General features: G+C 55.1%; 1 protein-coding gene across 2 annotated transcripts; it reads left to right on the forward strand.

The window, feature by feature from the left end:
- The first annotated feature begins 34,784 nt into the window (after positions 1-34,784).
- Positions 34,785-52,805, forward strand: MUC1 (mucin 1, cell surface associated). Of its 2 annotated transcripts, XM_073637306.1 has the most exons (8): positions 34,785-34,938; positions 43,116-43,565; positions 43,635-44,929; positions 45,027-45,100; positions 45,235-45,371; positions 45,485-45,603; positions 45,787-45,918; positions 50,511-52,805. In XM_073637306.1, the coding sequence occupies exons 1-8, from the start codon at positions 34,878-34,880 to the stop codon at positions 50,577-50,579; spliced, it is 2,337 nt and encodes a 778-aa protein (XP_073493407.1). In that variant the 5' UTR covers positions 34,785-34,877; the 3' UTR covers positions 50,580-52,805. The 2 variants fall into 2 exon arrangements, with proteins under 2 accessions (XP_073493407.1, XP_073493405.1); XM_073637304.1 differs by having other exon boundaries at positions 43,116-44,929.
- The last annotated feature ends 17,918 nt before the right edge of the window (positions 52,806-70,723 follow it).

The raw sequence follows: 70,723 nt of genomic DNA on the forward strand, positions 1-70,723 counted from the left end.
ACCCCCTCAGCAAAAACAAAGAACAAATGGCTGCTGCACAGGCGCAACTGGAGATCGAGCAAGCCCTTCTCCAGACCTCAGCAGGGCCAGGGGTCAGCCGAGATATGGACAGTACTACTGCAGGGGTCCCACCTGTAGACGCACGCCGCGTCAGCGACCAGGGCAGCGTGGATCCCTATCTGCAGATGGCTCTACAACAACTTCCTGCAGAGGATCATGAAGGACGGCTGAAAGTAATTCAGCAGCACCAGGAGGCTGCCGAGCGGAGGCCGAGAGAGCCGAGCGAGAGGCCCAAGCCCAGAGGGCCCATGAACTGCAGATGGCCCAACTCGGGATCCCAGCATCCACCTCACGGAACGGTGAGACCAACAATGCGACCCTGTTTAAGCCCCATCCAGAGCATTTTCCTGTGATGGAAAAGGACGGCGACCTCGACACCTTTCTGAGGGGTTTTGAAAAGACTTGCAGACAGTACCAGCTGCCTAAGGGCCAGTGGGCCCGATACTTAACTGCAGGGCTGCGAGGCAAAGCTCTGGATGTGTTTGTGGCTCTTCCTCCGAGCCTCGATGGGAACTATGACGCCATTAAGCAGGCCCTAATCCAGAGGTTCCAACTGACTCCTGAGGTGTACCGTAAAAAGTTCCGGAACCTCCAACGTGGACCGCACGACAGTTACAGCGATGTGGTGCATTGGCTCCGAACCAACTTTGAGCAGTGGATCCAAGGACTGTCAGCGACCACCTTTGAGCAGCTAAAGGATCTGATGGTGAAAGACCAGTTCCTGCATCTGTGTCCGACCGAGGTACGGCAGTTCGTGATGGATCGGGACCAACCAGATGCCAATAAAGCAGCGCAGATCGCAGACACCTACGAGGCCAACCGGAGGTGCAGAAGCAGGTCGTCGCCAGCTGGAAAGGGGGTAAGCCATCAACCACCATTCTTGCCCCTGCCAGCCGACCTTCCGGAGGCCTTTTCCCCATTACCAATGCCCGGCCTGCATCTGATGCCCGCAGGTGTTATTCCTGCAACCAGACTGGTCATCTCAGCGCCACTTGCCCAGAGAAGCAGAGGAAGAACCCCCCATCCAAGGCCCCAGGGCCTAATGCCTCAGTTCTTTTGGTGGGTGGGCCGGTTGGGAGGGCCTGTGAAAACTTGCAGTCTGTCAGGGTGGGGAACACTCTCACTATAGGCCTCAAGGACACTGGGGCCGAACGAACCCTCATCCGACCCGAACTGGTGTCCGCTGAAGAGCTTATTCCGGGAAAGACCCTGACTGTCACCGGGATTGGGGGCGTCCGATGCCCCTTCACCATGGCTCGGGTTTTTATTGATTGGGGTGCGGGGAGTGGGGTGACGGAAGTGGGAGTATCCAAAAACCTACCTGCAAATGTTTTGTTGGGAACTGATTTGGGGAGGATGTTTGCTTATTATGTCCCTGACATCCCTCCCCGATCTGATACGGTTGGTAAGGTTAATGCTGATACTGTGAATGTCAATCATCATCATCATCATCATCATCATCATCATCATCATCATCATCATCATCATCATCATCATCATCATCATCATCATCATCATCATCATCATCATCATCATCATCATCATCGAACTCAGCCATGTCACGCTGCGGGGTGATATTGCTGAGGATCCCCTAGCAGGAGCAAAGGTCAGTGCTAAGGGTATTGGGGAGAGGCACGGGGACCATGAAGCAGGTGGTTCTGTGCCAGCGACCAGTGTCACAACAGAAGGTGACCTGGCTGATAGTTGCTGCCCCATACGTAGCACTGTGCCTGAGGTAATGGAGGATGATGGGGAAGTAGTACTCCTAGCCGCACAGGCTGATGGGACGGTGTTATTCCCCGGGGAGACGGCCTATATAGCCGCTGTTACCCGCAGTCAGAGTGCCCGGAACGCAAGTAACGCCCTGCCTTCTGGACCCTCCTCGGACAGAGGAATAGCTGAATCAGGTATGGACCCAGAGCCGGTCCCAGAGGGTCCCAGTGCGGCCGTGGCCTTAACCTCACTTCTGGCTTCCTCCAGCCAGGAGTTTCAGGCAGCTCTGCACTCAGATGCTAGCCTGGAGACGTTAAGGAGCCTCGCTGAGAAACCCACCTCCGAGTCGGATAAGAAGAGGGTATTCTGGGACCAAGGGAGGTTGTACCGGGAGACAGTTCCCTGTACACCCCAACAGGAGTGGCTGAGGGAAAGACAGCTGGTCGTCCCCTACCAATTCAGGGATGAGTTGTTGCGGATCGCCCATGAAATTCCACTCGCTGGACACTTGGGGGTCAGCAAAACCAAGACCCGGCTGTCTCACCACTTTTATTGGCCCAAAATGAGGACGGATGTGGTGAACTACTGTCACTCCTGTACCACGTGTCAAAGAGTGGGAAAGTCAGGGCCGGCTTCCAAAGCCCCCCTGATCTCTTTGCCAGTGATAGAGGAGCCTTTCCAGAGGATTGCTGTGGACATTGTGGGACCACTGGCCATACCCAGCAGCTCTGGAAAACGTTTCAACCTTACCGTGGTAGACTATGCTACCCGGTATCCTGAGGCAGTAGCCCTGTCCTAAATGAGGGCGGATAAGGTGGCGGACGCCCTCTTGGCCATCTTTTCGCGAGTAGGCTTCCCCAGGGAGATGCTTACCAACCAGGGGACCCAGTTCATGTCACACTTAATGGAGGCCCTATGTAAGAAAATGCAGGTGCAGAATCTGGTATCGAGCGCGTATCATCCCCAAACCAATGGTTTGTGTGAGCGATTCAACGGTACCCTCAAACAGATGTTAAAAATGCTGGTTTAGACCCAGGGACACGACTGGGAGCGTTACCTCCCACACCTGCTATTTGCTTACAGAGAGGTTCCACAGGCCTCGACGGGGTTCTCCCCCTTTGAGCTCCTGTATGGCAGGCGTGTCCGAGGACCCCTTGGGTTGATGAGGGAATTCTGGGAAGAAGAGCCGAGCTCCCCAGGAGGGTCCATCGTGGAGTATGTCATGCGCTTCCGTGACAAGATGCAGACCTTGACACAGTTGGTGCATGACAACATGGCGCAAGCCCAGGCTGATCAGAAGCATTGGTACGACCAGAACGCCCGAGAGCGGACCTACCAGGTGGGTCAGAAGGTGTGTGTGCTGGTCCCCGTACCAAAGGACAAGCTTCAGGCGGCCTGGGAAGGCCCGTACGTCATTCACCAACAGCTCAACCCGGTCACCTACGTGATCACTCTTGACCACGCACGGGGTAGGCGGAAGGCTTTTCACATTAATATGATGAAGGCTCATCAAGAACGTGGAGCCTGTGTCCTACCGGTCTGCAGACTGCCCGAGGATGGGGAGGACGACCCCCTCTTGGACATGCTGGCCCAAGCGAAGGCCAGCGGGTCCCTAGAGGATGTAGAGATAAGCGCCTTGCTATCCGCAGACCAGAGGTGTCGGATGCGAGCAGTGCTGAAACCCTTCCAAGCATCGTTCACCAACCTGCCTGGCAGGACTGAAGTGGCGGTCCATGAAGTGGACACCGGGAATCATGCCCCACTCCGGCGGACAGCCTATCGAATCTCCGACGAGGTGCAGCATGTCATGCGCCAGGAGGTCGAGGAGATGCTGAAGTTGGGGGTGATTAAGCGGTCCAAGAGCGCGTGGGCCTCACCTGTGGTCCTGGTGCCTAAGAAGGACCGGACCACCCGGTTCTGTGTGGACTACAGGGGGCTCAACGTTATCACCGCCTCTGACGCACAACCAATGCCACGCATTGAGGAGCAGCTGGAGCGGTTAGCCAGCGTGAGCTATCTCTCCATTATGGATCTGAGTCGGGGATATTGGCAGATTCCCTTGAGCCCCGGGGCCCAGGAGAAGTCCGCCTTTATCACCCCCTTCGGATTGTATGAATCCACGGTCATGCCTTTTGGCATGAAAAATGCCCCTGCCACTTTCCAGCGAATGGTCAACCACCTGCTCCAGGGACTGGAGAGGTACGCAGTGGCGTACCTGGATGACATTGCCATCTTCAGTCCCACCTGGGAGGATCACCTCGAGCATCTGCAGCAGGTGCTCGAGCGCATTCACCAGGCGTGCTTGACCATCAAGCCAGGAAAGTGCCAGATGGGCATGAACGAGGTCCACTACCCGGGGCACCGGGTAGGTGGGGGTACTCTGAAGCCAGAGCCTGGAAAGGTGGACGCTATTGTGTCCTGACCCACCCCCAGGACCAAGAAGGAGTTGCAGTCCTTCTTGGGCACTGCAGGGTACTATAGACGCTTTGTACAAAACTATAGCAGCCTTGCAAAGCCCTTGACAGACCTCACCAGGAGGAGCCTACCCCATTCAGTCAAATGGACAGAGGAATGCGAGGTGGCCTTTCGGGCTTTGAAGACTGCCCTGAGCAGCTCTCCTGTGCTAAAGGCGGTCGACGGCACACGGCCACTCTTTGTACAGACCGACGCCAGTGAGTTTGGCCTCTGTGCTGTACTCAGCCAGGTCGACTCGGGGAACCAAGAACACCCCGTGTTGTACCTAAGCCGGAAACTGCTGCCGAGGGAAGTGGCCTATTCCACCATAGAGAAGGAGTGCCTGGCCATTGTATGGGCCCTGCACCGCTTACAGCCTTACTTGTACGGGCGCCCCTTCACTGTCGTGACTGACCACAACCCCCTGAGTTGGCTGCACACCATGTCCGGTGCCAACGGAAGGTTGTTGCGCTGGATCCTCACCCTCCATTAGTACGACTTTACCGTTCAACACCGCAAAGGCAGCGAGCATGGCAATGCCGATGGGTTGTCCCGGCGAGGGGAGCCTCCAGAGATACGCCTGAAGGAGTACCAGAAGGTCCTACCTCCATAGCGCAGGAGGAGGGGGAGGTGTCAGGCAAAATATATTTTTGTCCTAGTTAGAAATGAGAGATGTCTTAAATCTCCACCCCCTGCTCATTTGGAAGAGGCTACATAGAACTACTCTTGCTCCCCCTCAACCAAGGAATTTTCATTACCGCCATAAAACGTCAGCAAGCATACTGGTATACCCTGGATTTTCCCTCCAAAATCCTATTGTCTAACTGTACTAATGCCCATTACTGTCACAAACACAGGGACCACATTTTTGAGATGTTCACCTTTTTCCAATTGTGGTTTTCGTGGCTGGGAGACCACCAGGAACCTGGGAAATGGGTTCTGAGCTTCTGAGCATCATAGAGATATCATATTTGATATCCATCTTCATGAATATTGGTGACGGCAAACATGATGTCTCCATCTTGGATGTGCGACCCCCCATACCAAGATATGAAATCTGAAGGATTTTTATGTCTTATGCAGCTGGGTGGGTTCACCAAACCGAGCCCCCGTGTGAGGTAAACAACATGGGTGTCTCCTTATGTTTTGGCCCCTTACTGAAAACCAGAACGGCCATTTTACTTCATTCTTACCCGGGACGTCAGACGCATGCCCTCCTCGCTGCGTGGAAGAATCACATCAAATTTCCGTGGAGCCGTCCCCCCCCACAGAATCTGAGACCATCACCTCGTGGCGCAGGTTTTGCTATCATTAATCCCTTTTATTTTAATAACTGTTTATGCATATATGTAAATTGTCTCTTTTATAATATCTTGTATATCTTTTGTAAACACTGCCCACTTTCGGGAGTAAATCATTATTATTTACAAGTTTCGTTCTTCTTGTCCTATGTCGAGCAAACACGTTCCTCACCCGCTAATTCATGTTACCTACCAGGTACCCGATCCACCTGTTAAGCGATCGGTGGTGGCAGTATACCAGTATTTATGTGATATCTCCTACAAATGAATGGAGTATAAATCCCACAAGACAAAAGAGTTACTAAAATATAAATTTTATTAAATTACAATATAAAAAGAAAAACACACACAATTTGCTTAAAACAGTAAATAGATCCCTTGGGGTAAGAATCACACGAAATCAGTTTGGCAAATAGATCTGGGTTCAGATGGTGTCATTCAAGAAATGTAAAAAATATATATAGAGACAGGCACTAAAGAAATATATATCGCGAGTCCTCAATCCACAGCAACAAAAATCTATATGTGTAGGATATCAAGGTCCAAACATATGAGAGAGGTAAGCCACAATATGCAAATTCTGTAATCAAAAAAGTACAATATAATTATATGTGGCTAAGAACATCATCCTCCTTCAAATGGAATGAAGGATAGTGTGAGCTGTACATAATAGACTACCCCATAAGGTTATGTGCCATAGAGTTAATACAGGTTATATGATGCAAACTCCTAAATGACTCACCCATCTGTGTAGTAGCCCCTATGCCGCACTGAAGCCCCGACGCGCGTTTCGCGTGTTGCTTCTTCTGGAGGCTGTGATAGAGCGTGTGGATCGCCATTTTTAAAGTTTAAAAGACTCTTTGGTAAGAAGCCACTATGTCGCCCCTTCAACTACTCTGTTTGGAGTTGGAAAACCAAAGTGGGGTTGCTATCCGTGTGGTTCCTGCTTGGCCTGCAGGAATATAGAGAGGGCCATGACATTTTCATCCACGGATGGCGTACGGAACTTTAAGATTACCCGTCATATTTCCTGTAGCTCCACGCATATTATTTATATGGCCCGATGTCCTTGCAATTTGAGTTATGTGGGGCTCACATCTAGGGAATTTCGGGTTCGAGTGAGAGAACACGTGCGAGCTATATTGGCGGCACGTGAGGTCTCTGATTTAGCGCTACTGAAGACTATCCCGCGGGACTTCAAGCTGCGCCACAACTGTGACCCCTCTTGCCTCAAATTCAGAGGCATCGATCAGATACACCTCGGTAGTCGGGGTGGGGACCACAAGCGTATTTTGGCGCAGCTGGAGTGCCGCTGGATAGCTGTCTTGGACACTGTGACCCCTAGGGGTCTCAATGAGCTCAATAGTTTTGCTCCTTATTTGTAGATTGATCTTTTTTCTCTCTCCCCTTTTTTTATGTGTGGATTTTAAATTATTATTTGTTTCATTGTTTTTTTCAGTATATTTGCTTTTTGGGTACATACTTGGACCATAATTGGACTGATCTCAACTTTATCTGGACATACCCTTCTTAGTATGGATGAAATGAATCCCCTACATGTTGAATCTTGGATACCATCAACATAATATGATCTACACTAAAAAGCCCCATTGAAGATATATATTTTTATTTAAATTCTTCTGATTACGAGATGTGGGTATTAGAATATTTTGGACGGATAACTTATGATGGCTATTTTCATTTTGGTATGTCTTGATGGCACATACAATGGGTGTCCACGCTGTGCTTATATATATTGTTATCGGGTGTATGGCCTGTATGTATCATTATACTTGCCCAGTTGTTATTCCCTTCTTACGTTGTCTACTGCTGAGCTGCGCGTGCGCAGGCCCGCCCCGCCCCGGCCCGTCGCGTCATCAAGGCTTCCGTATGATGGGGAGGTGGGCCTTTGACGTCACTGGAACGCATTGTTCCGGCCCACGGCCCCGACAGGAAATGGCCGGATATGACGCGTCTCGGGGGGGCGGTAACTCTCGCACGCGCTGCATACACCGGCATTGACACCGGCATCCTAATTATTCTGGGCATTTAAAAATGGCGATCCACACGCTCTATCACAGCCTCCAGAAGAAGCAACACGCGAAACGCGCGTCGGGGCTTCAGTGCGGCATAGGGGCTACTACACAGATGGGTGAGTCATTTAGGAGTTTGCATCATATAACCTGTATTAACTCTATGGCACATAACCTTATGGGGTAGTCTATTATGTACAGCTCACACTATCCTTCATTCCATTTGAAGGAGGATGATGTTCTTAGCCACATATAATTATATTGTACTTTTTTGATTACAGAATTTGCATATTGTGGCTTACCTCTCTCATATGTTTGGACCTTGATATCCTACACATATAGATTTTTGTTGCTGTGGATTGAGGACTCGCGATATATATTTCTTTAGTGCCTGTCTCTATATATATTTTTTACATTTCTTGAATGACACCATCTGAACCCAGATCTATTTGCCAAACTGATTTCGTGTGATTCTTACCCCAAGGGATCTATTTACTGTTTTAAGCAAATTGTGTGTGTTTTTCTTTTTATATTGTAATTTAATAAAATTTATATTTTAGTAACTCTTTTGTCTTGTGGGATTTATACTCCATTCATTTGTAGGAGATGTGTCTAGTTGGGAGTATCCCTAGCATTTAATATGCTATTAATGTTATACCATTCTGTTCGGTTCACTGTTCAAGTCCAGTATTGATGTGATATTGTGGTTTGAGGGTGGCTGGTCGGAGGTATATATACGTTCCTGGAAGGAACTGGTGGTATATATACGTCCTGTCACATCACGTGCCGCAATAGTCGACATAAATTAGAGCAGCTGCACCCGTGCTTATCCTTGGTCAATACCGTGTTTGACCAGCAGGATAAGGGGGCGCCAGAGAGCTGCAAGGTCTGACCAAGTGTGTTTTCCTGACACTGGGTACTGCCTGTCCATGCTGCATATGGTTCTTTTTACTGTACTGGGTACTGCCTGTCCATGCTGCCCAGGCCTCAGATCACAATTGTTTTTTAGATTGAAATGTTTCTAGCGCTAGTTACATTGTGTCTGAGAAATGCAGCTCTGGACTCCGCAGACTGCAGTGACCTCACCGATCCACTAGAGAGAAGCAGAGAGCAACACAGCATGAGCCCAAGGAGCTGGGGAGAGCAAACTGTAGGACAGGAGACTACAATCTATTACTCCCTGTTATCAGCCATTACTGGGGGAGGTGACTGTAGGACAGGAGACTACAATCTATTACTCCCTGTTATCAGCCATTACTGGGGGAGGTGACTGTAGGACAGGAGACTACAATCTATTACTCCCTGTTATCAGCCATTACTGGGGGGGAGGTGACTGTAGGACAGGTGCCCACAATCAGTTTCTCCCTGCTGAGAGTAGCAGCTGTCTGTGGAGCTCCAGGACTTCCAGGAGGAGGGTCGTCGTCTGCCTCTCTTCTCCCCAGGGAGAGGCAGGCTTACTGGGAGGCCAGCATGGCTTCCCAGCCTCCTATCCCCCGGTCTATGCCGGCGGGGGACAAGGAGCTACAACAACCGGCCCAGGAGGGAGTGAGGAGATCCGGTAGTGTGAAGAAAAACATACCCACCTACTCCAACCCCGAGACGATTCATCGCCCGCCCAGAGAGGGAGACCGGGGCACCCCAGGCCCCAGGAACAAGAGCCCAGCAAGATCCTGGGGGGAGATGAGCTCCAGCGAGTCCACAAGTTCCTTCTCCTCCCGAGTGGTCGCCATGCTACGAGAATACGAGGACGCCGGCAAAGCACTAACCCAGCTGAAAGAGGAGCTGAGGGAGACCCGGGTCCTGAACACCCGGGCGTCCAACAAGGAAAGACCCGCGACCTCCCAGAGGTTTAAAGCCCTCAGAGACGAGGTGGTCAGGTTAGTGCTCCTCCGGGAGGGGATTGAGAAAAGCGCAGGTCCCTTCCAGGAGAGATTTAAGAACCAGCGGCGGTTCTCAGAAATGAAGGGGTTAAACACCTCAGGAGAACCGCCAGCCGGCGTCCTTAGTGAAGAGGAGGAGGAGGATGAAGAGGTGACTGGAGTTCCAGGTGCTGGAGCCAGTGAGGGGCAGAGCCGGAGCTCAAGTGGTCTCCCTGCAGGGCAGAGGACTCCCAGAGCAGAGGCTGGAGTGTCGGGGGAGGAGGAGGAAGGAGGACTGCTGAGAGAGATCCGACTGCTGGAGTCTCCAGTGGACCTGACACGGTTTTCCTTCGGGGAGGACGATCCAGTGGAGGAGAAAAAAAAGAGGAGGAAGAGGAAGACCGGAGGAGCCGCACAGGAGGTGGTGAGTTACAAGTATGTACCAATGTCTGATGTTGCGCCTGCCACCTCCTGTGTAAACCCCACCAAACCTAAAGGCACGGGCTCTGCAGTGGGCTCGAGCCAGAGGCAAGGTGAGGAGAGGAGAAGGACGTCCGGCGATGCTGCCATCTGTGCGGGGAACAGTGCAGGGGGCGAGGCTGTGGAGGTACTCACAGTGCCGGACATAGGGAGTTCTGTGGAGTTTCCCTCCCTGCCCTCTGCGGCTAAGCCGGTTATCACCGGGGCCGGGGAGGCCGGGAGGGATGTGAAAAAAACATCTGCCAAGAATACTGGGCGCACTGCTGCGACAGGGGGGCAGTGTGCCCCAGCGCCCAAAAAGGACAGTAAGGCCCCAAAATCTGTGGGTGCAGGGCGGGCAGCGGTGCCCAACAAACAGTCTGCCCAGCACAAGGAACAAAATGCTGAAGTAGGGGGGCGGGGCGCTCCAGCAGACGACCTGCAGAAAGCCAGCAGCAACCAAAAGAAAACGGGTGTGGTGCTGCAGGGAAAGGAGTCTCTGGGAGTGCTCCCCTCCCCCGGCCCAGCAGGTGTGAGTGCAGAGACACCAGACACAAGGGAGGAAGGAATGGAGGTGACTGTGGAAGGTGCAGAGAACAGCCGAGGTAATGGGGTGACAAGTAAAGGGAATGGAAGTAGTGGTGCAGTGAATGATGGGAGTAATGGTGGAGCAGGGGGTGGGAGTAATGGTGGAGCAGATGGTGAGAGTAGTAGGAATGGTGGAAGTAGTGGTGCAGTGAATGATGATGCAGCAAATGGTGGGGGTAGTGGTGCAGTGAATGATGATGCAGCAAATGGTGGGGGTAGTGGTGGTATGAATGGTGGGAGTAGTGGTGTAGCAAATGGTGGGGGTAGTGGTGGAATGAATGGTGGGTGTAATGGTGTAGCAAATGGTGGGAGAAGTAGTGGAGTGAATGATGGGAGTGGTGGTCCTGCGAATGGTGGCAGTAGTAGTGGAGTGAATGGTGGGAGCAGCATTGGTGTCGGTGGGGGGGAAGTAGGCGCTGGTCCCGCTGCCCCCCCAGCATTGGCTGGGGCTTCAGCCCAAAGCTATTCAGGAGCTGTCAGTGCTGGGGGTAGTAGTGCGCCCTCTTCTGGTGGCCCTGGGGATGGTGACTTGAAACAGCAGCTCCTGGACGCCCTGAGGAGAGGGGAGAGCTCCATCACTGTAGAGGGGAGGGAGGTTGATCTGTCTTTCTGGATAGAGAGACATGGTCTTTCAGCCTTCCGAGATAGAGGGGCAGAGACTGTCTGGTCTCTGCCGACAACGGGGCAGAGGAGTAACCGTAGGAACGTGGTCCGTCTCCAGTGGGTAAGCAAGGATGCCTGTCCTGATAGGTCGAAGGTGGTTGAGCTCCTGCTGGGGATGGGCTTTGCGGCATATGACATCTTTGCCTTGATCCATCCCTATGGGACCTCCTACTTCGATGTCAGCTTCGTGAGACCGGAGGGCCTTGAGCTTTTCTGGTCTCGCCATGAGCTGGCTCGGAGTCGCCCCGAATGGCATGGTCTCTTTCCCCTGGCAATAACCCGCCAAGATTCAGTCAGGAAAGTGACCGTTTTGACTAGTAACGAGTCACTTTCCTGTATGGACATTACCACCTGGGTGAGTCGATACGGAGAGGTCACCAATATTCCCGAAAAGAATCTGGATGACCATGGTATCTGGTCAGGGGCCTGGACCTTCATGGTGAGATTGAAAGTTTCGGGAAACACTGTTACCCATATCCCCTCCTCAACCTTTTTGGGGAGGGATAGGATCTTGATTTTCTACCGGGGGCAGCCTAAGGTCTGTCACAGGTGCGGTAGCCCCACACACTTCAGTGCGCAGTGTACCACCCAGAAATGCGCACTGTGTGGGGACCTCGGTCATCTTGCTGCTGCCTGTCGCAGGATTAGGTGTAACTTGTGTGGTGACCTCGGTCACCCGTTCAGTCGCTGTCCGCGTTCCTTCGCCAATGCGGTCCTGAAAGCGGCGAGTGCGGGACAGGCGAAAGCCGGGACTAATCTTGCCGGTGAAGGGACCAGCAGAGGCGGGGGAGGCAGGGATCCGGTGAGGAGCAAGCTGCCGCCATCCACCATCAGGCGGCAGGAGCAGCGCCGTGGGGACAGGGTGCAGGGAGTAATGTCCCTAAACTCTGACCCAGGTACTTCACTTGCAGCTGAGGATCCTAAAGACAGCGAATTGAGTGAGGAGGTCAAGAGACTTGAAAGGGAAGAGCAAGAGGACGCCACGTCTTCCCAGGAACCCTCTTCTGGTGACAGTCTAGATGAGGGAGAGGGGGAGTGGTCACAGAAAAAGAAAAAGGGTAACAGGAAAACGGCCAGAGGTAGGAGGGGGACCAGGTCTCGAGCTGCCTCTTTGGAGTGCGACCCCTCTGACTCTCTGGCCGTGATCCAGGCGCCATTGGAGGGTTCAGCCGCCCCCCCTCTGGTGGATCTCTCCAACCGGTTCGGGGCTCTCCAGGACCTCCCTCTGGAGGGGGGAAGTGGGGACCCGGGGCCGGAGGTTGCGGACAAGGTGTTTGGGGCTCAGGAGATGGCTGGGTCTTCCTCTCGGGGGGCAAATACAAATACAAAGCCCTCTGGGGGGACGACTAACCCAGGACCACCAGACAAGGGCAAGAATGTATGTAAGGAGAGAATGGACGAGTCTGTTTGTCTTAAGCGCACTAAAAACCCGTCGTTATCGGAGGAAGAGGTTGGGACTGTCAGTGGTGGGAAGAAAAAGGCTATCTAATTCAATCAATCATGATGGCGGCACCCACCCCGTGGACGCTGGCAACTATTAATGTTTGCAGCATAAAGTCAGATGCGGCAAGGTACACGGCCTTTCATTTTCTCGGCCAACTTGACGCCGACATTTTGTTTTTGCAGGAGACCAGGTTGACCGATATATCAACCTTGCATAAAGCAAGGCGGGAGTGGAGGCATGGACCCTCCTACTGGTCTCTTGCGGCCGAGCCGTATAGCGGGGTGGCGGTCCTTTTTAAGACGGCAGCGGTTGAATGCAGACGAGTGATCGAATTAGAAATGGGGAGATGCTTGATCCTAGATGTCTCCATGGGGGGACAAGAGCTTCGGCTCATTAACATCTATGGTTCCCAGTCCAATTGGGACCGCAAATGTCTCTTCCTGAAGATCAAACCTTTTTTATTTTCGAGTCGGCAGGTGGTCTTCGGAGGGGATTTCAACAATGTCACGAGATCCTGTGATAGAGGAGGTTCTGGAGACCGGCTGGCTTATGACTGCGTCGCGTTAAACAGGATAGTGAGTGAGGCTCGCCTGGTGGATGTCCACATCCGGCACAACCCGGGCGACACGGGATTCACCTTTTTTAGAGGTAGTCAGTGCAGGTCTAGGCTAGATAGGTTTTATTTGTAGGAGGAGGCCGTCTCTTCACCGTTGTCGGTTGTGGAGGTGGAGTTCTCCGATCACTGTTTGATTATGTTTTCTCTGAACGTTACAGAGACTCCTCGGATGGGAAGAGGTTATTGGAAGCTGAATTCGTCACTCCTTGAGGAAGAAGCTGTAAGACGGTCTTTTGAGGAATTCCTTCAGAGCCAGGTACCATTGCTGGGCCTAAGTAACACTAAGTCGGAGTGGTGGGAGATGTTCAAACATCGGGTGGCGAGATTCTTCCGGCAGCTCTCGAACCTCAGAAGCCTGAACAGGGATCGCCTGTATCAGAGCCTGAGGAGGAAACTCGAGCATCTTGTCTCGACTGGAGGTAGCCGCGAGGAGATCTCCAGAGTGAAGTTCTTGCTGAAGAGGTGTCAGTACGATAGGCACGCATCTTTGGTTTTCGAGAGGGACTACGGGAAGTACTGCTCGCCCGACCCTTACAGAAACTGTAAGATGTCAGTGAATAGTAAGATAGTGACGGGGCTGGTGGACAGTACGGGGTCCCTGAGAAGGTCCAGATCAGGGATCTTGGAGGTCGTCAGTTCCTACTACTCGCACCTCTTGGGAAGGAGGGAGCTGGATCGTGACGGGATGTCGGTTTTCCTGGCTGAATCTGTTCCTGAGCCAGGGGCTGACCTCTCGCTGGGCGGTTTGGCAGAAGCGATCAAAGAAGAGGAAGTGAGACTGGCGATCGATGGGCTTAGGCCCAAAAAGTCGCCAGGTCCGGATGGCTTAACATCCGAGTTCTTTAGGACCTTTAGGGACTCTTTGGTCCCCCTCTTGACTCAGGTGTTTAACGAGTGTCTCTCCTCGGGCACTCTGCCGAGATCATTAAGGAGGTCGGCTTTGATCATTTTGTCAAAGGGTAAGGATCCGTCACGCATTGAGAACTGGCGTCCCATAGCACTTCTCAATGTGGACAGGAAGATTTTGGCTAAGATACTTTTCAACAGGCTGGTGAAGTTTGCACCCCAGCTCCTTTCGGAGGTTCAGCACTGTTGCGTTCCTGGCCGTAGCACCTTTAGTGCTGTTCTAGGTGTTCGAGAGGCCGTGGAGCAAGGCAGGGCGGGCCTTTGGAAGGGGTTCTTGCTGACCCTGGATCAGGCAAAAGCCTTTGATCGGGTTAACCACGAGTACCTCTGGTCCACTCTTTTGAGGTATGGTCTGCCTGGAGGGTTTGTGGACTGGCTTAAGACCTTGTATGCAGGGGCTGAGACTTTCCCTCTGGTGAATGGGTGGATTGGACGATCTTTCGGGGTAGGATCCGGTGTCCGTCAGGGCTGTCCTCTTAGCCCTTTGCTTTACGCGTTTGCGATCGATCCCTTCCTCAGAAGGATCGATTGTGGACCGTTGGCGGGGGTGCGGATGGGCGGGGCGGCGCGGGAGGCTATCCTGAGGGTGGTGGCCTACGCGGACGATGTCACCGTCTTTGTTTCTTCGCAAGAGGAGGCAGCGGCGGTGATGTCAGAAGTGGAGCGCTACTCGGAGGCATCCGGGTCCAAGGTCAACCAGGATAAGTGTGAGAGTCTCTGGCTGGGAGGCGGAGATCCCGGTTTTGATCTTCCGGACACCCTCCCCGAACCCCAAGAACATGCCAAAGTCCTGGGCATCGAATTCGGCCAGGGTGATTACCCCACGAAAAACTGGGAAGGCAGAATCAAAGGTGTCGCCCAAAGAGTGGACCAATGGAGGGGTTGGTCTTTGACCCTGAGGGAAAGGGTTGGCCTGTGCAAAGCTTTCCTGCTCCCCTTGCTAATCTACCTGGGCAGCGTCTGTGTCTTGCCAGAGCCTCTCTGGACACGGGTCTACAGTCTGTTCTTCCAGATGTTATGGGGGAACAGACTGAACCTAGTCAAGCGGGAGGTCACTTACCGCATGAGGAGACTAGGGGGTTTGAATATGGTGAACCCCGTGGTGTTCCTAGTGAACACCTTCTTGAAAGTGAACGTGGCAAACCTCTGGAAAGAGAGGGCTCCTCCGTGGGTATTCTCCTGCAAGGGATGGTTTCAGCCTTTCTTCCAGGAATGGGAGACAGGGGGAAGAGTGAAGGATCTTCGCACACCACACGGGCATCTCCCGGCTTACGTTACCCCGGTTCTGAAAATGATCCGCCGGTGGGGTCTGGGAATGTGGGAGGTGAGGTCCCTCCCGAGGAAACTCCTTGATATGAGGGTCTTGCTTTCTCATTTTCAGAGTCCATTGGCCCTCAAAGACTGCCCAAGTCGGGATCTGGAGGTTGGGTTGAGTTTGTTAAATTCTAGCAGGATCCCCGAGAAGTACTGGGACTTGACTTGGCGCTGCTTCCATGGTAAGCTGTATGTGAGGGACAATTTGAAGTTCAGGAGCTCCGAGGACAGGAATTGCCCCCGTGAGGCTTGTGCTAACGTGCTGGAAAGCATGGAGCACTTCCTGCTTCATTGTCCCTTTAATACAGAGGTGTACAACAGGGTGGGGGCTTCCATTGGTTGGCCGCGGCTGGCTACTCTGTCCTACGCCGGGTGGGCCTATGGAGCGTTCGGAGACCTTGGGAGAAGGGACCGAGACACTTTATTCATAGTCAGCGCAGTGGTGAGGTATTTCACGTGGAACGCACGAGTTTTAGTCTCGACGCAGAGTAAAATCCTCCATGTAGATGAAGTCTGTAGGAACATCCTAGGTGACCTGGTGAAGGTACGTTCTCTGGAGTATGAAGGACTGGGTGCCCGGAGGGCGGCCCGTCTCTGGAGGGGCTTTTCCTTCAGGGTGCCTTAGTCCGGTAGTACTCCTATATCCTGGTGGTGGGCTGATGTCTTTTCACCCTAGATTTTTGTTTTGTATTTCTGTCTCCTGGATAGAAGGTTTGCCGGCATCGAACTTGAGCCTTGGATGGTGAGTGTGTAGGTTGTGTTCTGTATATATTGTATATAATGTATAATAGGGGGTTTTAGTTAGGTTGGGTGGGGGATTTGGGGGGGTTCTTCATCGGCGGTGATAAGAGGACTGATCTGGCCTGGTCCAGGCCCCGCCTGGGGAAAAACTTTGGGGCCTGATCCTAGCTCGGAGTAATCCTGAACTTTGTGGCCAGAGCTGGATCAGGGGTGGCGGGATAGTTAGTGTAGGGCTGTGTTTTATGTATATATATTAAAAATTACAAAAAAAAAATATATATATAAAATATAAAAAAAAAAAAAAAATTTGTCCATGTCACTATTGTATATATTGATATTTTGGTTTTCTGTGGTGTGAATGAGGTGCGGTAAGGGGGTGACTAAGGTCAGGCAGTGGGACCAGTAGGTTAGTGTTAGTGTCCGGTTGTATATACGGTATATTAGGTTTAGTGTTTTATTGTATATAATCTTGTATATAGGACGGTGTTTTATGTGTATATAGGACGGTGTGAGCGTTGTGTGGGATTGTATATAGTAGTATGAATGAAGCTGGGCCGGGGGTTTTATAGGTTGTATAATAGTTATTTCTTCTCTATGTATATATTCCTGGGGGGATTTTGTTCTTTCTCTGTAGGTCGGATCTTCTATTTCTGTGATTTGTGTCGGGTTTTTGTTGTCTTGTTCTTATGTTTTGTGTCCTGTAATGTTCTTCTTCTATAAATAAAAAAGACCTACAATCTATTACTCCCTGTTATCAGCCATTACTGGAGGAGGTGACTGTATGACAGGAGACTGCAATCTATTACTCCCTGTTATCAGCCATTACTGGGGGAGGTGACTGTAGGACAGGAGACTACAATCTATTACTCCCTGTTATCAGCCATTACTGGAGGAGGTGACTGTATGACAGGAGACTGCAATCTATTACTCCCTGTTATCAGCCATTACTGGGGGAGGAGACTTTAGGACAGGAGACTACAATCTATTACTCCCTGTTATCAGCCATTACTGGGGGAGGTGACTGTAGGACAGGAGACTACAATCTATTGCTCCCTGTTATCAGCCATTACTGGGGGAGGTGACTGTAGGACAGGAGACTACAATCTATTGCTCCCTGTTATCAGCCATTACTGGGGACTAGTGCAGGTATATCCGGGCTGATTGCTTTCAGTGGTCTGGGATTCTCTATATGGCTTGGTGTCCGTGTACACAGGTAGAATTACGAGGGTCCACGCTGGCCTCTGCTCCCCCCAGCAGAACATTAGGTTTATGGTGACACCTCAGATCTGAAACAGGCAGGTAGGAGCGATGATGTCACCTCACAGCGATGATGTCACCTCACAGCGATGATGTCACCAGACCCGGCTCACAGAGGGAAGTTCTGTGTCCTCTCATGTCCCTGAGTCATCACTGAGATAACACGGTCTTATCAGGAGTTTGTGTGAGTCATCAGAAGGCGAGCAGCTGAGGGCACAACCAACACCTGCCCCCCAGAAAACACCTGCCCCCCAGAAAACACCTGCCCCCCAGAAAACACCTGCCCCCCAGAAAACACCTGCCCCCCAGAAAACACCTGCCCCTGACCCAGCTGCTCCTAGCAAACACCTGCCCCCCAGATATCGATGACCCCAAAACAACTATCCTCCCAAATTTGCTGCTGTTAGAAAAAAAAGTGCCTTCTAAATTCAGATGTTCCCAACAGTAACTGCTCTGCCCCCCCAAAACAATCACAGTGCCCCCCAGGGTTAGAAGCCCCTAGAAAACACCTGCCTCAGATCCATTCACCCCCACAGGTATATTGGGGGCTATTCAGAAGGATGTTGCGCCCCCCACTGCTGCGGACGCTTTATTCCGGTGATTATATAGGTATGGTTGGGGTGTGGACAGTTTACAGGACGCGGGGGTGACACGGCGGGCACCGGTACCCTCCGGAGCTGGTCACAGCTGGCGCTGGCTGCATTGTGCGGCCTGTGGTATTTATTGGAGAGATTGATCAGCTGTTAATCATTAATCATCATACAATACCTGACATTTTACCTAATGCCACTCCACCTGCGTCATCTCCAGCATCATCTCTACAGTACCCAAACTGGGCCGTACATCGAATAATATCACACAGGAGCACCAGGAGTCTCCCCTGTCCTCCTCCTCCTCCTCCAGACTCCCCTGTCCTCCTCCTCCTCCTCCAGACTCCCCTGTCCTCCTCCTCCTCCTCCAGACTCCCCTGTCCTCCTCCTCCTCCAGACTCCCCTGTGCCCCCCTCCCTATTTCCTCCAGACTCCCCTGTCCTCCTCCCCCTCCAGACTCCCCTGTCCTCCTCCTCCTCCAGGCTCCCCTGCGCCCCCCCTTTTTCCTCCAGGCTCCCCTGCGCCCCCCCTTTTTCCTCCAGGCTCCCCTGCGCCCCCCCTTTTTCCTCCAGGCTCCCCTGCGCACCCCCTTTTTCCTCCAGGCTCCCCTGCGCACCCCCTTTTTCCTCCAGGCTCCCCTGCGCACCCCCTTTTTCCTCCAGGCTCCCCTGCGCACCCCCTTTTTCCTCCAGGCTCCCCTGCGCCCCCCTCCCTATTTCCTCCAGGCTCCCCTGCGCCCCCCCTTTTTCCTCCAGGCTCCCCTGCGCACCCCCTTTTTCCTCCAGGCTCCCCTGCGCCCCCCTCCCTATTTCCTCCAGGCTCCCCTGCGCCCCCCTCCCTATTTCCTCCAGGCTCTCCTGCGCCCCCCCTTTTTCCTCCAGGCTCCCCTGCGCCCCCCCTTTTTCCTCCAGGCTCCCCTGCGCCCCCCCTTTTTCCTCCAGGCTCCCCTGCGGCCCCCCCCCTCTTCCTCCAGGCTCCCCTGCTCCCTCCCCTCTTTCCTCCAGGCTCCCCTGCGCCCCCCCCTCTTCCTTTAGGCTCCCCTGCTCCCCCCTCTTTCCTCCAGGCTCCCCTGCACCCCCCCCTCTTTCCTCCAGGCTCCCCTGCGCCCCCCCTCTTCCTTTAGGCTCCCCTGCTCCCCCCCTCTTTCCTCCAGGCACCCCTGCGCCCCCCCTCTTTCCTCCAGGCTCCCCTGCACCCTCTCCTCTTTCCTCCAGGCTCCCCTGCGCTCCCCCTCTTCCTTTAGGCTCCCCTGCGCCCCCCGTCTTTCCTCCAGGCTCCCCTGCGCCCCCCCTCTTTCCTCCAGGCTCCCCCTGCGCCCCCCTCTTTCCTCCCCCTGCGCCCCCCTCTTTCCTCCCCCCTTCTCCGCCCTCCCCCGCGCTCGTCTGCCGTCCTCCCCCGCGCTCTTCTGCCCTCCTCACCCGCGCTCTTCTGCCCTCCTCACCCGCGCTCTTCTGCCCTCCTCCCCCCGGGCTCTTCTGCCCTCCTCCCCCCGGGCTCTTCTGCCCTCCTCCCCCCGGGCTCTTCTGCCCTCCTTCCCCGCGCTCCTCTGCCCTCCTCCCCCGCGCTCTTCTGCCCTCCTCCCCCTCGCTCTTCTGCCCTCCTCCCCCTCGCTCTTCTGCCCTCCTCCCCCTCGCTCTTCTGCCCTCCTCCCCCTCGCTCTTCTGCCCTCCTCCCCCTCGCTCTTCTGCCCTCCTCCCCCTCGCTCTTCTGCCCTCCTCCCCCTCGCTCTCCTGCCCTCCTCCCCCGCGCTCTCCTGCCCTCCTCCCCCCGGGCTCTTCTGCTGTCCTCCCCCTCGCTCTTCTGCCCTCCTCCCCCTCGCTCTTCTGCCCTCCTCCCCCTCGCTCTTCTGCCCTCCTCCCCCTCGCTCTTCTGCCCTCCTCCCCCTCGCTCTCCTGCCCTCCTCCCCCTCGCTCTCCTGCCCTCCTCCCCCTCGCTCTCCTGCCCTCCTCCCCCTCGCTCTCCTGCCCTCCTCCCCCTCGCTCTCCTGCCCTCCTCCCCCTCGCTCTCCTGCCCTCCTCCCCCTCGCTCTCCTGCCCTCCTCCCGCGCGCTCTTCTGCCCTCCTCCCCCTCGCTCTTCTGCCCTCCTCCCCCTCGCTCTCCTGCCCTCCTCCCCCGCGCTCTCCTGCCCTCCTCCCCCGCGCTCTTCTGCCCTCCTCCCCCGCGCTCTTCTGCCCTCCTCCCCCGCGCTCTCCTGCCCTCCTCCCCCTCGCTCTTCTGCTCTCCTCCCCCTCGCTCTGCTGCCCTCCTCCCCCTCGCTCTGCTGCCCTCCTCCCCCTCGCTCTCCTGCCCTCCTCCCCCGCGCTCTGCTGCCCTCCTCCCCCGCGCTCTGCTGCCCTCCTCCCCCGCGCTCTGCTGCCCTCCTCCCCCGCGCTCTTCTGCCCTCCTCCCCCGCGCTCTGCTGCCCTCCTCCCCCGCGCTCTTCTGCCCTCCTCCCCCGCGCTCTTCTGCCCTCCTCCCCCGCGCTCTGCTGCCCTCCTCCCCCGCGCTCTTCTGCCCTCCTCCCCCGCGCTCTGCTGCCCTCCTCCCCCGCGCTCTGCTGCCCTCCTCCCCCGCTTTTGTGCTGGATCTTAAGTCCTGCGTCTCCCTATAGATTGCGGGCCAAGTCTTCTCAGAGGACACAGTGACTGGTGCAGCCTTTTCTGTAATCTCCTTGTACATATTTACTTGCAGAGGGAGCACAGATTAATATCTCTGCTTCTAGTGTCCTGACAACCTAAGAGAGAAGCATTTCCAAACCACGCTCTTCCCTATATCTCACCAGGGGCTTGGCCTGTGGATTGAGCTGGGGTATGAGGTTAGTTTTGGGGACTGAAGGTTGTGCTGGGGTCAAAGGATGGGACAGAAAATGATAGAAGGAGACTTGGGAGGGGCAGTGGATGGAGCTGTAGTCCAGAAATAGGACAGAGTTCAATGGGTAGTGCTGGGGTCATGGTTAGTAGCATCCCTGAACCAGCAACCCTAAACCCATCCCGCATCCACCAAACCCATCCCGCATCCACCAAACCCATCCCACATGCACCAAACCCATTCCGCATCTGTGGCGCCCCTGAAGGTTCGGTCGCCACAGAGGTACTGCATCTCACCCAGAGGTGTGGTATCTCACTCTCAGGTAAGGAGGGAGTGCTGCCCGGAACCCCAACACCTGCATCCAACACTACACTACTCCAGACCAGCTGGAGGGGCAAGATGTGCTGCTCCTCTGCTGAGCCCTGTCCCTGGCTGGAGTGGGGGGAACCATGTAGTGGGTGTGGGTGGAGGAAGAGGTACAGAGGAGCACTTGTTAGGGATAGTATATAGAGAGAAGCCATCTTGGGAGTGTAGCCAGTCAGTCAGAGGAGGACAGTGAGAGGAGCAGGAGCTCTGCAGGAGCTCTGCTCAGGAGGAGGGAATAGGAAGAGGCCCTGGACAGACTGAGGAGGAGAGGAGCAGGAGAAAGGCTCCAGGAACGTGGAAGGGACCCCAGGGGTACGGGTAGTGCTGGAGGCCACCCGTACGCCCGAATCTGCCAGGCGGTGGAGGGGTCAGATCGCACAGAGGGGACCAGTCCCTAAACTAGCAGAGTTCTTTAAGCCTCAACTAGGAAACCGGAGGCTGCAGTATTTCAGGTAGTGCAGCCGCAATCCACATCTAATCACCAGAAAGGTGGCCATAGAGGACCCAGGGGACAGAGAAGACGTTGCCCGGCAAGGTCCGCGGCCACTGGCCTGAGACACTAGGTGTGAGGTGCAGGGAGACGGCCAGAAGGAACACACAGAAGGGGGTCCCGCTATGTACTCTGGAGGTACCTGAGGGTTGGCTGAACCCCTCCCTGAGTAAGCACAGGACGACGTGGGAAGTTACCCTGGCCCTGGTAACTTGAAGTCTGAAAATCGTGAGTAAAATCCTGAAGACTGCACCCCATCGTCTCTGTCAGTTATTGCTGCTGCGCCATCACCCCCTGCACTACACTGCACCACGAGTGCTACTTCATACCAACAACATCTACACTGACCTGGAGCTAAGCTCTACCTGTGGAGAGCTGAACCAACTCTGCTGCACCAACAACGGCTCCAGAGGACCTGCTCCGCAGCGGTGGCTCCATATAGCCGCATACCACAGGTGGCGTCACGAACTGTATATAAAAACTATAAAATCCCCTGTAAATATAACGCCTTTTAATGACCGCCCTGGGTCACGGACCGGGTCACTGCCACTGTGACATCTCCCCTAGCAATGACCGGCCCGGCACCGGTACCCCACGGCCCAGGGGGCGCGTCATCTTTGGCGTCACGAACAGGATATGAACCCACCCATTATCACTGGGTATTGTGCACCTAGAGACTGTGTTGTATACTGAATGTGGCGCCCGCCCCAGAAGAACGGGCGCCATTATGTGCATTATCAAGGACGACAAAGAACCTCCCATCATGGGCTGGGTCCCAGAATGGCGCCAAAAGCACAACCCAACTCATGCGCCTGTGGCCATATACCTGGATCTGTCCATCAGTCTGGGGAAGCCACCTCCGGGTGTGGCCGACAGCAAGCAGCTATGGGACTGCCCCAGAAAGGGGAGAGGAGAGAAGAAACCTTGGAGACAGGGTGTGGTCTCCAGCAGACCAGACAGACCACACCCGGCAGGCAAGATGGAGGTTGGTGAGCCTGGAACTCTAGCCTGTAGCCTGCAGCAGCGCGAGACACCTCTCACCCTAGAGGAGGTGGTCTACAAACTGTCCCTGGAGGATGCGGAGTTTCTCCACACCGAGATGCAAGGACTTGGTCAGCGGGTGGAGAAGGCCCAGCAGGCAGCCATCATCGGCTGGAAGGAGGAGATGCTGGGGAGGATGATGAGAAGGCGGCAGCCAGCGCTGCGTTCCACCGGCAGCGCCTCAGCCCCTGCGGAGCCTGACCAGAACCAGGAGGCAGCGTGCAGCACAGTGGCCGCGGGAGCAGGTAAGAAGAGTCTCCCTGTCCCGGGCGCTGAGCTGCTCCTGGGCCTCCTGGCGGAACCGCCGTACCCTGGCGCGCACGCTCCCGCTCTGCTCCTGGGCCCGGAGCCTTCTACCCTGGGCGCTGGTGAGGAAGACCTGCTCCTAGGCCCCCTTCAAGAGCCACCTGCTCCCACACCCGAATGTGTGTACGGGCGCGCGGCCTGGGACTGGTCCGCGGAGGTGGAAGACAAGAACCTCCCATTGCTGCCCGCTCCTGAGCCCCCAGTTGTCCACCAGGGAGAGGAAGATCCATTTGTGTGGGATAATCCGGGGGTGGACCTTATGGGTTTTCCCCGGGAGACCCGAAGGGAAGCTGCCCGACGGGAGGAGTACTGTCGGAGGGAGCTCCGGCAGCTGGAGGAAGAGCTTCGCATCCGGCGGGTGCGCTGGGAGGAAATGGAAGTGAGAAACATGGAGGAGAAGAACTGGGCCCGCAGGGCAAAGTCAACCACGCCTGAGCCACGCGCAGAGGGGACCGTGGTGAAATTTGACTTAGCGGCCTGGTGGGGATTCATAAGAGAGCCCCACATGGCGCGGGACTTCTTCGTTAATCGACGGGATGTGGAGTCCCATCTTCAGCAGGGACACCCCGACCGAAATTTGTACCCCGGTGACCGAGTCACTTACACCCGGCACAAGGGGGAACGGGGTTAGTAGGCTCTCCGTGTACACAGGGTAGTGGAGGAGGAGGAGAGTGTACCTTCGCCGTCTGAGGCTGATGACCCGGCTGGGTTCAGCCTGTAAGAACCAGGTGCTCCCCAGGAGGGGGCACCACTGCTGAACTGTTAAAGTTGAAAGATGTATATAGTTACCTAGGAGGGTACAGCAAAGACACTGCAAGTTTGTTTGTGTGTGTTTACTTAATTACACGGTGAGGGTACCAGAACTTGTAGGCTGAGGACTGTGAGCAGCCAAAAACGTAACTGTAAACAGTTGCACCTCTTAAAGTGCCCTTTATTGGTTTTATATGACAAGACTGACCTCAGAACAAAAACTCGTTTGGCGTGGCCGAAGACTTGATCCAACACCTGGATCACCTATGCCCTGCAGCCACGCCCAGGGCTTACGTTGAGGGTTTTTGGACGGGTCCCTCATATAGTTCATGTTGCACCTTATCCAGTGAGATGGACACCTGGTTACAGATCTCACTGCAGTTTGCTGAACTTGCTTGAAGAGTGATAAAAATGTTTTGTGTGTGAAGAAGAATGTTATTGGAAATACTTTTATAATGTTTGATATGCTAATAGAAACCAGTAACATTTAAGAAATGTGCCTCCCATAAAGGGAAGAAAAAGTTTTGTTTATTGTCTTCAATGTGAATACATTCTAAAAAATTTTGTAAGTCTGAAATACCTTATTTTTACTCTGTTCCAGCCCGCGGACGTGCTGTGTTTTACCAGGGGGGTATGTGGCGCCCCTGCGGGTTCAGTCGCCACAGAGGTACTGCATCTCACCCAGAGGTGTGGTATCTCACTCTCAGGTAAGGAGGGAGTGCTGCCCGGGTCCCTAACACCTACATCCAACATTACACTACTCCAGACCAGCAGGGGGGGCAAGATGTGTCGCGCTTCCTGCTGAGCCCTGTCCCTGGCTGGAGTGGGGGGAACCAAAGTAGGGGGAACCATGTAGTGGGTGTGGGTGGAGGAAGAAGTTCAGGGGAGCACTTGTTAGGAGTAGTATAAAGAGGGAAGCCATCTTGGGTGTGTGGCCAGTCAGAGGAGGACAGTGAGAGGAGCAGGAGTTCTGCTCAGAAGGAGGGCCTAGGAAAAGGCCCAGGACAGACTGAGGAGAGGAGAGGAGCAGGAGAAAGGCTCCAGGAATGTAGAAGGGACCCCAGGGGTACGGGCAGTGCTGGAGGGCACCCATACGCCCGAATCTACCAGGCGGTGGAGGGGTCAGGTCGCACAGAGGGAACCGGTCCCTAAACTAGCAGAGTTCTTTAAGCCTCAACTAGGAAACCGGAGGCTGCAGTATTTCAGGTACGGCAGCCAACAAGCCACACCTAATCACCAGAAAGGTGGCCATAGAGGACCCAGGGGACAGAGAAGACGTCGCCCGGCAAGGTCCGCGGCCACTGGCCTGAGACACTGGGTGTGAGGTGCAGGGAGACGGCCAGAAGGAACACACAGAAGGGGGTCCCGCTATGTACTCTGCAGGTACCTGAGGGTTGTCTGAACCCCTCCCTGAGTAAGCACAGGACGACGTGGGAAGTTACCCTGGCCTTGGTAACTTGGAGTCTGAAAATCGTGAGTAAAACCCTGAAGACTGCACCCCATCGTCTCTGTCAGTTATTGCTGCTGCGCCATCACTCCCTGCACTACACTGCACCACGAGCGCTACCTCATACCAACAACATCTACACTGCCCTGGAGCTAAGCTCTACCTGTGGAGAGCTGAACCAACTCTGCTGCACTAACAACGGCTCCAGAGGACCTGCACCGCAGCGGCGGCTCCATATAGCCGCATACCACAGGTGGTGTCACGAACTGTACATAAAAACTATAAAATCCCCTGTAAATATAACGCCTTTTAATGACCGCCCTGGGTCACGGACCGGGTCACCGCCACTGTGACATCTCCCCTAGCAACGACCGGCCTGGCACCGAGTACCCCACGGCCCAGGGGGCGCGTCACATCCACCAAACCCATCCCGCATGCACCAAACCCATCCCGCGTCCACCAAACCCATCCCGTGTCCACCAAACCCATCCCGCGTCCACCAAACCCATCCCGCGTGCACCAAACCCATCCCGCATCCACCAACACAATCCAACCCATATCCTGTCCCTAATCGCCAGCCCTGAACTCTTCCTACACCCTAAATGTATCCTCCTGACCCTAAGAATTCTCCAATGTCCCAACACATGATGGAAGGGTCACACAGCATCTTTTTTGTGTGATTTGTATTAACCCTCCACATCATGTGACTATTTCTAAATTGAGCTCTCGCTAACCTTCCTGTAGATAAGTAAGTGCCCCCCTCTGTGGGATCTGCTGCCATCCGCAGGCTATCACTAAGTGTCAGCTCTGAGGTCACAACTTCTGTACTATGCAGTTTATCCCTTAAATTTGAGTGTGAGGTAATGAGGGGATCATTGCTGAGGGTATTATGTGTCCTTGTGATACAGCGGCCCACTGCCCCACTGCGCCCTCCGACCATGGTGAGCACAGGGTGGCTCTGTAGGGTGGTGGACGCCAGGGACCTGCTATTTTGACACCATTAAAGTGTTTTCCCAAGATGGAAATTCATCACCTGTCCATAGTAAAACATGTCTAATCACTGGGGAGGCCCTCCACTGCCCACCAATCAGTCACTTTTTGAGAGTACTTGAGCATGTATGGGTGAGATCTCAGCCACAGACCCATATAAAGTTAGACCCCCATGGTTAATGCTCTTCCATGGGGCAGCGGTGAGCGGTGGGCTCACAGACCTTGTACTGAGCCCCTCTTTAGTGTCGGTCAGCAGCTTGTGCCCCTTTGATCCATGAAAAGCTCAGAGAGCCGAGGGCCATGTCTGAGATTATCTCCAGGTCCATTCGGGTTCTGGGTGACTTGGTGGGTGCACATTTGGGGGCTTATATTGCTGTTCAGTCTGATAATAGAGGCAGTGATAACAGCTGAAGGAGGGGAGTAAGGGGCACATTTAGGTATGTGGGCTCCTGGGTCAGAAAGAGGGCCTGGGGTATGGAGAGTCAGACCCTGGTCCTCTCCCAAAGTGGTGGCCGTGAGTGGTGGCCATGGTCATCCCCCGGAGTGGTGGCCTGGTGGCCGTGGCCCCCTCGCAGAGTGGCGGCCGTGGTCCTTCCCCCTCGCACAGTGGCATCCGTGGTCCTTCCCCCCCGCAGAGTGGCGTCCGTGGTCCTTCCCCCCCGCAGAGTGGCGTCCGTGGTCCTTTCCCCCCCCGCAGAGTGGCGTCCGTGGTCCTTCCCCCCGCACAGTGGCGTCCGTGGTCCTTCCCCCCGCACAGTGGCATCCGTGGTCCTTCCCCCCCGCAGAGTGGCGTCCGTGGTCCTTTCCCCCCCGCAGAGTGGCGTCCGTGGTCCTTCCCCCCGCAGAGTGGCGTCCGTGGTCCTTCCCCCCGCAGAGTGGCGTCCGTGGTCCTTCCCCCCCGCAGAGTGGCGTCCGTGGTCCTTCCCCCCGCAGAGTGGCGTCCGTGGTCCTTCCCCCCCGCAGAGTGGCGTCCTTGGTCCTTCCCCCCCGCAGAGTGGCGTCCGTGGTCCTTCCCCCCGCAGAGTGGCGTCCGTGGTCCTTCCCCCCCGCAGAGTGGCGTCCGTGGTCCTTCCCCCCCGCAGAGTGGCGTCCGTGGTCCTTCCCCCCCGCAGAGTGGCGTCCGTGGTCCTTCCTCCCCGCAGAGTGGCGTCCGTGGTCCTTCCTCCCCCGCAGAGTGGCGTCCGTGGTCCTTCCTCCCCCGCAGAGTGGCGTCCGTGGTCCTTCCTCCCCCGCAGAGTGGCGTCCGTGGTCCTTCCTCCCCCGCAGAGTGGCGTCCGTGGTCCTTCCTCCCCCGCAGAGTGGCGTCCGTGGTCCTTCCTCCCCCGCAGAGTGGCGTCCGTGGTCCTTCCTCCCCCGCAGAGTGGCGTCCGTGGTCCTTCCTCCCCCGCAGAGTGGCGTCCGTGGTCCTTCCTCCCCCGCAGAGTGGCGTCCGTGGTCCTTCCTCCCCCGCAGAGTGGCGTCCGTGGTCCTTCCTCCCCCGCAGAGTGGCGTCCGTGGTCCTTCCTCCCCCGCAGAGTGGCGTCCGTGGTCCTTCCTCCCCCGCAGAGTGGCGTCCGTGGTCCTTCCTCCCCCGCAGAGTGGCGTCCGTGGTCCTTCCTCCCCCGCAGAGTGGCGTCCGTGGTCCTTCCTCCCCCGCAGAGTGGCGTCCGTGGTCCTTCCTCCCCCGCAGAGTGGCGTCCGTGGTCCTTCCTCCCCCGCAGAGTGGCGTCCGTGGTCCTTCCTCCCCCGCAGAGTGGCGGCCGTGGTCCTTCCTCCCCCGCAGAGTGGCGGCCGTGGTCCTTCCTCCCCCGCAGAGTGGCGGCCGTGGTCCTTCCTCCCCCGCAGAGTGGCGGCCGTGGTCCTTCCTCCCCCGCAGAGTGGCGGCCGTGGTCCTTCCTCCCCCGCAGAGTGGCGGCCGTGGTCCTTCCTCCCCCGCAGAGTGGCGGCCGTGGTCCTTCCTCCCCCGCAGAGTGGCGGCCGTGGTCCTTCCTCCCCCGCAGAGTGGCGGCCGTGGTCCTTCCTCCCCCGCAGAGTGGCGGCCGTGGTCCTTCCTCCCCCGCAGAGTGGCGGCCGTGGTCCTTCCTCCCCCGCAGAGTGGCGGCCGTGGTCCTTCCTCCCCCGCAGAGTGGCGTCCGTGGTCCTTCCTCCCCGCAGAGTGGCGTCCGTGGTCCTTCCCCCCCGCAGAGTGGCGTCCGTGGTCCTTCCCCCCGCAGAGTGGCGTCCGTGGTCCTTCCCCCCCGCAGAGTGGCGTCCGTGGTCCTTCCCCCCCGCAGAGTGGCGTCCTTGGTCCTTCCCCCCCGCAGAGTGGCGTCCGTGGTCCTTCCCCCCGCAGAGTGGCGTCCGTGGTCCTTCCCCCCGCAGAGTGGCGTCCGTGGTCCTTCCCCCCCGCAGAGTGGCGTCCGTGGTCCTTCCCCCCCGCAGAGTGGCGTCCGTGGTCCTTCCCCCCCGCAGAGTGGCGTCCGTGGTCCTTCCTCCCCGCAGAGTGGCGTCCGTGGTCCTTCCTCCCCCGCAGAGTGGCGTCCGTGGTCCTTCCTCCCCCGCAGAGTGGCGTCCGTGGTCCTTCCTCCCCCGCAGAGTGGCGTCCGTGGTCCTTCCTCCCCCGCAGAGTGGCGTCCGTGGTCCTTCCTCCCCCGCAGAGTGGCGTCCGTGGTCCTTCCTCCCCCGCAGAGTGGCGTCCGTGGTCCTTCCTCCCCCGCAGAGTGGCGTCCGTGGTCCTTCCTCCCCCGCAGAGTGGCGTCCGTGGTCCTTCCTCCCCCGCAGAGTGGCGTCCGTGGTCCTTCCTCCCCCGCAGAGTGGCGTCCGTGGTCCTTCCTCCCCCGCAGAGTGGCGTCCGTGGTCCTTCCTCCCCCGCAGAGTGGCGTCCGTGGTCCTTCCTCCCCCGCAGAGTGGCGTCCGTGGTCCTTCCTCCCCCGCAGAGTGGCGGCCGTGGTCCTTCCTCCCCCGCAGAGTGGCGGCCGTGGTCCTTCCTCCCCCGCAGAGTGGCGGCCGTGGTCCTTCCTCCCCCGCAGAGTGGCGGCCGTGGTCCTTCCTCCCCCGCAGAGTGGCGGCCGTGGTCCTTCCTCCCCCGCAGAGTGGCGGCCGTGGTCCTTCCTCCCCCGCAGAGTGGCGGCCGTGGTCCTTCCTCCCCCGCAGAGTGGCGGCCGTGGTCCTTCCTCCCCCGCAGAGTGGCGGCCGTGGTCCTTCCTCCCCCGCAGAGTGGCGGCCGTGGTCCTTCCTCCCCCGCAGAGTGGCGGCCGTGGTCCTTCCTCCCCCGCAGAGTGGCGGCCGTGGTCCTTCCTCCCCCGCAGAGTGGCGGCCGTGGTCCTTCCTCCCCCGCAGAGTGGCGTCCGTGGTCCTTCCTCCCCCGCAGAGTGGCGTCCGTGGTCCTTCCTCCCCGCAGAGTGGCGTCCGTGGTCCTCCCTCCCCCGCAGAGTGGCGTCCGTGGTCCTCCCTCCCCCGCAGAGTGGCGTCCGTGGTCCTCCCTCCCCCGCAGAGTGGCGGCCGTGGTCCTCCCTCCCCCGCAGAGTGGCGGCCGTGGTCCTTCCCCCCTCTGTTAAATAATTAATAGTGGATATTCATTTTATTCTCAAATTTTGAGTTTTATACACTGCACAAGGATTGCCTCAGCCATTGTGTCTAGTTGACATGCGCTATTTGTATGTGTATTTTTGGTTCACTACCATATGTAGAACAGGTGTCCATACGACTGGTTATAAAAGCCCATGGTACAGAAAGGGGGGGCTCTCTTGCTCTTCCCACCCCACAAGAAGAATCTTCATGCTGAGAAGCAGATGACATGTAGGCCTGGACACGTGCTGGACAAAGACATGATTTACCAGCCAGGATCCAAGGAAAGATGGGTGAATCTCAACAATTAAGCTAATTATGGACAAATGGACAATTACTTTATAACTAATTATTATATGTACCTGCTGCAATCTGATTCTATTTAATGGACAATCCAAGAATAAATAGATACATTTTTTTATAAGAATATCGTGATATTGATACTTTGAGAAGTCCTCAGTAGGAAAAAATAATAGAGAAGAGTATTATTTTACACCCTCCCCCGCAGAGTGGCGGCCGTGGTCCTTTCCCCCCCCCTCCCCCGCAGAGTGGCCGCAGTGGTCCTTCCTCCCCCACAAAGTGGCCGCCATGGTCCTTTTCCCCCCCTCCCCCGCAGAGTGGCCGCCGTGGTTCCTCCTCCCCGCAGAGTGGCCGCCGTGGTCCCTCCTCCCCGCAGAGTGGCCGCCATGGTCCCTCCTCCCCGCAGAGTAGCCGCCGTGGTCCCTCCTCCCCGCAGAGTGGCCGCCGTGGTCCCTCCTCCCCCGCAGAGTGGCCGCCGTGGTTCCTCCTCCCCCGCAGAGTGGCCGCCGTGGTCCCTCCTCCCCCGCAGAGTGGCCGCCGTGGTCCCTCCTCCCCCGCAGAGTGGCCGCCGTGGTCCCTCCTCCCCCGCAGAGTGGCCGCCGTGGTCCCTCCTGCCCCGCAGAGTGGCCGCCGTGGTCCCTCCTCCCCCGCAGAGTGGCCGCCGTGGTCCCTCCTCCCCCGCAGAGTGGCCGCCGTGGTCCCTCCTCCCCCGCAGAGTGGCCGCCGTGGTCCCTCCTGCCCCGCAGAGTGGCCGCCGTGGTCCCTCCTGCCCCGCAGAGTGGCCGCCGTGGTCCCTCCTGCCCCGCAGAGTGGCCGCCGTGGTCCCTCCTGCCCCGCAGAGTGGCCGCCGTGGTCCCTCCTGCCCCGCAGAGTGGCCGCCGTGGTCCCTCCTGCCCCGCAGAGTGGCCGCCGTGGTCCCTCCTGCCCCGCAGAGTGGCCGCCGTGGTCCCTCCTGCCCCGCAGAGTGGCCGCCGTGGTCCCTCCTGCCCCGCAGAGTGGCCGCCGTGGTCCCTCCTGCCCCGCAGAGTGGCCGCCGTGGTCCCTCCTGCCCCGCAGAGTGGCCGCCGTGGTCCCTCCTGCCCCGCAGAGTGGCCGCCGTGGTCCCTCCTCCCCCGCAGAGTGGCCGCCGTGGTCCTTTTCCCCCTCCCCACGCAGAGTGGCCGCCGTGGTCCTTTTCCCCCTCCCCACGCAGAGTGGCCGCCGTGGTCCTTTTCCCCCTCCCCCGCAGAGTGGCCGCCGTGGTCCTTTTCCCCCTCCCCCGCAGAGTGGCCGCCGTGGTCCTTTTCCCCCTCCCCCGCAGAGTGGCCGCCGTGGTCCTTTTCCCCCTCCCCCGCAGAGTGGCCGCCGTGGTCCTTTTCCCCCTCCCCCGCAGAGTGGCCGCCGTGGTCCTTTTCCCCCTCCCCCGCAGAGTGGCCGCCGTGGTCCTTTTCCCCCTCCCCCGCAGAGTGGCCGCCGTGGTCCTTTTCCCCCTCCCCCGCAGAGTGGCCGCCGTGGTCCTTTTCCCCCTCCCCCGCAGAGTGGCCGCCGTGGTCCTTTTCCCCCTCCCCCGCAGAGTGGCCGCCGTGGTCCTTTTCCCCCTCCCCCGCAGAGTGGCCGCCGTGGTCCTTTTCCCCCTCCCCCGCAGAGTGGCCGCCGTGGTCCTTTTCCCCCTCCCCCGCAGAGTGGCCGCCGTGGTCCTTTTCCCCCTCCCCCGCAGAGTGGCCGCCGTGGTCCTTTCCCCCCCCTCCCCCGCAGAGTGGCCGCCGTGGTCCTTTTCCCCCTCCCCCGCAGAGTGGCCGCCGTGGTCCTTTTCCCCCTCCCCCGCAGAGTGGCCGCCGTGGTCCTTTTCCCCCTCCCCCGCAGAGTGGCCGCCGTGGTCCTTTTCCTCCCTCCCCCGCAGAGTGGCGGCCGTGGTCCTTTTCCTCCCTCCCCCGCAGAGTGGCGGCCGTGGTCCTTTTCCTCCCTCCCCCGCAGAGTGGCGGCCGTGGTCCTTTTCCTCCCTCCCCCGCAGAGTGGCGGCCGTGGTCCTTTTCCTCCCTCCCCCGCAGAGTGGCGGCCGTGGTCCTTTTCCTCCCTCCCCCGCAGAGTGGCGGCCGTGGTCCTTTTCCTCCCTCCCCCGCAGAGTGGCGGCCGTGGTCCTTTTCCTCCCTCCCCCGCAGAGTGGCGGCCGTGGTCCTTTTCCTCCCTCCCCCGCAGAGTGGCGGCCGTGGTCCTTTTCCTCCCTCCCCCGCAGAGTGGCGGCCGTGGTCCTTTTCCTCCCTCCCCCGCAGAGTGGCGGCCGTGGTCCTTTTCCTCCCTCCCCCGCAGAGTGGCGGCCGTGGTCCTTTTCCTCCCTCCCCCGCAGAGTGGCGGCCGTGGTCCTTTTCCTCCCTCCCCCGCAGAGTGGCGGCCGTGGTCCTTTTCCTCCCTCCCCCGCAGAGTGGCGGCCGTGGTCCTTTTCCTCCCTCCCCCGCAGAGTGGCGGCCGTGGTCCTTTTCCTCCCTCCCCCGCAGAGTGGCGGCCGTGGTCCTTTTCCTCCCTCCCCCGCAGAGTGGCGGCCGTGGTCCTTTTCCTCCCTCCCCCGCAGAGTGGCGGCCGTGGTCCTTTTCCTCCCTCCCCCGCAGAGTGGCGGCCGTGGTCCTTTTCCTCCCTCCCCCGCAGAGTGGCGGCCGTGGTCCTTTTCCTCCCTCCCCCGCAGAGTGGCGGCCGTGGTCCTTTTCCTCCCTCCCCCGCAGAGTGGCGGCCGTGGTCCTTTTCCTCCCTCCCCCGCAGAGTGGCGGCCGTGGTCCTTTTCCTCCCTCCCCCGCAGAGTGGCGGCCGTGGTCCTTTTCCTCCCTCCCCCGCAGAGTGGCGGCCGTGGTCCTTTTCCTCCCTCCCCCGCAGAGTGGCGGCCGTGGTCCTTTTCCTCCCTCCCCCGCAGAGTGGCGGCCGTGGTCCTTTTCCTCCCTCCCCCGCAGAGTGGCGGCCGTGGTCCTTTTCCTCCCTCCCCCGCAGAGTGGCGGCCGTGGTCCTTTTCCTCCCTCCCCCGCAGAGTGGCGGCCGTGGTCCTTTTCCTCCCTCCCCCGCAGAGTGGCGGCCGTGGTCCTTTTCCTCCCTCCCCCGCAGAGTGGCGGCCGTGGTCCTTTTCCTCCCTCCCCCGCAGAGTGGCGGCCGTGGTCCTTCCCCCCCCTCCCCCGCAGAGTGGCGGCCTTGGTCCTTCCCCCCCCTCCCCCGCAGAGTGGCGGCCGTGGTCCCTCCCCCCTCCGCTGCAGAGGGGCGGCCTTGGCCCCCCCTCCCCCGCAGAGTGGCCGCCGTGGTCCTTTTCCCCCTCCCCCGCAGAGTGGCCGCCGTGGTCCCTCCTCCCCCGCAGAGTGGCGGCCGTGGTCCTTTCCCCCCTCCCCCGCAGAGTGGCGGCCGTGGTCCTTTCCCCCCCTCCCCCGCAGAGTGGCGGCCGTGGTCCTTTCCCCCCCTCCCCCGCAGAGTGGCGGCCATGGTCCTCCCGGAGTGGCCACCTTGTCGGAGGGGCTGATGCTCTCGCCTTCCGGTGATCTGCTCCTCCATTGGGGCGTGCCGTGAACAGTTGTAGGAGAAAGGTAACGATGCAATGGAAACATTTGCTTTGTCACTGGCTTTATAACCTGGCTTGGCACAGACCGATGTGGGGGGAGGCCGCCATTACTTATGTCGGGGCCAACACCCTGAGACGTGGAGATTACTGTCCCGGACGTTTGGTGTAAAATATAAAATCAGCGGACCATAACCCCCATCTGTGTGACTGGGAGCTACACTCCTCTCCTGAAACACTCTGTGCTGCAAGAGAGCATTCTCCTTCAGGACAATATGTGGACCTGGCAAGGGCATTATGGATGAGACCCCCATCATCAGCCCATATCCCCCACCCCATTCTGGATAAAATATCCACCCAGACATTGAGTACTCTGTATACATGGCACCCTGTATGGTCCCCACCCCCGAGCCACACGCTGCCCCACATTGTTCAGAGCTGCAGGGAGCAGAGGAGACAATGGCCGCTATTTACAGACCATTGTCCTTCTGGAAAACCTCCATCACCTCCTCGGCCGTCCCCAGGACAAGGGTGTGATACGCTGAGCTGTGCATCTAATCCTGTCGTGTGTGATACTCCCTGTGTATCTGATCATATGCGACTCGGGCTCTTGTCGCCGGTGGGCGCACGACTTGGGCTCCTGTCGCCGGTGGGCGCGCGACTCAGTCTCTTGTCCCCGCTGGGCGCGCGACACGGGCTCTTGACCCCGCTGGGCGCGCGACTCGGGCTCCTGTCGCCGCTGGGCGCGCGACTCGGGCTCCTGTCGCCGCTGGGCGCGCGACTCGGGCTCTTGTCCCCGCTGGGCGCGCGACTCGGGCTCCTGTCGCCGCTGGGCGCGCGACTCGGGCTCCTGTCGCCGCTGGGCGCGCGACTCGGGCTCCTGTCGCCGCTGGGCGCGCGACTCGGGCTCCTGTTGCCGCTGGGCGCGCGACTCGGGCTCCTGTCGCCGCTGGGCGCGCGACACGGGCTCCTGTCGCAGGTGGGCGCGCGACTCGGGCTCTTGGGTGGGCGCGCAACACGGGGTAAAGATTTGGCCAGTTTCTGGATGTGCCGGGTTCAGGAGTGCTTTCCTGCAGGGTTGGGCCCCGGGCGCTCATTCTGGGGCCCTGCTCCTGGCTCTTCAGCAGGTGTGGTGGCCGCATGGTTTGGAAGGGGTGAATTGGTGACAGGTATGGAGCTAAGAATAGATCTGGACAAATTTGCTTTGTGACCTCACAGTTGCAATGAGTGACACGGGACGCAGCCTATCATGCCGGCCTGGGGTGGGGGTGGGGGACATGCACCTGCCTACAGGTGGCTCCAGCATGAAATCAGAAAGCCACAGGCAGCAGCGGCTCAGACTGTTAGCTCCAGCTGAATCACACAGAACGTCAGGATGGCTGCCACCGTGATCGCTACTACTCTCCTCATCATCCTCTCCTGTTCTCATCTTCTCCGTAAGTCAAGCTCTATATGTAATGTATCAATGCCAGGCAGCTGCAGGGAAAATTCTGGAGTATGTAAGAAATAGGGGAAACTGCAGGACATATGGATGGGTATGACAGAGAAACTACAGATGTAGCAGAGCTGAGTGCCCAGTGTTAACTCTACTGTAACTGAATAGCAGGTAACATACTGAGCTCTACTACATCTGTAGACGGATCACATTGACCTCCATGAGAGCCCAGGACAGTAAACTGAGTCATTATTAGTCATTGCTGGTATATTTCTGAACATGATGTAGCAGAGGTGCGTACGTGCTCTTGAGCAAGATATGTCGCCATGTATGAGCAAATAGAACATATGACGAGGCATAATAAAGCTGCTTGAGTTATAGAAAACACCTCCTTCATTGTATTACTACCATTACTGATTTAAATACCTAACCCAGCAAATATCAGAGGTTCTGGGGGTCCAATACTGAAGGACTGTACCCTGCTGAATATGTATGGAGTAGATGGATGGATGTGATGATTGCATGCTTGATACAAAGGGCACCGTGATGGGGTTCACATGTAACCCCAATGCTGAGATTATCCTATTGATGCAGCGATCACATAAGATTATGGGATTTTAGAAGATCAGTTTTTCCTGATCTAGAACACCATGTTTACAGTATTATACCATGTGAACTCTCAAAAAATCAGACTTAAAATGTTCTATCATGTTTTGTAAGGTCAGTGGTGACCAGGATACATCACAATGACACTATGCCAATGATACTCTGTCCAGTAATTGCCTCTTCTAATGGAGAGTATAGAGATAAGTGATCCAGAAACACACAGTAACAGGATGGACAGGGCGTGGATCAGCACAGAATGGCTGATGTCCTTAACCTTCAGAATCATCTATTTTCTCCTCCATTCTCCTCTGTCCCATCCAGACTCTTCTTTCCCCTAAAGACCCGCATGTCCTGTCAAAACTCCTTGCTCCCTGCAAGATATCATTGTCCCCTTTAGACTTTTCTTTCTCCATCCAGACTCCTCTATGACTTCATTGTCCTTTCTGGACTCACTCCAGGCTCCCCTCGTCCCCCTCCAAACATCACTATTTGCCTCCAGACTCCTCTAGATGCCAGTCTATACAGTCCTTTCCAGACTCCTTTTGTACTTTCAGAGTTTTCCAGACATTGTCACCTGGAAGCATGGTACAGTCACTCAAGCTGTAAAGAGAAGGTCTTCTTCTGGAGTGACCCAGAGAATATCAGAGCATAGCATGTGGGGGTACCACAAAGCTGGTTGGATGGATGAGCCCGGCTAAACATGTATGGAGTTTATGGAAGGATGGGTGTGTTGACTATATGGTTGATAAAAGGGCACCTCAATGGGGTCTACCTGTGCCCCAACACTGAAATGATTTTACTTGTGTGAAATCTTCATGGATTGTGTACTGCCAACATTGATCCAAATACCGGACCAAGCAGTTATCAGAGGCAGGAAGAGAATGTGGAGACCGAGCACAGGTGGATAGAGGGGTTAACTCTGATAGATACTTACTTGAGTATATGGGTAAATTGGGGTTATGATTGCATGGTTGATATAAAGGGCACCACTATGGGGTCTACCAGTGGTTTTCCCAAGATCCAGCTGCATTCTTTTCATGTCATATAATAGGAACCCCAAAATCTGGTGTGAACTCCAGAATCTATAATTCATTTGTTCAGTAGGGTCCATGGTTGCAAAGATATATTACAATGGCAAAAAGCTAATGATCACTTCTGATTTTCCCTTTTTGTAAGAGGAAGTATAGAGACAAGTGATCCAGCGATCACTCGGTTATGGCCGTCTGGACAGGGTGTGGACCTGGTACAGAGCTGCCAACACATAAGATACTACTTGTGGTGAAGACCACAGCAAGGCTAATAATTATTTTAAAAGGGAGAGGAGAATAAACCACTGTTCTCTTCAACTCTCCCGTCCTCTTCAGACCCGTTTCCCTTTCAAACTCCTCTGCCCTCCTTCAGATGCCTTTGTCCCCTTCATATTCCTTTCCATCTCCCAGACTCCTCTAGTCCTTCCAGACTAAACTGTCCATTTATAGACTATTCTGTCCCTTCCAAAACTCCTCTGTTCCCTCTAAATTCCCCTAGACTTTGCTGTTCTCCTCAAGACTCTTCTATCTTCCGCTGCTCTCCTCTTCTAGACTTGTCTGCCCCTTTCAAACTCTCCTACAGATGCTTGTTTTCCCTACACTCCTCTATCCCCTCCAGACTCCATGGTCCCCCTCTTCAAACCTCTGTCCTTACCAGATCGCTTTGGCCTCCTCCAGACCCTACTGTCCTCTCTAAACCCCCCTGTTACTTCCAGATCTTGGTACACCTGCTCAAGCCTACTCTGTTGTCCCAAGGGTATATGCACATGTTAGGTATTTGCAGCAGGCACCAAAAGCGCATCTCTTGGCAGTAAAACGCTGCATAAAAAGTGTAAACCCTGAGATAATTCTATTTCCCCTTGAGTTCTGTACATACATGAACATAGAGAGCATATGATAAGGCATGGTATAGCTGCTTGAGCTGTTTAAGGAGGATCTTCTTCTTAATGGATCATGTACTACCATTATTTATACTAACACTGCACTGCATACAGATATTAGAGGTAGGAATTGAATGTGAAGGCAGAGCAGAGCTGGATAGAAGGGTTAATTGATGGATACGTATTTGAGTATATGGATGATTTGGGTTGATGATTGTAGGGTTGATATAATAGGGAACCGCCATGGGATCCACATGCAGCCCAATAACTAAGAGTATAATGGAGAATGTTTCTTCCACTAATGTAGTTTTCACATGACATAAGGAGATACTGACAGAAGTTCTGTCCTGGAACTAGCTGCTTTCTTGTTATGTTAGTATATAATGGAAACCCCAGAATCTATAATTCTCTTGTTCTGACTAAGATCTATCACAATGGCACAAGGCTCCTGATCTCCTTTAATGATTTGCCCTCTTTCTAAGAGGAAGTGATCCAGATAACAACGATGGACAGGGTGTGTACCTGGGACACAGCAGCTTATATCCCTCATAAACATGCACGCTCAACCAAGGAAAATGGCACCACTACAATCCACCATCCTCTTCAGACCCCTTTCAACTCTAAAGTCCTTTGTACGTCTTAGAAACCTTTGTCCTCTTCAGACTCCTTTACTCCTTCCTGGCTCTTCTGCCTGATCCAGACTCCTGTGCCATCTAGACTCCCCTTGCGGACTCCTCTGTCTCTTCAAAACTCCTCTGCTTATCTCCATACTCCTTTGTCTACTCCTAACACCTCTGTCATTTCCAGACTCCCGTGTCTCTTCAAAATCCTGTCTCCCCTCTACTCTTCTGTCTATCTACAGACTTTTTTTTCCACCTCCTAACTCTTCTGCTCTCTTCCTCTAGTCTCCTCTGCCCTTTCAGAACTCTGATCATCCTACAGACTATTCGGTCTTCTCTGGACTTTGCTATCCCCTCCAGGCTACATGGCCCCTCTCCAGACTCTTTTGTCCTCCTCAATAAAATAATGTCCTTACCAGATCACTGTCATCCTCCAGACCATTCTGTCCTCTCCAGACCCCTCTGTCCCTTCTAGACCTGTTTTTTCTCTCAAGACTCCTCAGGCAAGAACATATCTCCTAGACCTATGAGAACAAAGCATAGACCATTCCTCAACTCCTGAACATAAGCTGGTAGGGGACCGTCAGGAGACCCCCAAACACATCAATATGTGCCAAGCCAAGTAATTTCAGGGGACTTGCCCCTTTTCTTTAGGATTATATTGCAGGGGGCAGCTGTGGGACCTTGGCCCTGGTAAATATCTATTGGGCCACTTCTTAGTTTAGTCCAGTCCTGGTAAAGCCGGGTGACAGCCGGTTCCTGGGCCTTTATTGGCTTGTAAATTCCTTTCTGTGGTGGGTTTCGAGCTGCTGAGCACTTGATGACGCACAACGCCCGCTGCTTGTTTTGTTTATTACTCGTTCCTCTCTTAATTTCCTCCTCTTCGTGACTTTCGCTCTCTTTCCTTTTGTTGACTTTTATTTTCAGTGTAAGTATTTACCCCTCGGGGCGGATTCTGATGATTTTCCAACTTGCAGCTTTCAACTCTATAAATTCTGTCCTTATTACTATCCACAGGTTCTTCATCTGTACTCTGTATGTGGGGTACCAACGAGGGATTGGGTGTGTGTGGATTATGGGGTGTCAACGAGGCTAATTGTCTGCTTTTCCAGAGAGAATCTCCAGAATTAGTAGAACTTCCTAATTTTTCTGCATTTGTTTCCTTTGACTGTGCTAAAACCACCTGTAAATTTTTGATGGCATGCAAATAGGGTTACAGAATCCATGCTGATATCCACGTGAAATGGCTGAGGGCATCAGGTTAATCGTCAGGGTGCAGCGTCTTCCTCTGATGGTCATAAAAGCATGTTCCGAGTTCTTGATGTTCTACGTGGAGCCCTCGTAACTTGTAGATGAGGGCGTTCCGGACTCTTGCGACTTTAGGTTTGTCCAATCTCCTGGCCCTACTGGAAGCAGTGGAGATGAGGCCATGGGTATCGCCTTTCCTCTAATACTGGTAAGAATGAGGGGTAGATAAGAGTGGGGGCCTCATTCTGCACTTGTGTACAGCCCAGGCTGGAGGAAACGGTCAGCTTAGGCATTGTCCTGGTACAATCTAAGAAAACCAGAGAAGCTTGGGTCTTATTTGCATCCTATATTCTATAGATCAGCCATATTTCTAATGACGTTATACATAGATATAGCACGTCTGGGGGTACACGTGATGGCCCGACGTTATACATGATCTCAATACGTCTGGGGGTACATGTCATGGCCCTGGAAAGAAAGCCAGCCATCAGGTCTTCTGTAATGAATAAAAATGTTTTATCCATAACGCGTTTCGAGGCCTATCCTATATTGAACTATATGTATATTTTATTCTCCCGGGCCTGCTATGGGCTTTCAGCGCCCATTTGTTCAATTTAAACCTTGTGATCCGTATACTTTTGTCTTTCCGTCTGAAGAATGAGGTGAACGCCTTGAAACGCGTCATGTTTAGACCATACATGTTTTTCTTTACTGAAGTGCCTGGGTTTTTACTAGTTTTCTACTGTTTTCTATATGTCGTGCTGGTCAGCATATTTCTAAGACAGTCCTTGAGGCATCAGCTGCTGTCAAAGGAGACAGACATGCGATTCACATGTTACTACAAGTAGTTGTGCCTTATCATAACAACCCAAGGCGAGAGTCTCCGACACTGTCTGAACTGCACATTCTTCTATCTGAATGGTATTGCACTGCGGGCTGCGCTGGTCTTCTTTTCCACCATAGATAATCAGATAAAGGATAGGCGTATAGCATACATCTATAAATAGTGAATCTTGGATATAAAGAAATAGATAAATATATCTAGATGTATACTTACAGACTTAGCATAGAGTAGAATAGTATGTATGCCAATACAGATTTAATGAAATATCTGTTGCCATGTGTCCCATATGTGACAAGTTTTCAACAGGAGAGATGCACTATATATGTAATCTGCAGTGTCTGGTCATTGGATATGTAGTCATATCATACCAAATCATCATATACATATTATTAGTCAAAAATCCATACATTGCAGTATATTTCATGCCTGAAATACAAATGATTAAAACACCTATCATAAAGAAGAGGGACCTACTATATAAACACATGCTGATAAAAGTGGCAATTGTCATACGAAAAGTGTGTTAGAGAAGCTGGTGGCGCCAAACCCCGACGCGCGTTTCGGACCAAGCCACCACATACCCAATTATATCATAATAAAGATTATTTAATCTTAATTCTATCTATATTTATATTCATTGACAGTGTCTGCTTGTTCTTTTCTTTGGTTTTCTTTTTTTTTTTTCCTCTTTAGAGCAGAACACACGTTTGAGAGAGCTGGGTTCTCTCTCCATGGTCAGGCCTGTCCTCTCCCCACTGTCAGATCTGATCTCCCTCCACTGTCTCCTTCGCTTCTCACACTACAGTCTCATGGTCAAGGTCAGGTCAGTCTCAGTCTCATGGCCAGGTCTGTTTTCTCTCCACAGTCTTGTCCTCTCTCCATGGTTAGGTTCCTTTCTCTCCACAGTCTTGTCCTTTGTCCACTGTCACGTCTGTTCTCTCCCCTTAGTCTCATTCTCACTCCATGTTCAAGTTTTTTCTCTCCACAGTCTCATCATCTCTTCATGTTCAGGTCTGTTCTCCCTCCACAGTCTTGTCCTCTCTCCATTGTCAGTTATCTCCTCACTCCATGTTCAGGTCTCTTCTCTCTCCGCAGTCTCATCCTCTCTTCATGTTCAGGTCTGTTCTCCCTCCACAGTCTCATCCTCTATTCATGTTCAGGTCTCTTTTCTCTCCACAGTCTCATCCTCTCTTCATGTTCAGGTCTCTTCTCTCTCCACAGTCTCATCCTCTCTTCATGTTCAGGTCTCTTCTCTCTCCGCAGTCTCATCCTCTCTTCATGTTCAGGTCTCTTCTCTCTCCGCAGTCTCATCCTCTCTTCATGTTCAGGTCTCTTCTCTCTCCACAGTCTCATCCTCTCTTCATGTTCTGGTCTCTTCTCCCTCCGCAATCTCATCCTCTCTTCATGTTCAGGTCTGTTCTCGCTCCACAGTCTCATCCTCTCTTCATGTTCAGGTCTGTCCTCTCTCCGCAATATCATCCTCTCTTCATGCTTAGGTCTCTTCTCCCTCCACAGTCTCATCCTCTCTTCATGTTCAGGTCTGTTCTTCCTCCACAGTCTCATCCTCTCTTCATGTTCAGGTCTGTTCTCCCTCCACAGTCTCATCCTTTCTTCATGTTCAGGTCTCTTCTCTCTCCGCAGTCTCATCCTCTCTTCATGTTCAGGTCTGTTCTCCCTCCACAGTTTCATCCTCTCTTCATGTTCAGGTCTCTTCTCTCTCCACAGTCTCATCCTCTCTTCATGTTCAGGTCTCTTCTCTCTCCGCAGTCTCATCCTCTCTTCATGTTCAGGTCTCTTCTCTCTCCGCAGTCTCATCCTCTCTTCATGTTCAGGTCTCTTCTCTCTCCGCAGTCTCATCCTCTCTTCGTGTTCAGGTCTTTTCTCTCTCCGCAGTCTCATCCTCTCTTCATGTTCAGGTCTGTTCTCCCTCCACAGTTTCATCCTCTTTTCATGTTCAGGTCTGTTCTCCCTCCAGAGTTTCATCCTCTCTTCATGTTCAGGTCTGTTCTGCCTCCGCAGTCTCATCCTCTCTTCATGTTCAGGTCTCTTCTCTCTCCGCAGTCTCATCCTCTCTTCATGTTCAGGTCTCTTCTCTCTCCGCAGTCTCATCCTCTCTTCATGTTCAGGTCTCTTCTCTCTCCACAGTCTCATCCTCTCTTCATGTTCTGGTCTCTTCTCCCTCCGCAATCTCATCCTCTCTTCATGTTCAGGTCTGTTCTCGCTCGACAGTCTCATCCTCTCTTCATGTTCAGGTCTGTTCTCCCTCCACAGTCTCATCCTCTCTTCATGTTCAGGTCTGTTCTCCCTCCAGAGTTTCATCCTCTCTTCATGCTCAGGTCTCTTCTCCCTCCACAGTCTCATCCTCTCTTCATGTTCAGGTCTCTTCTCTCTCCGCAGTCTCATCCTCTCTTCATGTTCAGGTCTCTTCTCTCTCCGCAGTCTCATCCTCTCTTCATGTTCAGGTCTCTTCTCTCTCCGCAGTCTCATCCTCTCTTCATGTTCAGGTCTCTTCTCTCTCCGCAGTCTCATCCTCTCTTCATGTTCAGGTCTCTTCTCTCTCCGCAGTCTCATCCTCTCTTCATGTTCAGGTCTCTTCTCCCTCCGCAGTCTCATCCTCTCTTCATGTTCAGGTCTGTTCTCCCTCCACAGTTTCATCCTCTCTTCATGTTCAGGTCTGTTCTCTCTCCACAGTCTCATCCTCTCTTCATGTTCAGGTCTGTTCTCCCTCCACAGTCTTGTCCTTTCTCCATAATCTCATCCTCTACGTGTTCAGGTATTTTCTCCCTCCGCAGTCTCATACTTTCTACATGGTCATTTTTCGTTTCTCTCCACATTCTGCTTGTACAGGAAACTTAACTAAATAAGTCTTAGAAGAAATGTTAGCAGGGAGAAGAAACAAAACCATGGTCTACAGTGATATTGTTGGTTTAACATGTTTATTTCGATTTCAGAGATAAAAGCAGATGGAAATACAACACAAGCAAACACAACAGCAACATCAACTGTAGATCAAAATGCAACAGAAACAACCCAAACTAAAAGTATAACAGTAAGCCAAAATACAGAAGAAACAACAACAGCACCTGCTCAAAATACAACACAAATGACAACAATAGGTCAACATACTACAGAAACCACTCTGAGTGGTGTCGGTGTGACAGATGCTACTACAACCAGTCCTGTCAATACCACTGGAATTACAACCGGAGGTGTCAGTGTTCCAGAACACAGTACAACCAATACCACAGAAGCTACCACTGAAGGTGTCAATGCCACAGAACCCAGCACCACTGCTACCACTCCTTCCAATACCACAGAATCTACCACTAAAGGTGTCAATACAACAGAACCCAGCACCACTGCTACCACTCCTTCCAATACCACAGAATCTACCACTAAAGGTGTCAATACTACAGAGCCCACCACCACTGCTTCCACTCCTTCCAATACCACAGAATCTACCACTAAAGGTGTCAATACCACAGAACCCAGCACCACTGCTACTACTCCTTCCAATACCACAGAATCTACCACTAAAGGTGTCAATACCACAGAACCCAGCACCACTGCTACCACTCCTTCCAATACCACAGAATCTACCACTAAAGGTGTCAATACCACAGAACCCAGCACCACTGCTACCACTCCTTCCAATACCACAGAAGCTACCACTAAAGGTGTCAATACAACAGAACCCAGCACCACTGCTACCACTCCTTCCAATACCACAGAATCTACCACTAAAGGTGTCAATACCACAGAACCCAGCACCACTGCTACTACTCCTTCCAATACCACGGAATCTACCACTAAAGGTGTCAATACCACAGAGCCCACCACCACTGCTACTACTCCTTCCAATACCACAGAATCTACCACTAAAGGTGTCAATACCACAGAACCCAGCACCACTGCTACCACTCCTTCCAATACCACGGAATCTACCACTAAAGGTGTCAATACAACAGAACCCAGCACCACTGCTACCACTCCTTCCAATACCACAGAATCTACCACTAAAGGTGTCAATACCACAGAACCCAGCACCACTGCTACCACTCCTTCCAATACCACGGAATCTACCACTAAAGGTGTCAATACAACAGAACCCAGCACCACTGCTACCACTCCTTCCAATACCACGGAATCTACCACTAAAGGTGTCAATACCACAGAACCCAGCACCACTGCTACCACTCCTTCCAATACCACAGAATCTACCACTAAAGGTGTCAATACCACAGAACCCAGCACCACTGCTACCACTCATTCCAATACCACAGAATCTACCACTAAAGGTGTCAATACCACAGAGCCCACCACCACTGCTACCACTCCTTCCAATACCACAGAATCTACCACTAAGGGTGTCAATACTACAGAGCCCACCACCACTGCTACCACTCCTTCCAATACCACAGAATCTACCACTAAAGGTGTCAATACTACAGAGGCCACCACCACTGCTTCCACTCCTTCCAATACCACGGAATCTACCACTAAAGGTGTCAATACTACAGAGCCCACCACCACTGCTACCACTCCTTCCAACAATACCACAGAATCCACCACAAAACCAACCACAACTGTAACCACTCCTTCCAATACCACAGAACCCACCACAACAATGGTACCTACCACGGTATCTACTCAACCAGCATTTGTGTACATACGAATGCGAATTACCAATATGGCTTATTCCATCTTACTGAATGACCCCACCTCTAGAGAATTTAAGAATCTGGAGAAAAGCATTCAAACAATGGTAAGCAGCCTGCGTCCTCCTGGGCTGATGGGTGGCGGAGTTGGAGACTTTTCTCACTATTATACTGATTTCTATCTGATGCTTTTGCCTCTTACAGTTCAATGATGTCTTTAACTGCTCCGCCTGCTCCACCAAGCAGACGTACGCTGGAGTCACAGTCCTTTCCTTCAGGTATGTTTGGGGCTTGATCTCGGAGGGTGGTTGTCACCTACAGTGTGGTGGACACCATGCCGTCAGTTGCCAACGCTGCTCCTATTTCTGACTTTTGTTTCGGTCTTGTGTCATTGATCATATTCTCCCATCAGCGCTGGATCTGTGATCGCCAACACCAGAGTTGAATTTACAGGATCTCAGCCTGCAGAAGGAGCTAAAGCCATCCTCGATGAAGCGTTGTCCAACAACTCAAACGAGATTAATGGGCTCAGAATCACTGACTTGCAAGGTAAGAATCATAGTTCACAGCCGTTCGTGTTACATACCATTCTCAGAAGAAGGTAGACCGTTATACTTGTATAATAAGATGTTGTGATGTGACCACGATTCTCCTCCTTACAGTCAGTAACGATCCAATCTCATCTGATGCATCTTCAGCCCCAGTCCCGGGATGGGGCATCGCTCTGCTGGTTCTGGCTGCCATCATCCTGCTAGTTGCTATCATTTTCCTGATTATCATGGTGAGTACAATTCCCCAATTTTCAACATTTACCTCTAATTGTTACTGAGGAAGGGGGACGCAGTGACCTATGAAGAGTATTCGCTCAATTCTCTCTTTGTAGTGACTTCGGTCCTTGCATCGTGGCTCACCAGAGGTTCCTCTGTCACTTGTATACTGCTAACTGTGATTGTCTTCTCCGCAGTCTGTCATGTTGTGCAGAAGAAGGTCTACAGGATACATGGATGTGTTTGCGACCCGTGGTTCCTACCACTCCATGAACGACTACACATCCTACCAAACACATGGACGATATGTGGCCCCAACGAAACATGACGTAAGTGCTCTTGATACTCATGGCTTGAGCTCTTCATTGCACATGACTTGGCTGCAGAGATTGAACTGATGCCCAAAATTGTTTAGAACCGCAAAGAAGGTTGTGCTGTTATATGTAGAGGTGCAGTTGTTCTGGCTACATCTATAAAATAAGTTCTTACTTCTTCATTAGATGGCTTCTCATATAACCATGGCTCCTCTCAGGGTTTGTAGCTCATCTCCAGTGACTATTGCGCTCAGGTCCACTCTTCTTAGGGCCTACGGTTCCATCAATAGAGGTGGCTCCTCTCAGGGTTGTTGGCTTTATCTATGGAGGTAGCTCCTCTCAGGGTTGTTGGCTTCATCTATGGAGGTGGCTCCTGTCAAGGTTGGTGGCTTCATCTATATAGGTAGCTCCTCTCGGGGTTGGTGGCTTAATCTATGGATATATCTCCTGTCAGGGGTGGCTCCTCTCAGGGTTGGTGGCTTCATCTATCGGGGTGGCTCATCTCAGGGCTGTGACTTCATCTATAGCTGTGGCTCCTTTCAAGATTGCTGGCTTCATCTATAGAGGTGGCTCCTCTTAGGGTTGGTGGCTTCATCCATAGACGTGGTTCCTCACAGGGCTAATGGTTCCATTTATAGAAACTGCTACTCTCAAAGTTTGTAATTGCATTTATAGAGAGATCTTCTGAGGGTTGGTGGCTCCAGCTTTAGCAGCTCCTCTCAAGGCTCATGGTTCAGTTAATAGAGGTGTCTCCTATCAGGGTCGGTGGCTTCATCTATAGAGATGACTCCTATCAGAGTTTGTGGCTTCATCTATAGAGGCAGTTCCTCTCACAATTTGTGGCTCAATCTATAGAGGTGACTCTTTTCAGGGCTCGTGGCTCCATTTATAGAAACTGCTCCTCTCAGGGTTTGTGGTTGCATTTATAGAGTGATCTCCTGAGGGTTGGTGGTTCCTGCTATAGAAGAAGCTGCTTTTGCAGCCCATATTTCAGTCAATAGAGGTGACTTCACTTTGGGCTTGTGGCTTTCCTCTCAGGGTTGCAAGCTTAATCTATAAAGGTGGCTCCTCCCTGGATTAGTGGCTCCATTTATATAGATGGCTCTTCTCAGGGTTTGTGGCTCCATCTATAGAGGTGACTCTTTTCAGGGCCCGTGGCTCCATTTTAGAGACAACTCCTCTAAGGAGTTGTGATTCCATTTACAGAGAGTGATCTTCTGAGGGTTGGTGACTCCAACTATAGAAGCAGCTACTCTCAGATTTTATGGTTCACTTGATATAGGTGGACTTTCTGAAAGTTAGCGGCTTTATCTATGGCGGTGTTTCCTGTCAGGGTTGGTGGCTTCATTCATAGAGGTGGCTCCTCTAAGGGTTTTTGATGACATTTATAGACTGATCTTTTGATGGTTGGTGGCTCGAGCTATAGAAGAAGCTCCTCTCAAGGCTCATAGTTCAGTCTATAGAGGTGGCTTCACTTGGGGCGTGTGGCCTTTTTCATTTTTGTGATGTAGCTTCACACCTTTTTGCTATGGACGTTTCTTCGCTTGTTGCACCTGGTTAATAATTGACTTTTCGGCTCGATGCCCGGTAGACATGTGAACGGAGCAGGTGACATTAGGGGAAGCAGCCGGTACTGTATGGGAGGTGTAAGCATTAATTAGCTATTCACCCCTGTGTTGGTCGCAGTTATAAACAATCCCTGAGCATTGTGGGATGGGGGATATTGTGGGTGATGGAGTATTTTGGTTAGAGGAGCATTGTAGCAATAGTCTAAGTCTCAGCTGTCAGTGGAACAACCTGGACGTGTTTGAAGCTGTCTAAATACAATGCCTCTCCCCCTTCTTCCTTCTCCTCCCTCGTCGTCCTCCTCCACGATTCTTTTCTCCTTCTTCCTCTTTCACCCCTTCCCTACGCTATGTCCTTTTCTTGCTCTTCTTTATCGTTCGCTGGATCTTACTCCTCCCCTCCTACTTTCCCTTCTCCCCCATTTTCTCTTGTTCCTCATTTACTCTCTCATACTAGTCCGCTATCTTTTCCTCCTCAACGTTTCTTCTTCCTCCGGCCCCAATCCTCTTTCTCTTGTTCTTATTCCTCCTCCACTTTTTCTTCTTTCTCCTCCTCATCTTCCTCTTCCTTTAATTCCTACCTTAAGCTCTCATTTTCCTCCCATACCTTTTCCTCCTCTCAATCTTACCCTTCATTATCTTCCACCTTCTCTTCCTCCATTTCCTCTTGTTCCTCTTCCACCTATATAACCCCTCCTAGTCTCCTCCTCCTTTCCCTCTTCTTAATCTTTTTCTTTCTCTTCCTTCTCTTTGGCTTCTTCCTTCTCTGTGCCTTTTCCTTACTCCTCCTTTTCCTCTTCCTCTTCCTTTTCCTCTTCCTCCTCGTATTCCCTTTTCCCATTCCTCTTCTTCTCTGCTGTACCTTTTTCTCTTCTTCTTCCTCTGGCCATATGCACTAATGTAACATCTAAAGTACTCCCAACATCATGATGTTCGGAGAGAGGACTGTAATCCTCATCATCTGCTTATTGCCTGCCATAGCCTCCTCCCCTGATCAATCTACTACACAGTCTTCCATTATTAGCCACCGCTCTGCTTCCATCCTGCCTGCAGGTCACATTTCTCCTGTCCTTGACAGCCGTGTGACTGGTGCCAGCAGGATACCGGAGCCTCTCGCAGAGCATTGCACCACGTAGTGCAGTCACATGTTCACATAATAAAACAGAGAGAGGCAGCACCATAGTTATCCACAGTGCACCCGAAGCCTGACCAACTGCCCCAGCAGCCCCTCTCCAACAGTGACACAAAGAGCAGCCCCCTCTCCCCTGCGGGTGACAGGAGCAGCCCCCTCTCCCCTGCGGGTGACAGGAGCAGCCCCCTCTCCCCTGCGGGTGACAGGAGCAGCCCCCTCTCCCCTGCGGGTGACAGGAGCAGCCCCCTCTCCCCTGCGGGTGACAGGAGCAGCCGCCTCTCCCCTGCGGGTGACAGGAGCAGCCGCCTCTCCCCTGCGGGTGACAGGAGCAGCCCCCTCTCCCCTGCGGGTGACAGGAGCAGCCCCCTCTCCCCTGCGGGTGACAGGAGCAGCCCCCTCTCCCCTGCGGGTGACAGGAGCAGCCCCCTCTCCCCTGCGGGTGACAGGAGCAGCCCCCTCTCCCCTGCGGGTGACAGGAGCAGCCCCCTCTCCCCTGCGGGTGACAGGAGCAGCCCCCTCTCCCCTGCGGGTGACAGGAGCAGCCCCCTGTCCCCTGCGGGTGACAGGAGCAGCCCCCTGTCCCCTGCGGGTGACAGGAGCAGCCCCCTGTCCCCTGCGGGTGACAGGAGCAGCCCCCTCTCCCCTGCGGGTGACAGGAGCAGCCCCCTGTCCCCTGCGGGTGACAGGAGCAGCCCCCTCTCCCCTGCGGGTGACAGGAGCAGCCCCCTCTCCCCTGCGGGTGACAGGAGCAGCCCCCTCTCCCCTGCGGGTGACAGGAGCAGCCCCCTCTCCCCTGCGGGTGACAGGAGCAGCCCCCTCTCCCCTGCGGGTGACAGGAGCAGCCCCCTCTCCCCTGCGGGTGACAGGAGCAGCCCCCTCTCCCCTGCGGGTGACACGAGCAGCCCCCTCTCCCCTGCGGGTGACACGAGCAGCCCCCTCTCCCCTGCGGGTGACACGAGCAGCCCCCTCTCCCCTGCGGGTGACACGAGCAGCCCCCTCTCCCCTGCGGGTGACACGAGCAGCCCCCTCTCTCCTGCAGGGACACCAGCAACCCCTCTCCCTTCAGGTGACACCAGCAGTCCTTTTGGTTGGGTTAGAGTTCTTCCTATTATCCACAGGCCATGACCATTAATAAAGAGGGCAGAAAATCAAGAAAACTAAAATTAGAACAGGAGACCCCCCCCCCGCACTGTGTCCCCCAGAACTTCACCATGTCTGTCATAGCTTTCTAGATTTGGCTCACTGGGCCAGGCCTCGGAGGGTGTTCAGGAGGGCTGACTGCCGTGCATCCTGCGATCCTGTATTGGATTTTTCCAAGGATATCCTGCCAGTTGTACAGATCTTATCTAGTCTGGATAATTATGTGGAGTCTGAGCTGCTGGTTGAAGAGGTTGGGTCATCTTTGGCCACTTTTTCTTCTGAGGTAAGGTGCAGCTTAGTTTCTGAAGTCTTGGCACCATCTGACCCCACAAAGTTTTGCCATATTGACTCAAATGTGAAAAGCTGGTGGTGACTGGACCTCTGGGGGGAGGTGAAGACTGAGACCTGTCATCCAGGGTTACTCATTACCACAATGACTTGCATAAACTTCCATATACAAATAGTGACATATAGCCCCCCTCGTCCACAGCTGATGGCACCTGAGACACATTTACACCTTGTCCACGCCCCACTTTCAGTCTCCAGGAGTCACTTTGACTTCCCGTACACTTGTGTCTTGATTCTTCTTGTCCTCTTAAGTCAATTCCTTCCATTGTTCAAGGGTATTAATTAGATTCTTCCTGTAACCAAACACGCTCCGTGGTCACATCCTCATTCTTCGTCTTAAGCCTCTTATTGCCGGAGACTTTTCATATCCTGCACCTCGATCAGACTCATGTCTTACATTGACCCTTTTTCTCTCTCTTCAGCCTTCAGGTAATGGGACGAAGAACCTGTACTCGTACTCCAACCAAGGTCTGGAGACCAATGACTTGTGAGCTTCACCACAAAACTAGGGGACCGGGCCAGAGCTCCGGGGGAACGGCCACAAGGGCTCTGCCCACAGACTTGTTATGGACAAGGTGCTTGAATGGACATGTAAAGAACCCATTGTTGTTTCTGTGCATCATCTATCCATATAGTGGTAGCTCTACGTCGTGATATCTTCACGTCATGGCATTGTTGCGTTGTGGCATTTCTTCATTCTCTTATCTCCACGCCATTGTATATCCTGTGCCATTGGACCACACGCCATCCTCTTCTTATCAGGAGACCATTGTCCTTCCACCATTGTGTACAGCTGGTCTGAGAACCTACCATTGTCCTTCCACCATTGTGTACAGCTGGTCTGAGGACCTACCATTGTCCTTCCACCATTGTGTACAGCTGGTCTGAGGACCTACCATTGTCCTTCCACCATTGTGTACAGCTGGTCTGAGAACCTACCATTGTCCTTCCACCATTGTGTACAGCTGGTCTGAGGACCTACCATTGTCCTTCCACCATTGTGTACAGCTGGTCTGAGGACCTACCATTGTCCTTCCACCATTGTGTACAGCTGGTCTGAGGACCTACCATTGTCCTTCCACCATTGTGTACAGCTGCTCTGAGGACCTACCATTGTCCTTCCACCATTGTGTACAGCTGGTCTGAGGACCTACCGTTGTCCTTCCACCATTATGTACAGCTGATCTGAGGACCTACCATTGTCCTTCCACCATTGTGTACAGCTGGTCTGAGGACCTACCGTTGTCCTTCCACCATTCTGTACAGCTGATCTGAGGACCTACCGTTGTTCTTCCACCATTGTGTACAGCTGGTCTGAGGACCTCTCTCCCGCACGTGGTCACCAACCATCATTTTTATTTTCTTGATAAGCAATTCATGATGGACAGATGACATTTTCAGGGCTTCAGATGATCCGTGATATCTGTCCAAATACAGATGTGGATTCAATACTGACATTTGCTGTGAGCGGACAATAACTACGGTCAAAACGATCTGCACCATCACCCCCATATAAAAAAATAAAATCATGGACACTGGAAAAAAGTCAACCCCAGTCCTGCACTCCCTATAAAACATGATGTTTAATGGTGTGAACCGCCATGTTCATAATCTTCAAACAGGAATAAAGGAGGAAGCCATCAAATTTCATATTGTTAAATAGAGAGGACTGTACGGTTGTTATATACAGAGAGGACTGTACGGTTGTTATATACAGAGAGGACTGTACGGTTGTTATATACAGAGAGGACTGTACGGTTGTTATATACAGAGAGGACTGTACGGTTGTTATATACAGAGAGGACTGTACGGTTGTTAGATAATAGAGAGGACTGTACGGTTGTTAGATAATAGAGAGGACTGTACGGTTATTAGATATAGAGATAACTGTACGGTTGTTATATACAGAGAGGACTGTACGGTTGTTATATACAGAGAGGACTGTACGGTTGTTAGATAATAGAGAGGACTGTACGGTTGTTATATACAGAGAGGACTGTACGGTTGTTAGATAATAGAGAGGACTGTACGGTTGTTAGGTATAGAGAGGACTGTACGGTTGTTGGATAATAGAGAGGACTGTACGGTTGTTAGGTATAGAGAGGACTGTACGGTTGTTGGATAATAGAGAGGACTGTACGGTTGTTAGGTATAGAGAGGACTGTACGGTTGTTAGATAATAGAGAGGACTGTACGGTTGTTAGGTATAGAGAGGACTGTACGGTTGTTGGATAATAGAGAGGACTGTACGGTTGTTAGGTATAGAGAGGACTGTACGGTTGTTAGGTATAGAGAGGACTGTACGGTTGTTAGGTATAGAGAGGACTGTACGGTTGTTAGGTATAGAGAGGACTGTACGGTTGTTGGATAATAGAGAGGACTGTACGGTTGTTAGGTATAGAGAGGACTGTACGGTTGTTGGATAATAGAGAGGACTGTACGGTTGTTAGGTATAGAGAGGACTGTACGGTTGTTAGGTATAGAGAGGACTGTACGGTTGTTAGGTATAGAGATGACTGTACGGTTGTTAGGTATAGAGAGGACTGTACGGTTGTTAGGTATAGGGAGGACTGTACGGTTGTTAGCGGAGGAGTGTGGAGTTATTTCATAGAGGAGACCTGTTTGGTTCTCCTCTCTTGCTGCCATCTTCTGCCCCGGTGAACTGGAGGAATGTCCTCTCCCTGTAGTGACACCCTCAGAGACTTGCATACACTTGTTTGCTTTGGCAGTGATTCCCCCGCTGCTGCTACTCCTCCTTCTTGTTATAACGATAACCCACCGTAGACAAGACCGCTCTGGGGCAGCAGAACCAGTGTCTCAATGTATGGGGTCGGATGTACCGGGTGAAGTCCCCCCCTGGCCTGTGAAGACCACCGTCATGTGACTGTACTCTGGACCAGGGCACAGGCCTAATGACCCCCAACTCCTGCCCCTGCCGCCATGGCCACCAAAAAAGATGGGAGATGGTGCTGTGACCAGACATGGGGGGATTATGGAGACTGTAAATGTGACTTGTAATTAAGGTGCTAGTTTAGGCTAGGTGACTACAAGGGGCCATTGATATGTTGTACAGTGCATGAGGACCCTCTTTGTCCCATCCTTCAGTTTTGGGTGACGGCAGGTTCTGGATGATCAATGTTACATGACGGTTCCTCCTCCGTCACTGCTACTAAGTGCCAAAGTCCGGCTCATACACTGCCCAATACACCACCAGTGATCATTACAGTCTGCTCCGCCTGTATACCCCGCATCCTGCTCCGCCTGTATACCCCGCATCCTGCTCCGCCTGTATACCCCGCATCCTGCTCCGCCTGTATACCCCGCATCCTGCTCCGCCTGTATACCCCGCATCCTGCTCCGCCTGTATACCCCGCATCCTGCTCCGCCTGTATACCCCGCATTCTGCTCCGCCTGTATACCCCGCATCCTGCTCCGCCTGTATACCCCGCATCCTGCTCCGCCTGTATACCCCGCATCCTGCTCCGCCTGTATACCCCGCATCCTGCTCCGCCTGTATACCCCGCATCCTGCTCCGCCTGTATACCCCGCATCCTGCTCCGCCTGTATACCCCGCATCCTGCTCCGCCTGTATACCCCGCATCCTGCTCCGCCTGTATACCCCGCATCCTGCTCCGCCTGTATACCCCGCATCCTGCTCCGCCTGTATACCCCGCATCCTGCTCCGCCTGTATACCCCGCATCCTGCTCCGCCTGTATACCCCGCATCCTGCTCCGCCTGTATACCCCGCATTCTGCTCCGCCTGTATACCCCGCATCCTGCTCCGCCTGTATACCCCGCATCCTGCTCCGCCTGTATACCCCGCATCCTGCTCCGCCTGTATACCCCGCATCCTGCTCCGCCTGTATACCCCGCATCCTGCTCCGCCTGTATACCCCGCATCCTGCTCCGCCTGTATACCCCGCATCCTGCTCCGCCTGTATACCCCGCATCCTGCTCCGCCTGTATACCCCGCATTCTGCTCCGCCTGTATACCCCGCATTCTGCTCCGCCTGTATACCCCGCATTCTGCTCCGCCTGTATACCCCGCATTCTGCTCCGCCTGTATACCCCGCATTCTGCTCCGCCTGTATACCCCGCATCCTGCTCCGCCTGTATACCCCGCATCCTGCTCCGCCTGTATACCCCGCATCCTGCTCCGCCTGTATACCCCGCATCCTGCTCCGCCTGTATACCCCGCATCCTGCTCCGCCTGTATACCCCGCATCCTGCTCCGCCTGTATACCCCGCATTCTGCTCCACCCTTATACCCCGCATTCTGCGCCTCCTGTATACCCCGCATTCTGCGCCTCCTGTATACCCCGCATTCTCCTCCGCCCTTATACCCCGCATTCTGCTCCGCCCGTATACCCCGCATTCTGCTCCGCCCGTATACCCCGCATTCTGCTCCGCCCGTATACCCCGCATTCTGCTCCGCCCTTATACCTCGCATTCTGCTCCGCCTTTATACCTCGCATTCTGCTCCGCCTTTATACCCCGCATTCTGCTCCGCCTGTATACCCCGCATTCTGCCGCGCCTGTATACCCCGCATTCTGCCGCGCCTGTATACCCCGCATTCTGCCGCGCCTGTATACCCCGCATTCTGCCGCGCCTGTATACCCCGCATTCTGCCGCGCCTGTATACCCCGCATTCTGCTCCGCCTGTATACCCCGCATTCTGCTCCGCCTGTATACCCCGCATTCTGCTCCGCCTGTATACCCCGCATTCTGCTCCGCCTGTATACCTCGCATTCTGCTCTGCCTGTATACCCCGCATTCTGCTCCACCCTTATACCCCGCATTCTGCTCCGCCTGTATACCCCGCATCCTGCTCCGCCTGTATACCCCGCATCCTGCTCCGCCTGTATACCCCGCATTCTGCTCCGCCTGTATACCCCGCATTCTGCTCCGCCTGTATACCCCGCATTCTGCTCCGCCTGTATACCCCGCATTCTGCTCCGCCTGTATACCTCGCATTCTGCTCCGCCTGTATACCCCGCATTCTGCTCCACCCTTATACCCCGCATCCTGCTCCGCCTGTATACCCCGCATCCTGCTCCGCCTGTATACCCCGCATCCTGCTCCGCCTGTATACCCCGCATCCTGCTCCGCCTGTATACCCCGCATTCTGCTCCGCCTGTATACCCCGCATCCTGCTCCGCCTGTATACCCCGCATCCTGCTCCGCCTGTATACCCCGCATCCTGCTCCGCCTGTATACCCCGCATCCTGCTCCGCCTGTATACCCCGCATCCTGCTCCGCCTGTATACCCCGCATCCTGCTCCGCCTGTATACCCCGCATCCTGCTCCGCCTGTATACCCCGCATTCTGCTCCGCCTGTATACCCCGCATTCTGCTCCGCCTGTATACCCCGCATTCTGCTCCGCCTGTATACCCCGCATTCTGCTCCGCCTGTATACCCCGCATCCTGCTCCGCCTGTATACCCCGCATCCTGCTCCGCCTGTATACCCCGCATCCTGCTCCGCCTGTATACCCCGCATTCTGCTCCGCCTGTATACCCCGCATCCTGCTCCGCCTGTATACCCCGCATCCTGCTCCGCCTGTATACCCCGCATTCTGCTCCACCCTTATACCCCGCATTCTGCGCCTCCTGTATACCCCGCATTCTGCGCCTCCTGTATACCCCGCATTCTCCTCCGCCCTTATACCCCGCATTCTGCTCCGCCCGTATACCCCGCATTCTGCTCCGCCCGTATACCCCGCATTCTGCTCCGCCCGTATACCCCGCATTCTGCTCCGCCCTTATACCTCGCATTCTGCTCCGCCTTTATACCTCGCATTCTGCTCCGCCTTTATACCCCGCATTCTGCTCCGCCTGTATACCCCGCATTCTGCCGCGCCTGTATACCCCACATTCTGCCGCGCCTGTATACCCCGCATTCTGCCGCGCCTGTATACCCCGCATTCTGCCGCGCCTGTATACCCCGCATTCTGCCGCGCCTGTATACCCCGCATTCTGCTCCGCCTGTATACCCCGCATTCTGCTCCGCCTGTATACCCCGCATTCTGCTCCGCCTGTATACCCCGCATTCTGCTCCGCCTGTATACCTCGCATTCTGCTCTGCCTGTATACCCCGCATTCTGCTCCACCCTTATACCCCGCATTCTGCTCCGCCTGTATACCCCGCATTCTGCTCCGCCTGTATACCCCGCATTCTGCTCCGCCTGTATACCTCGCATTCTGCTCCGCCTGTATACCCCGCATCCTGCTCCGCCTGTATACCCCGCATCCTGCTCCGCCTGTATACCCCGCATTCTGCTCCACCCTTATACCCCGCATTCTGCGCCTCCTGTATACCCCGCATTCTCCTCCGCCCGTATACCCCGCATTCTGCTCCGCCCGTATACCCCGCATTCTGCTCCGCCCTTATACCTCGCATTCTGCTCCGCCTTTATACCTCGCATTCTGCTCCGCCTTTATACCCCGCATTCTGCTCCGCCTGTATACCTCGCATTCTGCTCCGCCTGTATACCCCGCATTCTGCTCCGCCTGTATACCCCGCATTCTGCTCCGCCCTTATACCCCGCATTCTGCTCCGCCCGTATACCCCGCATTCTGCTCCGCCCGTATACCCCGCATTCTGCTCCGCCCGTATACCCCGCATTCTGCTCCGCCCTTATACCTCGCATTCTGCTCCGCCTTTATACCCCGCATTCTGCTCCGCCTGTATACCCCGCATTCTGCCGCGCCCGTATACCCCGCATTCTGCTCCGCCTGTATACCCCGCATTCTGCTCCGCCTGTATACCCCGCATTCTGCTCCGCCTGTATACCTCGCATTCTGCTCTGCCTGTATACCCTGCATTCTGCTCCACCCTTATACCCCGCATTCTGCTCCGCCTGTATACCCCGCATTCTGCTCCGCCTGTATACCCCGCATTCTGCTCCGCCTGTATACCTCGCATTCTGCTCCGCCTGTATACCCCGCATTCTGCTCCACCTGTATACCCCGCATTCTGCTCCACCCTTATACCCCGCATTCTGCTCTGCCTGTATACACCACAGTCTACCTGTATTGCCTGTATTCTTCTCTGCCTGTATATACCACCTATACTGATCCTTCTGTATACCCAGCGGTCTACCTGTTTTGTCTGTATTCTGCTGCTCCTGTATATCATGCATTCTGCCTGTATACCCCACAGTCTGATCCACCTATATACCCCACAGTTGGCTTTAGCGGAGAACAGGTTGCGGTGTGTACAGGTGTTGCAGACGGGTGCACCCTGCTCCACGTGATTACAGAAATGTCTATTTATATGTAAACTCTTCTATGATTTGTGATAAATAAAGGAACTTTCCGTCACTCGCCTCCTCCACATCATTACGTGTCTGGTCTGCTGTGGGCGCAGCTCCCTCTCCCGCTCTTCCTCCATATTTCTCCTCTCTGCTGTGCTGGAAAGAGTTAAATGACGGAGCTGCAGTTTTCAAGCTGTGTGCACAGGGTGGCGGGGAGTGTCCCGCTATAATGCAGGCCGTCCACAGGGTGGTGGGGAGTGTCCCGCTATAATGCAGGCCGTCACAGGGTGACGAGGAGTGTCCCGCTATACATGCAGGCCGTCACAGGGTGGCGGGGTGTGTCCCGCTATACATGCAGGCCGTTCACAGGGTGGCGGGGATTGTCCCGCTATACATGCAGGCCGTCCACAGGGTGGCGGGGAGTGTCCCACTATAATGCAGGCCGTCACAGGGTGGCAAGGAGTGTCCCACTATACATGCAGGCCGTCCACAGGGTGGCGGGGAGTGTCACACTATAATGCAGGCCGTCACAGGGTGGCGGGGAGTGTCCCGCTATACATGCAGGCCGTCCACAGGGTGGCAGGGAGTGTCCCGCTATACATGCAGGTCGTCCACAGGGTGGCGAGGAGTGTCCCGCTATACATACAGGCCGTCCACAGGGTGGCGGGGAGTGTCCCACTATAATGCAGGCCGTCACAGGGTGGCAAGGAGTGTCCCGCTATACATGCAGGCTGTCACAGGGTGGCGGGGTGTGTCCCGCTATACATGCAGGCCATCCACAGGGTGACGGGTAGTGTCCCGCTATACATGCAGGCGGTCCACAGGGTGGCGGGGAGTGTCCTGCTATACATGCAGGCCGTCCACAGGGTGCCGGGTAGTGTCCCGCTATACATGCAGGCGGTCCACAGGGTGGCGAGGAGTGTCCCGCTATACATGCAGGCTGTCCACAGAGTGGCGAGGAGTGTCCCGCTATACATGCAGGCCGTCACAGGGTGGCGGGGAGTGTCCCGCTATACATGCAGGCCGTCACAGGGTGGCGGGGAGTGTCCCACTATACATGCAGGCCGTCACAGGGTGGCGAGGAGTGTCCCGCTATACATGCAGGCCTTCACAGGGTGGCGAGGAGTGTCCCGCTATGCATGCAGGCCGTCCACAGGGTGGCGGGGAGTGTCCCGCTATACATGCAGGCCGTCACAGGGTGGCAAGGAGTGCCCCGCTATACATGCAGGCCGTCACAGGGTGGCGGGGAGTGTCCCGCTATGCATGCAGGCCGTCCACAGGGTGGCGGGGAGTGTCCCGCTATGCATGCAGGCCGTCACAGGGTGGCAAGGAGTGCCCCGCTATACATGCAGGCCGTCACAGGGTGGCGGGGAGTGTCCCGCTATACATGCAGGCCATCACAGGGTGGCGAGGAGTGTCCCGCTATACATGCAGGCCGTCACAGGGTGGCGAGGAGTGTCCCGCTATGCATGCAGGCCGTCCACAGGGTGGCGGGGAGTGTCCCGCTATACATGCAGGCCGTCACAGGGTGGCGGGGAGTGTCCCGCTATACATGCAGGCCGTCACAGGGTGGCGGGGAGTGTTCCGCTATACATGCAGGCCGTCCACAGGGTGGCGGGGAGTGTCCCGCTATACACGCAGGCCGTCCACAGGGTGGCGGGGAGTGTCCCGCTATACATGCAGGCCGTCCACAGGGTGGCGGGGAGTGTCCCGCTATACATGCAGGCCGTCCACAGGGTGGCGGGGAGTGTCCCGCTATACATGCAGGCCGTCACAGGGTGGCGAGGAGTGTCCCGCTATGCATGCAGGCCGTCCACAGGGTGGCGGGGAGTGTCCCGCTATACATGCAGGCCGTCACAGGGTGGCGGGGAGTGTCCCGCTATACATGCAGGCCGTCACAGGGTGGCGGGGAGTGTTCCGCTATACATGCAGGCCGTCCACAGGGTGGCGGGGAGTGTCCCGCTATACACGCAGGCCGTCCACAGGGTGGCGGGGAGTGTCCCGCTATACATGCAGGCCGTCACAGGGTGGCGAGGAGTGTCCCGCTATACATATGTGTCACCCTGGCCTGGATGCCACAAATATATTAAAGCTGTGTCTGAGAGCAAGGGGGAGGTTCTCTAGTCAGGGGAACATTAGCATGCAGTACCTCCTGTCTCAGGCCAGTAGGGGGAGCAGGCTGCCCCTATAAAAGCTGGTACTGGGGGCAGGGTTAGAGAGAACTTGAAGGCCTGTCTCAGGACTGAGACGTGTCCCGGAGCAGAGCAGGGACAGAAAGTTGTATTGCACCTAAGAGGAAGTGTGGCAGGAGGAGAGCCACAAGCCAGAGACAAGAGGCAAAGAGAGCCTGTCTTGGCTGACAAAGGACTTAATTTACCAGACTTTGGTGTCTGAGGCTGGAAGGATTCCACATCCCACAGCAGATAACCAGTCCGCAAGGGACTGTACATTCCTTGGCCTAAGAAGCCTGGAGGCCTGCCACAACCGAAGGGACCAGTAGAGCCGTACAAGGCTGGGAGCAGAAAGGAACCCACGTCGCAGGCCATACAGGCGAGAAAGCACGGAAAGCTCGGAAACGTGGGCTGTTACCCTATAACGAGGAGATAGCCAGAAGGAGCGCAGAAAGCACGGTAGGCCTACACCCTCACCCTGACCAGGGCCAATTTCCCCGTTGCTCTCAGACATCCAGGTCCCCTCCTAGCTGGGACTGTTTGTGGGTCAATTTACCTGTTCTAGTAAAGACCCTGGACTGCAACCTGTTGTCTTGCTGCTCCTTGCTCCTCCAGCACTATCAGCACTGGGACTCTCACTACCATCACTCCCAACATCCACTATACTGCCCTGGGGCCGCACTCTTCCCGTGGGGAGTCACACTACCCTAGCTGCACACCTCATCAGCCCCAGCGGTCTGCATGCAGCGGCGGTTCCTAATAACCGCAATCCACGGGTGGCGTAGTCGGACATAATCAATAGAGCATAACGGACTACCACTGGCCTGACCACCCTGAGCCACGGAACCGGGTTGCCACTACTACTCCCATCGTTCCCCTATTGCCCGGATCCGAGTGCCCCACGGCCCAGGGGGCGAGTCAGCTTTGGCGTAGTCGGCAGGATTTCGTGCCCGCAACCACCGGGTACTGCGTGCCTTCAAAAGACTGTCATACCTGCCGTGGTGAAGGTTCCCGCCATCCGGAGCCGTTTCCCGCCATCTTCAGTCGGTTCCAGCCATCTTCAGCTGTTTTCCCGCCATCCGAAGTCGTTTTCCTGCCGTCGGACGCCATCTTCAGGACACCGCGCGGGAAGAAGAGGGGCGTGGACGCCGAAAGCGCACGAGACCCGAAGCTCCGTCCCACGCACCGACGCTGCGCAAGGTCCTGGAAGGGAGAGAGAGCGACACTGACGTCATCAGGACGCGACGCAAGGTCCTCGTCCAGAGCAGCAGCAGCGGAGCCGCGGCCTACAGAAGAGGATCGTCGGAAGGTAGGCCACGCTTAACTAGGGGGGAGGAAGATGTCGGATACAGAGGCGCCCACTACCACCAACGCAGCTGCAGCAGCGGTGATGCCCTTTTCCCTGCCCTACATCCCTGGAGCGGCCTGGCTGCCCAAGTACTCAGGGGAGCCCCATGCCCTAACTGACTTTAAGGAAAGGCTATACACTTTGTTCCAGGTTTACCCCCTGACAGAGGAACAGAAGGTCAGCATACTAACAGGGCAGTTAACTGGCGCAGCCCAAAGGGAGGTAAAATCATGGCCCACTGAGGAGAAAAGGACTGTGAAGGGTATTCTGGCCCGGCTGCGGGGTACCTTTGACACACGTACCTCCGCTGAAATTAAAATGAGGTTCTATGGATGTAAGCAGCGGGCACAGGACAGCATCAGAGACTATGCCCTAAATCTGCAGGAAGCCTTGAGGGCTATCCAACAAACTGACCCTGGCAGTGTGCAGGAAACCGATAAGCTGCTAACAGAACAATTCATAGAAGGTCTGCTGTCCAGCGCCCACAGGGCCCAACTGCGCCTCATGTTCTTTCAGAACCCTGATCTGACCTTTTCCCAATTTAAGGACAGGGCCATAAGGGTGCTCCGTGAAACCGCAACCAGTGGCGCTATAAACCCCCGGCGCCCTGCTCTCACCTACCACCAGGAGGCGGCGCCCTCCTCTATGGACTCCGTGGAGGCTGATGCACAGGCCCTGAACCAAGCCCCGTCGAAAGACCTGCACCACCAAGTCCAGGAGCTGACCAGGAGCGTCGCGGCGTTGACCAGGACCGTCCAGGCGTTGCAAGTGGACCTGTCAAGACCCATCGAGCTGGCTTCAAGTCCGGAGGATGTCCCGTGGCGTCGACAGAGGAGGATCCCGTCGTTCCGAGGGAGGCCCACAGACCGCTACGCAGAGGATGGACAGCCCATTTGCCGTCAATGCAACCAGCCCGGACACATTTCCAGGAACTGTAATTTAAACGGGTCCAACCTGGGGCAGAGGGCCAACCCCCAGGCATAAGATCACCAGGCCCTTATAATTGGCGTGATAAGTAAGTTGGGGGGCGCCCGGTTTTACCCGTGGTGCTGGACGGTATCCCCATGAGCGCCTTGCTGGATACTGGGTCACAAGTAACCACTATCCCTTATGTACTTTTTAAGCAGTATTGGACTGATGCTGATATCACACGGTATCCAGACAGTAACTTGAGCATCATCGCTAGTAATGGCTTACCCGTGCCGCAGATGGGGTTCAAGGAGATGACCATTAAAATTGGTAAAGTTGAACTACCGGCACAGGTAGTGATCATTGTGGACATTGACTGTCGTGAAAGTCACCCTAAAATAACTGTGGGTACTAATGTAATTGAAAATTGTCTTTCAGAGGTAATTGTAATTCTACAACAGGTGGCGGTGAATGCTAGTTCCAGCCAACAGAGAGTCCTCAACAAGGAGATAAAAGCCCTGATGAGACGGCAGCAGGTAGAACTGTCTGGTGGTGAGATCGGTAGCGTAAGACTGAATGACCCGTTCCCCATTTCCATGCCTCCCAAAAGTGAAATGATGATCTGGTGTCGGACTGCAATCGGGTTGAGAGGGAGAGACTACCAAGCCATGGTAGAACCCGTGTACTCAGACAGCAGGCCCACCATTTTGACAGCCCGGGGGGTGGTTGATGTCCGTCATGGGAGGGTGCCCGTCCGCATCCTCAACATTGGGGAGAGGGAAGTACACTTACCCAGGTACGCTACACTCGCCAAACTGTTTGTTGTCGAACACAAAGCTATCAGGGCCGTGGAACCCTTGCCTCCATCTCCACAGGCGGAGGGTAATGGCTCCCAGAAACAAAAGGAGGACTGGTGCCAGAAACTCCATGTGGGTGCTGACTCCACTCCCCTGCACCAAAAACAAGGAGTCTACCGGGTGGTACAGGAGTACGAGAGAGTCTTTAGTAAGCACCCGCTAGACTTCGGCAGAGTAAAGGGGATAGAACACCACATCCCCACAGGGAGCCACCCACCGATAAAAGAAAGACACAGACCTGTACCCCCTGCACATTATCAGAACGCCAAGGGTATGCTAAGAGAGATGAAAGAAGCTGGGGTCATTAGAGATAGCTGTAGCCCCTGGGCAGCCCCCTTGGTTCTGGTCAAAAAGAAAGACGGCACCATGAGAATGTGCGTGGACTATAGACAAATCAACCGTATCACCCACAAAGACGCATATCCGCTGCCTAGAATAGAGGAGTCTTTAGCCGCACTAAAATCAGCTAACTTCTTTTCTACTTTGGACCTTACTAGCGGGTACTGGCAGGTTCCTGTGGCAGAGGCTGACAAGGAGAAGACCGCCTTCACCACCCCGATGGGACTGAGCGAGTTCAACTGTATGCCTTTCGGGCTCTGCAACGCACCAGGGACCTTCCAGCGGCTGATGGAATGCTGTCTAGGGCACCGAAACTTCGAGACGGTCCTCCTTTACCTGGACGACGTGATCGTCTATTCGAAGACCTACGAGGACCATCTTAAACACCTGGCTGAGGTGTTCGAAGCCCTGGCAGGCTATGGCCTGAAGGTGAAACCATCGAAGTGTCACCTGCTGAATCCAAAGGTCCAGTACCTAGGGCACGTGGTAAGCGCGGAAGGAGTGGCCCCCGACCCTGACAAGGTCACGGCAATCAAGAGCTGGCCAAGCCCCTCGAACATCAAAGAGGTGAGACAGTTTCTCGGGTTGGTAGGCTACTACCGAAGATTCATCCCCGGGTTCACCAAGATGGCAGCTCCTATGCAGGACCTCCTGATCGGACAGTCTAAGTCCAGGAGCCAAAAGCCGCCCTTCAAGTGGGATAAACCGGAAAAGGAGTCCTTCCGCCAGCTAAAGATGGCCCTCACAGGGGACGAGATCCTGGCCTACCCTGATTATGGCCAGCCTTTCATTCTACTTTGGACCTTACTAGCGGGTACTGGCATGTTCCTGTGGCAGAGGCTGACAAGGAGAAGACCGCCTTCACCACCCCGATGGGACTGAGCGAGTTCAACTGTATGCCTTTTGGGCTCTGCAACGCACCAGGGACCTTCCAGCGGCTGATGGAATGCTGTCTAGGGCACCGAAACTTCGAGACGGTCCTCCTTTACCTGGACGACGTGATCGTCTATTCGAAGACCTACGAGGACCATCTTAAACACCTGGCTGAGGTGTTCGAAGCCCTGGCAGGCTATGGCCTGAAGGTGAAACCATCGAAGTGTCACCTGCTGAATCCAAAGGTCCAGTACCTAGGGCACGTGGTAAGCGCGGAAGGAGTGGCCCCCGACCCTGACAAGGTCACGGCAATCAAGAGCTGGCCAAGCCCCTCGAACATCAAAGAGGTGAGACAGTTTCTCGGGTTGGTAGGCTACTACCGAAGATTCATCCCCGGGTTCACCAAGATGGCAGCTCCTATGAAGGACCTCCTGATCGGACAGTCTAAGTCCAGGAGCCAAAAGCCGCCCTTCAAGTGGGATAAACCGGAAAAGGAGTCCTTCCGCCAGCTAAAGATGGCCCTCACAGGGGACGAGATCCTGGCCTACCCTGATTATGGCCAGCCTTTCATTCTCCACACAGATGCCAGTAATGTGGGACTGGGAGCCTTACTATCCCAAAACCAACAGGGCAGAGAAAGGGTGATCGCGTACGCCAGCCGGAAGCTGAGGCCCACCGAGAGGAACCCGGAGAATTACAGCTCCTTCAAGCTAGAATTCTTGGCGGTGGTGTGGGCCGTGACAGAACGCTTCAAGCATTACCTGGCCTCCGCAAAGTTCACCATGTACACGGACTACAACCCGTTGACACACCTGGACAATGCAAGACTGGGTGCCCTAGAACAGCGGTGGATGGCCCGTCTCTCCAACTATGACTTCGTGATCAAGTACCGGGCAGGCAAAACCAATGCCAACGCGGACGCCCTATCAAGAATGCCTCACTTACCTGAAGGTGACGAAGACCCAGAAGAGCTGGAGGAGGTAGAACTCCCCGCGTTTCACCGGTATGGAGCTGCTCAATACTCCCACCGCGTGAAGGAGGAGGATCTAACAACCGTGATGATCAATCCCCTACCTCACCACAGCTGGGCCGAGACCCAAGATAGTGACCCTGCAGTCCGCCTGGTGAAAGATCTGCTGACCCGGGAAGACGCCCGCTTAGATCCAGATGCCCCAGAGGAAGCCAAGCAGCTATGGAAAGAGAAGAGCAAGCTGTTCCTCTACGAAGGCAAGTTGTGCAGAAGGATTGTCAACCACCGGACGTGCGAGATGCAGCTATGGTCCTGGGGGCTTACCATGACAGAGCAGGACACTTCAGTTGGAAGAAACTGGAGTTCCTACTAAGAGGAAGGTTCTTTTGGGTCGGCATGAGAGGAGCTGTAGAAAAGTGGTGCAGAGACTGTGGCCCTTGTCACCTGAGGAGGAAGGACCGCACCAGCCAGAAGACACCCTTGAGGCCCATCGTCACCACGCAGCCTCTTGAGCTGGTAGCTCTGGACCACGTCAAATTGGCTCCAAGCCAGTCTGGATACATCTATGCCCTGACAATCGTGGACCACTATTCCCGTTTTCTAGTGGTGGTCCCGGTAAAGGACTTGACAGCCCAAACAGTGGCCAGAGCCTTCCAGCAATATTTCTGCCGTCCACACGGGTATCCGGAACAGGTCCTGACAGACCAGGGTCCAGTGTTCGAGGCTGAAATCTGCCAGGAGTTCTGCAACCTCTATGGCTGTAAGAAGATTCGGACAACGCCTTACCACCCCCAAACCAACGGGATGTGTGAGAAGATGAACAATATAGTCATTGATCTCCTGAAGACGTTGCCCCTGGAGGAACGCAGCCTGTGGCCAGAAAAACTGCCGGACCTGATAGACCTATACAACAATATCCCGGTGAATGCTACAAACTGCACCCCGGCTTACCTGATGCGAGCCAGACCAGGTAAGCTGCCCGTAGACCTGGAGATGGGAGTCCTAATACCTGAGGACACCTCCCCGGATGCGGACTGGGATACGGAAAGGCAACTGCAGTACAAGAAGGTACAGAAGAGTGTGGAGAGGAGCCTGGCCCAGGTGAGAGAGAAGCAAGAAAGACTCTTCAACCAACACGCCCCTGCTGGTCCCCTAGAGCCTGGTGAGCGAAAAAGAAGGCTACATAAGTTGGACAACCAGTGGGAAAGGGAACCCTACACCCTACACCGTACTGCAGTCTGACCACGACAATCCGAAGGTGTGCGTAATCACCAAGGACGGAGGAGAAACCACTAGTGTCGTCTCCAGAGACCACCTCAAAAGGTGCGCCGAGCAACTTCGTAGTGCAGAAGAGGATCAGAGTGACGTTGAACCCGCAGAGGACAAGGAAGAAATGATCAGCACCGTTCTCGGAGAGTTCCCTCAGTCCTGGACTCGGATAAACGATGCCATAGTGGTACCCGTCCTGCATTTCCTGCAACCGGCACAGCAACAACCAACACCAGAGCCGGAAGGTGAAGAGGAGCAAGAAGGTTCCAGGGGCAGAAGAGCCTGTACCAGCAGCTCAGGAGAGTCAACCCTCTGCTGACAGTGAGCCTGCCATGCCTGCGGTAAGCCAAAGGACCCGCAGACAGCAGCCTGCCCTACCTGTACACCCAGCTGGTAGCTGCGCCCCTAACGCTAGTGGGGAAAGCCAGGTTGGTCCACCACCAGACAGTGGGCTACGTAGGTCAACCAGGAGCACAAAGGGGCAGATACCCGCTCGCTGGAGAATATAGAGTGTACTAAGATTGTAAATGACCCTGTTGCCAAATGTTGAATTGTTTGCCAAGTTACATGCATGTTTGGTAATTCTGTGTTTCAGTTTCTTGCAGCTACTGTAAGGACTCAAAGGTTATAGACTTTTTATAACCGGGACCTTGTATGGACTGCGTTCGGAGCCTAACCAAGGAATGAACTAAGACTGTAAAGGACTTGGGGTAGGACAGACCCCCACCTGGTTAAGGCTCCCCGTTGTATTGGTGATATGGACACCCGGTCACAGGCCACACTGTGACCTTAAGAACTCAATTTGTGCGTCGTCTGTCTATTAATGTTTTATGGTATGCATATTGTCTTTGTTTACTGTTTAGTCCCGGAGTACTAAATTTCACTAGGGGGGAATGTGTCACCCTGGCCTGGATGCCACAAATATATTAAAGCTGTGTCTGAGAGCAAGGGGGAGGTTCTCTGGTTAGGGGAACATTAGCATGCAATGCCTCCTGTCTCAGGCCAGTAGGGGGAGCTGGCTGCCCCTATAAAAGCTGGTACTGGGGGCAGGGTTAGAGAGAACTGGATGGCCTGTCTCAGCACTGAGACGTGTCCCGGAGCAGAGCAGGGACAGACAGCTGCACTGCACCTAAGAGGAAGTGTGGCAGGAAGAGAGCCACAAGCCAGAGACAAGAGGCGAAGCAAGCCTGTCTTGGCTGACAAAGGACTTAATTTACCAGACTTTGGTGTCTGAGGCTGGAAGGATTCCACATCCCCCAGCAGAGAACCAGTCCGCAAGGGACTGTATATTCCTTGGCCTAAGAAGCCTGGAGGCCCTGCCACAACCGAAGGGACCAGTAAAGCCGTACAAGGCTGGGAGCAGAAAGGAACCCACGTCGCAGGCCATACAGGCGAGAATACACGGAAAGCTCGGAAACGTGGGCTGTTACCCTATAACGAGGAGATAGCCAGAAGGAGCGCAGAAAGCACGGTAGGCCTACACCCTCACCCTGACCAGGGCCAATTTCCCCGTTGCTCTCAGACATCCAGGTCCCCTCCTAGCTGGGACTGTTTGTGGGTCAATTTACCTGTTCTAGTAAAGACCCTGGACTGCAACCTGTTGTCTTGCTGCTCCTTGCTCCTCCAGCACTATCAGCACTGGGACTCTCACTACCATCACTCCCAACATCCACTATACTGCCCTGGGGCTGCACTCTTCCCGTGGGGAGTCACACTACCCTAGCTGCACACCTCATCAGCCCCAGCGGTCTGCATGCAGCGGTGGTTCCTAATAACCGCAATCCACGGGTGGCGTAGTCTGACATAATCAATAGCGCATAACGGACTACCACTGGCCTGACCACCCTGAGCCACGGAACCGGGTTGCCACTACTACTCCCATCGTTCCCCTATTGCCCGGATCCGAGTGCCCCACGGCCCAGGGGGCGAGTCACATACAGGCCGTCCACAGGGAGGAGGGGAGTGTCCCGCTATACATGCAGGCCGTCACAGGGTGGCGAGGAGTGTCCCGCTATACATGCAGGCCGTCACAGGGTGGCGAGGAGTGTCCCGCTATACATGCAGGCCGTCACAGGGTGGCGGGGAGTGTCCCGCTATATATGCAGGTCATCACAGGGTGGCGGGGAGTGTCCCACTGTACATGCAGGCCGTCCACAGGGTGGCGAGGAGTGTCCCGCTATACATGCAGGCCGTCACAGGGTGGCGGGGAGTGTCCCGCTATACATGCAGGCCGTCACAGGGTGGCGAGGAGTGTCCCGCTATACATGCAGGCCGTCACAGGGTGGCGGGGAGTGTCCCGCTATACATGCAGGCCGTCACAGGGTGGCGGGGAGTGTCCCGCTATACATGCAGGCCGTCCACAGGGTGCCGGGGAGTGTCCCGCTATACATGCAGGCCGTCCACAGGGTGCCGGGGAGTGTCCCGCTATACATACAGGCCGTCACAGGGTGGCTGGGTGTGTCCCGCTATACATGCAGGCCGTCACAGGGTGGCGGGGAGTGTCCCGCTATACATGCAGGCTGTCACAGGGTAGCGGGGAGTGTCCCGCTATAATGCAGGCCGTCCACAGGGTGGTGGGGAGTGTCCCGCTATAATGCAGGCCGCCACAGGGTGGCGGGGAGTGTCCCGCTATACATGCAGGTCGTCCACAGGGTGGCGGGGAGTGTCCCGCTATACATGCAGGCCGTCACAGGGTGGCGGGGAGTGTCCCGCTATACATGCAGGCCGTCCACAGGGTGGCGGGGAGTGTCCCGCTATACATGCAGGCCGTCCACAGGGTTGCGGGGAGTGTCCCACTATACATGCAGGTCGTTCAGAGGGTGGCGGGGAGTGTCCCGCTATACATGCAGGCCGTCCACAGGGTGGCGGGGAGTGTCCCGCTATACATGCAGGCCGTCACAGGGTGGCGAGGAATGTCCCGCTATACATGCAGGCCGTCCACAGGGTGGCGGGGAGTGTCCCGCTATACATGCAGGCCGTCCACAGGGTGGCGGGGAGTGTCCCGCTATACATGCAGGCCGTCCACAGGGTGGCGGGGAGTGTCCCGCTATACATGCAGGCCGTCCACAGGGTGGCGGGGAGTGTTCCGCTATACATGCAGGCCGTCCACAGGGTGGCGGGGAGTGTCCATCTGTACATGCAGGTCGTCCACAGGGTGGCGGTGAGTGTCCCGCTATACATGCAGGCCGTCACAGGGTGGCGGGGAGTGTCCCGCTATACATACAGGCCGTCACAGGGTGGCGGGGAGTGTCCCTCTATACATGCAGGCCGTCCACAGGGTGGCGGGGAGTGTCCCACTATACATGCAGGCCGTCCACAGGGTGGTGGGGAGTGTGCCGCTATACATGCAGGCCGTCCACAGGGTGGTGGGGAGTGTGCCGCTATACATGCAGGCCGTCCACAGGGTGGCGGGGAGTGTCCCGCTATACATGCAGGCCGTCCACAGGGTGGTGGGGAGTGTGCCGCTATACATGCAGGCCGTCCACAGGGTGGTGGGGAGTGTGCCGCTATACATGCAGGCCGTCCACAGGGTGGCGGGGAGTGTCCCGCTATACATGCAGGCCGTCCACAGGGTGCCGGGGAGTGTCCCGCTATACATGCAGGCCGTCCACAGGGTGGCGGGGAGTTTCCCGCTATACATGCAGGCCGTCCACAGGGTGGCGGGGAGTGTCCCGCTATACATGCAGGCCGTCCACAGGGTGGCGGGGAGTGTCCCGCTATACATGCAGGCCGTCCACAGGGTGGCGGGGAGTTTCCCGCTATACATGCAGGCCGTCCACAGGGTGGCGAGGAGTGTCCCGCTATACATGTAGGCCGTCCACAGGGTGGCGGGGAGTGTCCCGCTATACATGCAGGCCGTCACAGGGTGGCTGGGAGTGTCCCGCTATACATGCAGGCCGTCACAGGGTGGCGGGGAGTGTCCCGCTATACATGTAGGCCGTCCACAGGGTGGCGGGGAGTGTCCCGCTATACATGTAGGCCGTCCACAGGGTGGCGGGGAGTGTCCCGCTATACATGCAGGCCGTCCACAGGGTGGCGGGGAGTGTCCCGCTATACATGCAGGCCGTCCACAGGGTGCCGGGGAGTGTCCCGCTATACATGCAGGCCGTCCACAGGGTGGCGGGGAGTGTCCCGCTATACATGCAGGCCGTCCACAGGGTGCCGGGGAGTGTCCCGCTATACATGCAGGCCGTCCACAGGGTGGCGGGGAGTGTCCCGCTATACATGTAGGCCGTCCACACGGTGGCGGGGAGTTTCCCGCTATACATGCAGGCCGTCCACAGGGTGGCGGGGAGTGTCCCGCTATACATGCAGGCCGTCACAGGGTGGCGGGGAGTGTCCCGCTATACATGCAGGCCGTCCACAGGGTGGCGGGGAGTGTCCCGCTATACATGCAGGCCGTCCACAGGGTGGCGGGGAGTTTCCCGCTATACATGCAGGCCGTCCACAGGGTGGCAGGGAGTGTCCCTCTATACATGCAGGCCGTCCACAGGGTGGCGGGGAGTTTCCCGCTATACATGCAGGCCGTCCACAGGGTGGCGGGGAGTGTCCCGCTATACATGCAGGCCGTCACAGGGTGGCGGGGAGTGTCCCGCTATACATGCAGGCCGTCCACAGGGTGGCGGGGAGTGTCCCGCTATAC

The sequence above is a fragment of the Phyllobates terribilis genome, unplaced genomic scaffold, assembly GCF_046119375.1.
Source record: "Phyllobates terribilis strain yellow unplaced genomic scaffold, ASM4611937v1 Scaffold_6__1_contigs__length_29720123, whole genome shotgun sequence".
NCBI lineage: Eukaryota > Metazoa > Chordata > Amphibia > Anura > Dendrobatidae > Phyllobates > Phyllobates terribilis.

What these genes read in the sequence shown, in the direction of transcription:
- MUC1 (XM_073637304.1), top strand. Translation starts at nt 34,878, where the DNA reads ATGGCTGCCACCGTGATCGCTACTACTCTCCTCATCATCCTCTCCTGT. An exon ending in AGAAAAGCATTCAAACAATG is followed by an intron (nt 44,930 to 45,026) that starts GTAAGCAGCCTG and finishes TGCCTCTTACAG; the next exon opens with TTCAATGATGTCTTTAACTG. An exon ending in CAGAATCACTGACTTGCAAG is followed by an intron (nt 45,372 to 45,484) that starts GTAAGAATCATA and finishes TCCTCCTTACAG; the next exon opens with TCAGTAACGATCCAATCTCA.